This window comes from Miscanthus floridulus, chromosome 1 (assembly GCF_019320115.1).
Source record: "Miscanthus floridulus cultivar M001 chromosome 1, ASM1932011v1, whole genome shotgun sequence".
Taxonomy (NCBI): Eukaryota; Viridiplantae; Streptophyta; class Magnoliopsida; order Poales; family Poaceae; genus Miscanthus; species Miscanthus floridulus.
In genome coordinates this window covers 186,841,639-186,912,225 of record NC_089580.1, presented here as the reverse complement: position 1 = coordinate 186,912,225, position 70,587 = coordinate 186,841,639, and the positions used below count along the sequence as shown (strand labels likewise).

Below are 70,587 nucleotides of genomic sequence, written 5' to 3'. Positions count from 1 at the left end.
AAACCGCCTCAAAAGGCACACCTGCCGTTGTTAGCCGGTGAGAGGGGAATATCCCCCACCCGATTCCTTTCAGACGAAGGAACTAGGCACCGAGCCCGTTATGGTCTAGGGGTTCAAAGGCTGGGCCCCCGAGGGTCTCGATAGCCACCCCAGGACAACAGAGTCAGGGACAACTATGGGTGAGCCTGTACATGGCCAAGGCCCGAGCAAGTGATCGCTTGGGATGCCCTAAGTCATGTCCAAGACCGGCAGGGAGGTCTTCGAATGGGATCCCACCGTAGGGAGGCATCGAGCCCCCGGGGCCAATTGAACAGCCCTGGGACCCACTAGAGAAGTCCTCTAGTACTTTTGGAGTGCGTCTCTAGACTGCTAGCCGACCCCTATCGAATGGGGCACAGGCCTCCACTCGGATTACCCGATAACAGCTCACTGAAAGTGTCATCGCTCACGCCCACTGAGGGTAGCTTGGCATATTCCATCCCTCCTTCTGAACAAAAAGGATACGTGAGGGTCGCACAAAAAGATAGGGAAATTCCTGATCGCCCTCTTGCTCCGTGTAGAGGCTCGGGGGCTCTTCCTACAACCAAGCCGAGACCCAGTGACCCAGGCTCGCACTCGAGGGCTCGACAAACAACCCCTCCTTTCGAACGAAAAGGATGCGCGAGGGTCATACAAAAAGACAGGGAAACTCCTGATCGCCCTCTCACTTCGTGCAGAGGCTTAGGGGCTCTTCCTGCAACTAAGCCAAGACCCAGCGACCTAGGCTCGCACTCAAGGGCTCGGCAAACAACCCCTTCTTCTGAATGAAAAGGATGCGCGAGGGTCGCATGAAAAGATAGGGAAACTCCTAATCGCCCTCTCGCTCTGTGTAGAGGCTCGAGGGCTCTTCCTGCAACCAAGCCAAGACCCAGTGACCTAGGCACGCACTTGAGGGCTCGGTAAACAACCCCTCCTTTCGAACAAAAAGGATGCACGAGGGTCGCACAAAAGCCAGGGAACTCCTGATCGCCCTCTCGCTCCGTGTAGAGGCTCAAGGGTTCTTCATACGACCAAGCCGAGACCAAGCGACCCAAACTCACACTCGAGGGCTCGGCAAACAACCCCTCCTTCCGAACAAAATGGATGCGCGAGGGTCGCACAAAAAAGATAGGGAAACTTCTAATCGCCCTCTCGCTCCGTGCGGAGGCTTGAGGGGGCTCTTCCTGTGACCAAGTCAAATACCAGCGACCCAAGCTCGCACTCAGAGGCTCGGCAAAACATAATAAAGGGCATCGAGTCCGTTACGGTCCAGGGGTTCAAAGGCTAGCCCCCCGAGGGTCTTGATAGCCGCCCTAGGACAACAGAGTCAGGGACAACTATGGGCGAGCCCGTACATGGCCGAGGCCCGAGCAAGCGATCGCTCGGGATGCCCTAAGTCGTGTCCGAGACCAGCAAGGAGGTCTCCGGATGGGATCCCACCGCAGGGAGGCGCCGAGCCCCCGGGGCCCATCGAATGGCCCTAGGACCCACTAGAGAAGCCCTCTGGTACTTTTGGAGTGTGTCTCTGGACCACCAGCCAACCCCTATCGAATGGGGCACGGGCCTCCACTTGGACTTACCTGATAATAGCTCACCGGAGGTGTCAGAGCTTGCGCCCACCGAGGGTAGCCTGGCATGCTCCACCCCTCCTTTCGAACGAAAAGGATGCGTGAGGGTCGCACAAAAAAGATAGAGAAGCTCCTGATCGCCCTCTTGCTCCGAGCAGAGGCTCGGGGGCTCTTCCTACGACCAAGCCGAGACCCAGCGACTCGAACTCGCACTCATGGGCTCGGCAAACGCAATAAAACCCCTCGCACGACATGATAAAAGACCCTGAAGGAATAAATCCACTCCTCCAGGGCCTCGAGGGCTACACTCGGTGGGTGCGCTCGCACGCACCCACCGAGGCCTCGAGTATGAAACACCATCCCGCCATGAGCTATCGTGAGCCAAGTCTTGTCAAAATCTCAGGGAGAGCGCTCACACTCTCCCTTAGGTTTGGGGGCTACTGTCGGATACCATAAAAAGGGGTCCCCTAAGCAAAAACTGAAAAAATCATATAGACCCTGTCAAAATCAAAGCCAAGAGACAACTACTGGCTAACCCCCACCCTGTCCGAGGCTACCGATTCTCCGCCTCGCTCGAGGCCTCGCACAAAAGGCCTCGGACGGGGAACCGATTCTCCACCTCGCTCGAGGCCTCGTACAAAAGGCCTCGGATGGGGAACCGATTCTCCTCCTCGCTCGAGGCCTCGCATGAAAGGCCTCGGATGGGGTACCGATTCTCCGTCTCGCTCGAGGCCTCGCACGTAAGGCCTTGGACGGGGAACCGATTCTCTGTCTCGCTCGAGGCCCCGCACGTAAAGCCTCAGACGAGGTGTCAATTCTCCGCCTCGCTCGAGGCCAGCTCGGCAACAACCCCGTCACCTCCGCCTCGATCGATCTCCCTGACAGAACGTCACATCCAACTAAACGTGACCAACCACTCCCGTGATGTCAGCCGGACGACAGCTCGACACAACGGAGTGGCCGATTATGTGGGAAGTCACATCAACACCAGGCCGTCCGAGACAGGATAGGGCAGGGGTTACCAGCCGTTGTGCTCGGTACTGTGCCCACGACTGACACCCACACTGCACTGTGCTACCTAATCCCTACTCTAAGGACAATGCGGCGTGGGGAGTCAGGTCTGGGTCACTGTAGCCTTGGAATCAGCGTACAGGATCAACTGCTCCCTCTGAGTCTCGGCGATCCACTTCAGGGTCCCGGCAGCCTCAGGATTTGCGCTCACCGAGCCCCCCACGATGGCTTAGCCTCGGCACCAACTGAGCCTCGGCTTTTTATACTGTCAACACACAGCGACCGACACGTCGTCCGCCATGCCCTGCGTCAAGCCATCACTGGAGCTCCCACGTCACACAGGATCGGGTGTGACCGGCGCGTCGCTCCAGTGCATCAAGGACAGGACCGCTCCGTCGACCATGTCGCCACAGTGACAAGCTACAGGGCTCAGAAACGCCACCTCCGCTCACAGGACGCCACGTAGCGAACACATGTATCACCCCTGTCCCCCCTTCAACTATAAAAGGGAGAGACCAAGGCCGTTTCTAGGGGGGCGGTCGTAGACAGAAGGTAGACTTAGACGCTCAGATGAACACACGATCTATACTCTGTAACACGCACGCTTCCCTGCTGCCTGAGATCAATATCTCAAGCAATCCACACCGCTCCACGCAGAGACCTGGGACCAGCTCCCTCTCTCGCCCTGCTTGTAACCCCCTACTACAAGCACCTCGGTGCAAGGAATACAAGATCGATCTCTCAGACTGGACGTAGGACACCTATTGCCTGAACTAGTATAAACCTTGTGCCTCTTTGCATCACCATCCGAGATTAGGGGCACGCAGTACATTTTCACTAGTTGGTTGAGGGCCCGCTGGTCCAAAACACCGACACTAGGGTTTCCCATTTGATGCACAACAATGAACCCATAACATAACTACATGCGCCTAGGTTTCCTAGCTTTTCCACGCCTTGGCATCATCGTACGGTTATATAATACATATATTAATGGATACAATGAAACCCTAAGTGATGACGATTATTACGTTCAAAAATCTGACTAATACATACCGAATCGATGCGAAAAAACTTGGAGGGGAGCGAGGATACCTTGCTCTCGAAGATCTACGGATCAAATCAAAGTTTCCAAGGTCCAATATGCCGATTCGTGAGGTAGGGTGAAGTGGGGAGAGAAAAACCCCAAGAGGGAGGAGAAAGAAGAGGAAGAACGCTCGAGCAGGAAGGTTGGCCGGGGTTAAATGACAGTGAGCTCGGCGCCAAGATCTACGGCGCCGAGCTCAGCGCCAGAGTGACTGACGCCGAGCTCACTGCCATGTCATCTACCGTGCTTAGGAGCTCGGCGCCAGAGACGCTAGCGCCGAGCTAAGGGTCCATTTTCTAAATTCTTTCCGTCAGGGATCTATTTGTGAGAAACTTTTAAAAAAAGGGCTAAAATATAAAAAAAATCGATCCGGTTGTCGGAAGTCGGCTTGGTGAGTTAGAAGATGTACGTTGGTTGCTTTTGGAGGCCAAGTTGTTATGGCCTCTTGTACCCCTAGAATGAGTAGCCCATTTAGGCGCCGTTCGGCAGGTGCAAAAACCAGCCGGAATTCACTGTTCATGGCTGAAAATCACTGTTCACGTTCTCACAAATTTCTTCAGATTAATCCAAATTTCTCTAAATTCCTCCAAGCGAACAGAGCCTTAGTTCTTTTCGTCCAGTTTGACAGTCTGTCCAACCTGAGAAGCTATTTGTCCTGCTTACGTATGTAATTCTCTCTTGTTAATATATGCCGGCTATATTGTGGATCTTTTTTTTTGAAAAAAAAAACAAATAACCAGAAGACAACTACGCACGGCCTGGACCAGAATGGTACACGTTCAGATAATCAGATACGGCCAAGTGACAGCTTGTGTATCCAAGATGAGCGATGAGGCAGCTTTTGTACTGTACTCTACATGCTCGTGAGTCGTGACACTGCCGACGTACGAAATTCAAGAGTTCACTGTTCACCACCGCCTCCAAATTAACCTCTTGAAACAGGCCAACAGCCATACAGAACATAAACGAAAGCAGTACACACTGATTCTCTAGCCACCCGTAACAAAACACTAATTTTTTCACGTGTCACGTCCGTTATTGCAGACAACATTGGAAAGGAGCATAAGCTAACTGAAGGACAACCAACTGCACACCGACCGATGTGGCAGCCGCAGCGCTTTGCCGTCATCCTTGCGTGCATGGGCACGGACGGACTCGGGGGCTCAGTTGCAGGGCTCCCTCGCGAATCCGACGCGCGAGCCGGCGACGTCGACGACGACCCGGACGTTCTGCTGCTGCAGGTTGGCCACCACGTTGACGACGGCGTTGACGTTCTGCGGCGCCTCGGCCATGGCCAGGCACGCCAGCGGCGTGGCGCTGCTGTGGATCAGCGTGTTCTCCATGGGCAGCGTCAGGTCCACGCCGCCGCCCATGTGCAGCGTCACGGCCGGCGCGCCGCCCGCCGCCACCTCGTCCGTGTTGAAGCAGGTGTCGAAGGCGCCCAGCGACGTGTACCCGCTCGGCGCCGCCACCTGCCGCCGGAACTCCTCGCGCAGCGCCGCGTACACGGGCGCCGTCCACCGCGTGATCACCGTCCCCGAGTCGATCACCGTGCCGGCGCCGGTGGCTGGGTCGAACGCGAACGACCCCGCGGGGACCTTCACCAGGGCCCGCCCCACGCTGAGCCCCGTCACGTTCACGTAGTACAGCGACGGCCGGTGCGGGTTGGTCAGCAGCGGCGTGTACCGGACGTTCCTGGGCTGCCCGGCGGCGCCCAGCCGGAGGGAGCCGGAGAAGTAGTACGACCTGTAGCTGGGCAGGCAGTAGGAGAAGACGCCGTTGTACCTGCTCCCGGTCTGGGACAGCAGAGACATGGGGCCCCGGCCGAGGCCCAGGAGCCCCTCCTTCGGCAGGTTCGTCGTCGGCCCGGTCACCGCGCCCACGCACCCGAACGCGTAGCTAGCGATGGCGTCCTTACCCAGCCGCAGAGTGTCGCTGCCAAGCGACGCCTGGAACGCGGTGTCCGCGAACGGCTTGGAGAAGGCGCACGTCGGCAGCGGCGCCGACGCGTCCTGGCTCGCCGGGCACGGCTGGCCGTCGAAGAGCGGGCACCAGTCGGAGGCGCACGGGAGGGAGGCGTACGAGGAGGAGCTGGCCGGGATGAAGCGGCTGCCGGCGGGGCACGTGTCGCACGGGGCGCAGTGCGACCAGGTGGCGTCGGCGCTGGTGTCGAACGCCAGGAGGAGCTGCTGCACCGGGGTGCCGAGCCCCGCGCGGACGACGTACGAGGGCGGAGTCTGCCCGGAGGCGACGGGAGCGGAGGTGACGCCGCCGGACGAGGCCGCCTTGGACGAGAGGAAGAGGAGCCGCGCGTCGTCGGCGCGGGCGAGGGCGATGATGGACTCGAGCGGGGACGGGGACGGCGGGTGCACGTTGTGGTACACGGAGAGGTCGGCCGCCGAGGCGGCGGTGGCGGCGAGGAGGAGAAGGATTGTAGTAGTGGCCGCCATGTCGAGGGAGCTAATACGCTAGGGAGTGTGGGTGTGGAGTGAGGAGTGTGCGAGGTGGGTTTATATAGCTGGGACTCTGGTTCTTGGAGTACGTACTGCGGTGTTTTAGCTAGGATTTTGGTTATTTGAGCTCATTTTTTATTATTTTTAATAAGGGAGCTCAATTTTAATTACAGATAAGTTTGTACATCTGGCAAATCTTGTTCTTGGCGTGGCCATATCCTTGGGAAGGGGTTTGACCATCTAGTTTATCTTGGTTTTTTTTTATCAGGTTTATCTTGGTTGGTTAGAACCAGTACTAGAAAGAGCGCAACAACCAAATTTTCCGTCGCCCTACCGTAGTACACTGTGACCAATTGTCCTCTCAGTCACAGACCATCCATGATTCCATGGTGAGGCATTCTGGGTTTGAGCTGCCTTCAAGAACCTTACGCCGCTCTTTTGGTGAAGAGGGCTCCTTTGATTTCTTAGCCCTTCATTTTCCATTTTTCCCCCCGGATTTTTGTATTCTTTTTTCCTGCTAGGCTGTCTGATATCTTTCAGTAAAATACGTGCATCGCATGTTCTCAAATAACCATGCATAGTTTCATGGATTTTTCATTCTGAATTTCCAAGGACGGCCGATCAGAGTTTGTTTTTTTTAGACCGTATATATATACTGTATGTCATCGTGAGTTCATGCCCGTGTGGGGGAGATCACAGTCACACGGACCATCCATGGTGCGGCATTTTGGGTTTGAGCTGCCTTCAAGAACCTCACGCCGCTCTTTTGGTGAAGAGGACTCCTTTGATTTCTTAGCCCTTCGTTTCCTTTTTTTCCCCGGATTTTCTTCTTCTTTTTGCTTGCCACGCTGTCTGATCTCTTTCCCACATTTTTTTACTTCTTTTGTATCGTGGTCGTTCTCAAGAATAGTTTCTTCCTTTGAATAAAATACGTGCCCATGCATCGTTTCATGGAATTTTCGGTCTGAATTTGCAAGGACGACGGATTATATATATACTGTATGTCATCGTGAGTTCATGCCCGTGTGGGAGCGAATGCAGATGGACATATATATGCCAATCAGAAAAGCACGGTGATCTGAACTGGGATCCAAAGACAAGGCAGAGTACTTGTGGGGAAGTAATTAATAAGCCTCTACTAGTTGTACCCTTGTGTGAAATCTTGCCGGCCTGCTGCATGCATTATTGCAGCCGTATACCCTGAAAAGGTATTACCGGGACGAGACAGCTTCTTCACGGGTCAACAAGGACAAACATCATCGCATCGTGTCGACTCGCCATCGCCAGCAGGTATTCATTCATGCATGTAGCCAAGCCGGCGAGCCACAAGCCCACCAAACAAACTTCCTACGCGCCTCTGAATTACTGCACGGGTCGGACGGACGCCCAACGCTTCGCATGGCCCCGTTCGGCTTGCCTCGTTTGTTCGGCTCGTTTTTTCAATAGAAATAATATTTTTCTTTTACAATAATCTAGCTAGAATATTGTTTTTCAGTCAGTTTCAATTAAGATTCAGACCAACGAACGGGGCCGACCGTGTGGTTAACTGACGAGTGACTACCCCACACACCCACCACGGCATACATTCGCTGGCCGGGCCACCGGACCGTTACGTTGGCGTGCCGATCGATCGAATATATTGCTGGTGCACGTACGCGCGGGCGCGGCCACACGTGATTTGATCAAGGACCACTACTTACACTAGGCGAATAGGCGATCGGGTCGATGGATATGCTTGGATCGGCACACTGGCGTGTCTGCGCAATGGTACAGGAGGTAAGCTACAAAGATGATATAATGATAATGCATGCATGCGCATCGGTATGTACAGACACGGAGAGCGGATCTCAGTCTCACCATTTTAGGTACGGTGGTCGCGCCTGCCGCCTAGACGCCTAGTATATACTTATTTACTAATTACAGGCTCAATGGTGATAATCCATATCCATCTCCGTCCACCGTTGGCTGCTGGAATGGGCGAAGCATGCAGGCAGCCAAGCCAACGAGTAGCTGCGGCTTTCCACACCCACCGCAAGCTCCTAGCGCATGAACATGAACAGTGCGCGGCGCTGCAAATTTTCAGCCTGTAGCTCGGCGTGCACGATACGTCCAGTTCGGTTCACGAGCGGCGCACTGCAGCTCGGCATGCACGATACGTCCAGTTCGGTTCACGAGCGGCGCACTGCAGCTCGGCGAGCACGATACGTCCACACCGCACGTACTTGGGGGGCCAGGCAGGCCGAGCTGAGTAGAGTTGCCGTGACTCTTTATTTTTTGTTTAACATTTTTTGCTTTCAATTTAGGAGCACAGCGCTGTGTTGATCTTGGTTACTAGGTACGAATATGTTACGGAGCCAATGGTACGTAGTTATTTTTTTTAAAGGTAAAGTACACTTTTCAACCCTCAACTCAAGTTCGATTTTCAACCTTCAACTATAAAATCGATTAAGAAACACCCTCAAATTATCAAAACCGGACAAATTTGGTCCTTGGTTGGTTTCAAAAGCGGTTTTCTATTTTCGAGAGACGGCGAAATTTTATATTATTTTTTTGAGCATCTTAACGTCCTCAAATGAAAAAAACTCAAAACTACAAAGTTGTAGATGAGAGCTACAACTTTGGTATAAAAAGTATTTTTATTTAACTCCATACAAATAATATATTAGTGCTCTAATGCGGTAAGTGCTAGTAGGTGGTTATTATGATGCTGAAATTTTATATTACTTTTTTGAAAAATCATAATAATCATAACCCAACTGCTAGTAGGCAAGTGCTAGGAGGCAATTATTATGTGGCAAGTGCTAGTAGGCGATTATTATGGTGCTCTAATGCGGCAAGTACAACTTTTTCGAAATTTTATATGCCACAGTATTGTTTTGTCGCGTGACAAGACTTAAATTTTGAAAAATCATAACCCTTCAATACGATGTCGGATGAAGATAATTTTTATATGTAAATTGTAGCTCTCAATGAGATCTACAACTTTATAGTTTTAATTTTTTTTATTTGAGGACAGTAAGATGCTCGAAAAAGTAATATAAAATTTTAGCACCATAATAATCGTCTACCAGCGCTTGCCGCATTAGAGCACTAATATATTATTTGTATGGAGTTAAATAAAAATACTTTTTATACCAAAGTTGTAGCTCTCATAGTTAAAGGTTTTGATAGCTAGAGGGTGTTTCTTAACCGGTTTCATAGTTAAAGGTTGAAAATCGAACTTCTACGCGAGTTGAGGGTTGAAAAGTGTATTTTACCCTTTTCTTTTCATCTGATGCAAGACATTACACCCAAATAAACGCCTGTGAACCTGTCGTCTGAGCATCCAACACGGCAACACACGCTAGCTGTCGACACGCCAAGCAGTCAACAACACTTGGCCAAGATTGCGGAGGCATTGCTCAAGAACGAGCTCGTCGTACGTCTATCCACGGCAAAAAGCATATGTCCATGGCTAGGGACAAAAAGACATCGCGTTTCGCGTATAGCACAGGAGATTAGGGGTAACTCTTTGTCACCGAGTAATCCTCTGTCTGCGTTAACACGCCACGCCAGCGGTCAGAAGCGCACGAGAGCTCGATCAGCAACCCCGGCGAGTGTCGGCCGGACCGCCGGAGCATGCATGCCAATGCCAACAAAACCTCCCCTGTTCTCCTACGTGAGCGTCCAACCAAACAAATCAGCTCAGATTACCAAGACTAGACTACTGATGACTGGTAATAGTACAATAATATTTTCTGCAGCCACACGATTCCTCCGTGGCATTCCCGCGCGGCCCAGGGGCAGGGGGTCCCGTCCACGCGCTCGCTACGCCTGCATGATCCAAAGGCAGCCAGGTCACGGGTCCCTGGATCCGCAGCGATGCGGACAAAGCTCATCACCCTCAGCCTAGCTAGCATTTTCCCTGGATGGCTGGATCGTTGTATTGTATTGTAGGAGTAGTAGCTCTAGCTCGCCCCCGCACACGCAGCTAGCGAGCCAGCAAATGGGGTGCGCCAAACACTCCATTACTCTGTTTCTATAATATATAATATATATACATACTCTCTTTGGATTTGTTCTGCTCTTAACACACTGCGTGTCACGGGAACCACAATACAGAAGCATTCGATGGAGTTGGATTTGTTTCGGTGTGCTTCGGTTAAAACACTGAACGGACGTGTATCCACGAACCATCAATCATACCCAAGTTTTATTATCATTGAACAAATCAGGCGAAGTGTTTAGTTACCGCAAATAAATCCAACTTGGTCACTCGGCAGGTAAACACCACTATACCAGGTCAGAGTAGACAAGACGTTTTGCAAGAAATAGTATAACTATACATGCAATCTCCGCTGATGTTTGGCAAAGCCCTACAAGAACCTGCACTCATAAAACAGGGCCAAGCAGAGTGTATGTAGAACAAGAGCAGGCGAGCAGGAATACAACAAAGTTTGACACGACGCCTGGCCGGATGTCAGCGGAGTGATGTCTGGCCGGCCAGATGGAGCAACGCCTGCTTGTGGTAAGCCGTGCGGAGCTTCTTGTACTTCTGCACAAAGGTTGCAAGGTCGGTGTCTTTCTCCAGGAACTTCTGGTGCAGCTCCTCGGACTCCTCGTCTAGCTTTGCCATCGATGCTGAGGAAACAATAGTATGATTAGTTTGCATGACAAACATCTCACAAATTCAAATACTTGGAATTATATATTCCTTTTTTTTTGTTGTTTCGAACTGGTAATAAAACACTTCAGAAGATTCTAGCATATAACGTACACAGGAACTGAAGACGTTCAGAGTACTTACTTTGGAGCTTGTCGAGCAGTGCGGCAGGGGAATACGACCTCATAATATCATCCTTTTGCCTCTCCAAATCAGTAAGCCGGTCTTGAGCAGCAGCCAGTTCTGAGGTTCTAATTATTGTGCACTACACAAAATTGTAAATGCAAATGAAATCTCAGCAAAGAAATGAAGCGCTGAAAACATAAGAACAAAATCAGTACAAAGCTTCACAGTAAACAGTATTACAAGGTTGTCGTTTCATGGTATTAACAAATTTTATAAACTATGATGATCCTTTGATTTAATAATTAATAGCACGACCACAATGTTTGCTATCTTTCTTCATGACATATAGGTGACAGTGCTGCACCTGATTCCTAAGCTCCAAAATCCGCTGCTCCTTTTCTAAATTTTCCCCTGTAGTTTACAACACCAAAGAGATTAAGAAAATGTTACATATATCTAATTTGAAGTTCTGTAAATCAAAGGGTACTTTTGAAGCACCATTTTTTTTTTTTGAAACAATTCAAACACGACTATTTAAACAAACAGAATGTATAACTCACTTGCAAGTTGCAATGTCTCCTTTCTAAGCTCATCACGCACCTGAACATTAAGAAAGAGGGCCCAGTCAGCAAATACACAAGACTTCAGTAATTTCCTATATGGGTATGCCAGAGATGAGGCATTGAGGAAATAAACACTAAACCAGATAAGCAGTCACATCACAAAATAAATACTTGCAAAACAACCACCAACACATGGACGAGGCACCAGAGGAAAGATGAAACATGTGCTAAAAACTAAAAACTTAGCCCACAAGAGGATTGGCAATATTAAGCTTTCAAGGATTTTGTACACTAGGAGATAGATTGTAAAGAAGAAATAATGAACAAGAATAGTAGCATTGGAACTCTGGCATCATTAACTAATCAAGAAGGTTTCAAAACTGTTTCCATAACCAGTGTGGCGAGGATATCCAATATAGACGAGGAGACACTCTTAGGAACCTCAAGAATAATTGGAACCACCGAACCAAAGAAAGCTGATTTCAAAGTTCAAAATTCAAAGGAACCTGAATAACAATATTAGGTGAGGAGACATTCTTAGGCGCCGTTTGGATTGTAGGAATTTCAAAGAATTCCAAAATCCAGAGGAATGCAATTCCTATGTTTTGCTGACGTTAGGTGCCGTTTGGATTGGAGCAATGAATCTCACTGTTCCTCTGGAAAAGCACGCTTCCCTTTGCAAAACGCAGAAACAAAAACATCCGCTCCGACCCAAAAGTTTTCGCGGATGGCCAAGGTGAACGCGCGTGTGAAAGAGAAAACAGAGGTAAAGGAAGCTCGAAGAAGCAATTGTGTCATGGCCACCAGGATCGAAGCAACATTTGCACCGCTGCAATGACACCTCACAGCCTATCTCAACCTCTCCTCTCTTTCCAGCTTCCACGCGGATCAAGCGCCTAGGCGAGTGCAAAATGGACCTTCTCGAATGGAACGACGTTAAGGACCTGCCCTTGCCAGATGGGAGAAGTCAGTTGTGGACGCGTGTGGGGTGAGAGAGGTGCTGTCCAGTGAAGGAGAGAGACCAGATGAGGCTTGGGGAAGAGATAAGATTGAGCTTGGGAAAGAACGAGCAGCAGAAAGTAGATAGATGAAGTACTAAATCTTCACTGCTGTGGGTGTGGGGGTAGCAATTTGAATGGTTCATATATCAGTGGCTAGGAAAAAAACTCTCATCCCTATAGAGGTGAGTTAATCCATCCGTTGATGACTATAAATAAATAAAAAAAGGCTGTGCACATCCAGTTCAGGCAAATTGGATTCCTATTTATCTCCAATTTTTCCTATGCTCCTATTCCTGAATTCCAAACTCCAACTCATAAAAAAATTGAGTGTTTCAATCATCTGTTTTGCCACTACACTTCTTTCCTATTCCTATAGCTTTTCCTTTCCTCTGTTTTTCATTCCTTCGTTCCAAACAGGCCATTAAAATATAAAGAAGTGGTTGTGCAACAGAACTTACATTGTTCTGGGTTTTCACTTGATCAAGTGAGTTAAAGAATGCATTATATGCCTCTTTGTCTTTCAAAAGCCTCTGTAATTCCTCAATACTGCACAGAAAATTTTGATTAAAAAAATAGCCAGATATAACAAGATTGTCAACTCCAGCCAAATGATGCATCATCTCATCAGGAAAATTAATATTGTGCAAATACATATGCTGTCAACATATAGAATTCATAAATACAGCACAAAGAATCAGCAACGCATAAACGGTCAATCCAAAATTAGCCAGCACTTATCAATTAGTTCTCCAACCTACACCAAATGCCATGTTCTAGACAACCAGTTCATCTCTACTTTTATTACCCTTACAATCACCCTACAAGCTGCCTCGTTCTGGTCGTTCACGCTTGCCTTAACATATGTACAAGTACAACACAGATATGAGATGCCAATCCATAACACAATGGTATATGCTGAAGGACCATGCCCTACTATAGTGTTAAGGTATCAAAATTAGAGCAGTCATATGTTATAGATCTTAACATAGTTTTGTTAAATGACCCAGTTTGGTGATAACCCTAAAAACATGTGATTGAAAGGCAAATATGCCTCTAACAGGATACCCAGGAGCTCACACTGTAACAAACAAGAACACACACGAACACAAGTGGTTTTGGTGGCTAGAATGACTTAGCCTTTTCTGGTTTTTCTCTTCTACTAATATAGCCAACGTAAGCTACAAATCAGGCTGTGATAGCCTCCTAATAAATGCAGAAAATTACCCAACTAATCAGCCTAAAGTAAATGGTATGAACCTAGACACTAGCATGCACCTACACACACAGGATTATTTCCTTGAGTGATTTGTAGTAAAGGATGACAAAGTACTTCGATGCAACATAATAAATGTATGAGGCAGGAGACAATCTTGTATGCAAGAAAGCCAGATATAAATCCTTAAAAGGAAATAAGACTATGTGCTAACCTCTTATCCTTCAAACGGGCAATTATCCCAGCAGCCTCAGCAGGAGATGGTTGCCCACGGGATGAAGACTGCGGATTATCTGAAGCTCTTTGGTGTGGACTAGCACTAGAAGAGGTAGGGGTGGATGGACGTGAAGACGAACCTACAACCGAGGGAGGGTACCAAGACTGCGTAGGGATGCCCTGGAAATTTGGATCTGTTTGCTGCTGCTGAGAGCTGCTATGAGCGCATTCAGCAGAGCCAATGACAGTAACCAAGAGAAGCAAAATTTTCAGAACTTGTAAGGCATAATTTCTTATATGGCATCCTTAAACATTCAGGAAATAGCACATATAGCAATCAGGTAAAATTCTCTTTGGTTAACTAAAGAAGGGTTGTACAGGGAGAGAAAAACTAAAACTAGACACTGAACTAACAGGTTCCAAAGAAAACATGTACCAAATGCATATAGGAAATTAGGAATATTTAAAACCTAACTAATTAGACAGATTACGCCAGGGCTCATAGAACATAGATAATGGCCACACCATGGATTTATTTCAATAAGATCAACATACCCGAAGAGAGGAAATCTCCAGCTCATCGTATAGAATAATCTGCATTGAAAGAAAGAAAGTTAGGGATGTTAATTGATAAACTGATTGGTGATGTAATATGAGATGTTTGAACCCTTCTTATTTGTCAAGATCAAATTGACATCCAAGTAAATTTTGATACAAATTGCATAATAGTGGTAATTAGTGCTTGCGAAGATAACACTAGTCAGTTTTTTCCACAACGGTCGAAAGCAAATTTCACTACGCACCTAACCAAATTACAAAGTTCAACAGATGAAGGTACCAACAAAAGAAAACGCAAGCTACCAACGCATCCACGATTCTGATTGCCAAGGGATCAGCCATCAAGGACAAACACCTTACAATCCAACTAGAAACGCCAAAGCATGGCCAACTGATACATAACACTAGCCAGTTGCATCATCATAAAACAATCATTTCACTAAGTTGCCTATATGTGCGTGAGGCAGCAGTAACTCGCTATTACCATGCATTCTAGAGTTAAAATGGTCCAGTAACTATGCAGACAAATCGTCGGAAGCGGGCATGATCCTGAGCACACAACTTCCAGTAGGGACACGGGCGAACTTAAGGGGCACCGGGTTCAGTTGAACACAGGGACGGATCAACAGCTAAATTTCGGGGGGGGGGATCGAAATTATTAAGTACAATACATGCATACAGTTTTAATTTGATCAGATCCGAATACAAATAACTTACGTAGGGTTTGGGTGCTCGGTTTCGCACAGCAGGAAGGAGTGGGCGTACCTGCTCGTCTCCCGCAAAGGTCCCGAAGAAGACCTTGAAGGCCCCGATGGAGACCTAGGCACCCGGAGTAGAGCAACGGCGGCGGTTGCCCAGTCGTCGCCGTGCGCGAGAGAGAGAGCACACGCGGGTGAACGAGAGAGGGATTTTGGTTTCCTCCACGCGTTTCTTTCTGTCTGTGCTTCTCCCTCTCCGTGGGCTGATCGGCCCAGCATGCACGCTAAGAGCCCAAGATTTTGGAGAACGCGGATTCAAGTCACGCCGTGACTTCATCTCTGCCATCCACCCTCCAATCGAGATCCAAGGGCCGAGATCGATTCGGGACCTAAGTCACGCAGGACATGGCCGCCGCCCGCGGGCACGCAGCGCGTCTACGGTCTACCAGCTTCGACAACGCCGGCGCCGCGTCCCAGAGCAGGCCCCGCCCGTCCCTTCCATAAAAAAAAAAAAAAAAAAAACTTATAAGGGAGAAACCTGTTGCCGCGCGGCGGGGTGGGTTCTCTGGGCATGGCCATACGGTCAGCAGCCATGTTGCTTGTCGCAGCATGAAGGCAACACACAGGAAGCGCGCTTAGCGTGCAGCTCAGGCAGCGGCCGTGGCTGAGCACGAGAAGACGAGCAACAAATCAATACTTTTCCTATCACGTGTGTTACTTATGTGTATAGGCTGGTTGTAACGACTAACAAGGTATGCATGTAATCTCGGCTTAAGTTTTCGCTTACCGTTCGTTTTCGTCTATTTTTTTTATCGTATTTACCCGTTTTCATATTACCATTTATTCTGCTATCGTTTTTGCTCCTAGCTGTTCTGCTCCCGCCCTTATTTTCGTAAAATAAATATGAAAACAAAAACGGTAGAGACATTTTCCGTTCGTTTTCAATTTTGGTTGCCAGGAGCGTGGCTATAGAAACAACCCACCGAACTCTGCTTCTCAATCTTTTTGAATGTCTAACTCATAAGGTTACCTTTAACACCGAGTTAACGGTTTTAAAATATTTTCAAAGGTTTTCACTTGCTTTATTACCGTGCCACTCGATCAAATATATGCATTGCTAGATCTCACCTAGTGACAATAGATAACTATATTAGCTAAAAAATTCTCTTTATAGTACATCTATCTATCATAAACCCGATAAATTCAGTTCTCTAATCACCTTGTACAGTTGTACTTCTACAGAATAGGCAATCAATGCTAGACCATCATAGCCACACAAAGCAATAGGCCAATTACTGCTAGATTTAAAAAACCAAATGTCAGTGACCGACTGTTTACCGTTTAGCGTTTAGGAAAATACTGGCTATAATAGAGGAGCCGGAGCAAAAGCCTTGTTTGGCCGGGCTTTTTGAAGGAGTCATATCATTTGAGGAGTTACTTTTTGTGACTCCCACTTCTAATCTTAAAACGGCTCCTACTCCTCTAACGTTCGTCACAAAACGACTTCTCCTCCTGGACCTTGTTTGGAATAGAGGAAGTTCAAAGGAATTTCAAAGGAACAGCAAACCTCTGTGTTTGCCGGTGTCACTACGCGTTTGGTATGGAGGAATCGCAATGAACTTTCCATAGAAACGGTAGAGAAGCATGTACTTTTGTAGGAAACAAAAAAAAATGAGCTCCGAGTCGATGGAAAGATGTCCTGTGGCCACTCGCTTAGCTTCGCTCGCTCTCTGAACATGCCTAAATTGCTAATCTAGCCTTCACAGCAAGGCAACATTGACAATTCCTGCTTAAGCCTGCAGCTCACATTCGCATCCATGGCACACGAAAGAAAAGTTCTGAATTTTCTCCTCTATATTTTCTTAAGGATAGGTAGTATGGCTCTCTCTCTAGCTTATATATATATATATATATATATATATATATATATATATATATATATATATATATATATATATATATATATATATATATATATATATATATATATATATATATATATATATATATGTGTGTGTGTGTGTGTCGTGAACCCACCTATATTTTTCCCTCTACATTTTCTTAAGGACTCGATTAGTATAAAAAAAGTTAATAATGCAATCAAGTTTTTAAGTCTACTACTCTATTTTCATTCCTGCATTCCAAACAACACCTATCTTGAAAAATTCATATGTTTTTTCATTCCTCTATTTTGCCACCCGCTCCTATTTTCATAAAATAAATATGGAAACGAAAACGGCAGAGGCATTTTCCGTTCGTTTTCAACTTTGGTTGCCAGGAGCGCGGATATAGAAACAACCCACCGAACTCCGCTTCTCAATCCTTTTCGAATGTCCAACTCATAAGGTTACCTTTAACACCGAGTTAACGGTTTTAAAATATTTTCAAAGGTTTTCACTTGCTTTATTACCGTGCCACTCGATCAAACATATGCATTGTTAGATCTCACCTAGTGATAATAGATAACTATATTAGTTGAAAGAGTACATCTATCTATCATAAACCCGATAAATTCAGTTCTCTAATCACCTTGTATAGCTGTATTACTACAGAATAGGCAATCAATGTTAGACCATCATAGCCACACAAAAACAACAGGGCACAACATTACCCTCTTTGGACCAGAAATTTCTCTTCGACGCGATTAATTATCTTTTAGGCCTTGTTTGGCCAGGCTTCATATAATGCTTTGGCCCTGGCTCCAAGGTGCACTATTATGCACTATTAAACATTGTATGTAGCTTCAAAAGGTCTCTGGCTCCCGCAGACATAAAAATGAACTACACATAGGAGGAGCTGGGTTATGGTGGCTCCTCTAACTTTGCCACAGTCATTGTACAATGGCGCTATAATAGTGGAGCAGGAGCAAAAGCCTTGTTTGGTAGGGCTTCTTTGAAGGAGTCATATCATTTGAGGAGGAGTTACTTTCTGTGACTCCCGCTTCTAATCTTAAAACAACTCTATATTTTCTTAAGGATAGGTAGTATGGCTCTCTCTCTCTCTAGTTTATATATATATGCTATGTGGTGAACCGGTCTATATTTTCCCCTCTATATTTTCTTAAGGATTCGATTAGTATCAAAAAGTTAATAATGCAATCAAGTTTTAAAGTTTACTACTCTATTTTCATTCCTGCATTCCAAACAACACCTATCTTAAAAAATCATATGTTTTTTCATTTCTCTATTTTGCCACCACGTTTCTTTCATATTCTTGTGTTTTCTCCTATTCTTGTATTTTGTATTTCTTCGTTCCAAACATGAGTAATATGGCCCCTCTAACTTTTTCGCTGAAGCTGCTTGCCACAGCTGGAATCGTGCCTGACAGGACTTTAATCAATCTAGTTAAGATGCTCTAACGAATTTTTTTTTTTTTGCCTTTTGTCTCTTCCGTGTGGTGTACTAACCTGCTAGTACTCCTAGCAAGGAGACACGTTTGGAGAGATATGACAAGCGTGTCCTAGCACCGGCCGGAGAGATAGTTAGGCTGTGTTTAATTAGCCAAATAAAAAATTTTGAATGTCATCTCGGACGTTTCGACGTTGAAAGAAGTTTTCGAATATTAATAAAAAAATTAATTACATAGCTCGCCTGAAAACTGCGAGGTGAATTTATTAAACCTAAGTAATGCATAGTTAGCGTATGTTAGTTACTGTAGTATTTATGGCTAATCATGAACTAATTAGTCTTAAAACATTTGTCTCGCGATTTTCAATTAAACTGTGTAATTAGTTTTTTATCTATATTTAATACTTCATACATATATCGTAAAATTCGATACGATAATTTAAAGTGAAAATTTTTGGAAACTAAACCGGTCCCTAGCCGTGATGCGAAAAGCCAAGGCACACCGGTGGAACTGTGGTAGGCACGGGCACATAGGCAGCGCAGCGCAACCCCTTGTAGCCCATCGGTCCATCCGCGGTGCCTTCGGCCTTCCTCCCCTACCGAGAAAAACACCCCAAAACAGTATCTTCGGAGGAGAGTAAAAAAAGGATGCCTACAGTGGAGTGGCTTCAAGAGATCAGACCGCCAGACGCAGAGGCGCCTCGGCGTACAGTACATACAGGAGCAGCAACACATAGCGGATACGGTGACCTTTCGATTTCGATTTTTTTTAATATTTTTTTAAAACTATTTTCAAATCTGACCTTGTTTATTTTTTTTCATAACTAACACGCGTACAGTACACACAGGAGCAGCAGCACATAGCGGATACGGTGACCTTTCGATTTCGATTTTTTTATTTTAACACTTTTTTTAAATTATTTTCAAATTGGACCTTGTTTATTTTTTTTAAAAAACTAATATTTTTAGTCACGTCTATTCACACGGTAGGGACAGTCAACGGCTACGATGACCACTGATATGGCAGGTCTGACACAGTGACATAGGCACAACAGTAGAAGTATGAGGTGAGTAGAAGTAGCAGGTCTGCCACGTCATAACGGGTGACGAGTCAGACCTGCTACGTCAGCGATCGTGCCTCTATATATGACACGATAGGGTGATTTTGCAGCGTTATGCGAAGACCAAAAGTATTAATTTTAAAAAGAAATTAAACCATATTAAATTTAAAAATAGTTTTAAAAAATATTAAAAATAAAAAAAATTCTCAATTTCAGCACCAGCATCCCTCTCTCTCGCACATGCAGGCTCAAGCAACAGCGGGAAGCAACAGGCAACAGCGGGGAGCAGGGATGAGGTGACGCGCGGACCAATGGCGCGGAGGGTAGGGGGGCAGTCTACCCTGACCACCTCGTGGCGGACACCTGGCTCCATCGGCCTGCGGGATCGGAGCGGGCAGTCAGGTAGGCATCACCGTGACCTTTGCCATAAAAAGCTACTGCTCCTTGGTACGACGCTGTCCTACACCCTCCCCCTATACTGACTGCTGCAGCGCTTGCTGCCTGGCTAGTGGCTAGGCTAGGCTTCTGTTCATGCTGCCACTGCGCCAACGCGGCCGTCCTCATCCATCCTCACTCTCCCTTCTCTCTCGTCTCCATTGGCTAGTTTATGCGTCTATTCCATAAATAGGAGTGGTAGGCAGTTGCTCACTGGTCCTTTGCGCAAAGAGTACTCCTACCAGCCTCTGGACTGCTCCCGACGCGCGCCGCAGATCTACTCCAACACCTGTAAGGATTTTCCGGCAGCTAGCTAGGGATTCTTCTCCCTCGCTCCGCTTGCTTTTCGTCCTTCCTCTTCTTTTCTTTGCTTGGTCAAATTCCCACTTCATCTCTTCCTGTGCTCTCTCGTCTTCTTGTGGTTGTTGGCAGCTGCAGCGGCGCCGCCGCCGGTGGAGGAGAGCAAGAGTGGCGCGATGGCCGGGAAGCGGGAGCGGATAGCGATACGGAGGATCGACAACCTGTCGGCGAGGCAGGTGACCTTCTCCAAGAGGCGGCGGGGGCTGTTCAAGAAGGCCGAGGAGCTCTCCATCCTCTGCGACGCCGAGGTCGGCCTCGTCGTCTTCTCCGCCACCGGCAAACTCTTCCACTTCGCCAGCACCAGGTACCTATATCTATCGTGCGCCGTGCGACGGCTGTCATAAGGCCGGTCATCTTCCTCATGCGATTGTTCTTGGTTTGTTGATCGATGCGTTTGGAACTCCGCTAGCTCTTGGATTTTTAAATTCGTTCTTCCATCTCGTCTGGGGCTTAGACCTGCATCTTGGTACTGGATGCCCTAATTTCGATTCCGTATTTGTTCTTCTTTAATTGGGCGTCTTAATTGATTGATCGGTTAATTCCGCAATTAGAAACCTGATTTCTCTATTTCTTGAGATCGGGGATTCTTGTCTCCCTGTCTCCAACAACTTGGGTATGCTGCTGATCCGCTGTGCCTTTTCTGGAACCAAGCTTGTCTACGACGTGTCACATGTACGTGGATTGATATTTGATGGTCGATATTTCAATGTATGATTAAGTAACTCCTGCCGGTCGTTCTGTTGATCAAAGGAGAAAGTTCTTGCTTGTTCGCCAACAAGTTCCTTTCCCCATTGTCAACAATGACTAAGATTGTTGTTTGACTGTCGTTTCGATATCGATTATGTGTCTTTGGGGTGTCATGTTTTACCCCCATTTTCCAGAGATTCTCATATGCTTGCTTCGTGGTGCTCGCCTGTTCTAAGCTGGGATTGGGGAAAAAAACCATTGTCCCTGGATTTATCCTGTCGCTGCCTAACAGATTCAGATTTTATTAATATTAATTAGTGTTATTCTTTTTTCTATCCGCATAATGATATACTTCAAGGTTAGTGGTAAATTCACCTGATTAATTGCTTTCAAGGTAATGATACTTTCAAGTAATTAGGCAATACTTTCAGTAACCCACCCCAAAAAAGGGCATGTTGATCAGTCAGTGTGATTTCATCATATCTAATTTCTTATCAAGGTTTCATCTATTGATGTGAATTGAGATAGAATATACGATATGCTTTCAACATTTCAATGACCTTTTTTCACTGCTCTTCTCCTACTCTTGCCGTCCCTAAAGAATTGCACTCTTATTTTTTTAGGAGTCAAACTTTTAAGTTTGAGCATATATATAAAAATATACTAATATATATGATGTGTAATAAGTACCAGATAATAATAGATCATATATTCTTATAATATAACAATATATTTAGAGATATATTTTTATAAATCTAGTTAAAAATAAAAAATGACCCTAAAAAGTGTGTATTTTCTTTTAACGGAGGGAGTATATAATACTAAAAGAACTTGGAATGTGTGGAAGAGAGTAGACAGATGGAGGGGAGGGTTCTCTCTTTTGGCAGTGTGACCAGTAAAAAACAGATGCTCTTTGAGAAAAGGTAGATGTCACGAGTCTTCGTTCTGATCTGCAACTAAAATTTTTTCTGCACCTTTTGTACAAGTTGCTTCGATTTCCATGTTTCTTCTATTGCTCTTGTTCGTCTACCACGTTTCCATTTCCATTTTTTAATGCACGTTTACATTTCTTTTGACTTCCCCGTCGATGTGGATCGTGCAAATAACCCGGACATCCTACTGTAGAAATGCTTTCTAGCTGGTCAGAGCTTTCTCCACATGTATCCCGGGTTTGCCAGGAAATGCCTCGGAATGTTCATGTGACTTACATGATTGATATCGTTTTCACCCTAAGAAAAAAAGGGGAAAATGTGATACTTCATTTCGTACTTTACACCTAATCCGAGGTACCTGCCATTTTGTTTTAACTTCCGCTCCCTCAGTTTTGAAATATTAGAGATTTACTAAGTTCATAAAAAATAAGTATAATAATATTTACAATATCAAATGAGTTTCATTTGATATACTACTATAAAAACATTTTCATAATTTACCTCCTTGATGTCTTAAATATTAATACTTTTGTCTAGGTCAAATTTTAGATGATTTGACTTAGGACATATGGAAACCTCTTATGTTATAGGACATATGAAGTAGTAGTTAAGGTTTATGTTGTCCATATTTTCCAATGAAATAGAGCTTAAATTGCATGTTGTTTATGTATCATAACATAAACGATTAACTGTGGGCTTCTGCTTACTCAAATTTAAAACTGTCTTTTTACAATGATGAGTTTGGGCACACGTAAGCTATCTTCAGTTGAGCTTTTCCTATCACATTAAGTCTCGATAACATATATGGTAGTAAAATGCTCTCAACTTTGGATAAAAAATCTTGTGAGTAAACTGCACCAGCTGAAATAGTTGGAGGAAAGTAAATAAAATCAAACATTAGTTTAGTAGATTGTCTGGGCATTGGCCGAACTTATTGATGGAAGTAATTTGGACCTTTTTTGGTTCCAAAATAAGCCATATAAATAGTTCATCTTGTTTTGGCATCTAGTTTGATATTTTATCATAATGTTCATAACCCCATTACCATTATAGACATCTTTATATAAGACATGTGCATTTCCTCTGTTGGTTCGCGTAACACGAGTGGTGTGGGCCTTGCAAGTTCAAGTGCTACAAACCACATTTAGGTACGTTTACTTAATATATATAATATAAAATGGTGTCACTCATTAGTAGTGGTGGCCACCTAGCACTAAGCAGCCTTTGGTGCAATTTTTTGTTTCTATTTTTGTTATATGCAAGCTACCTGCAGCCTAGCTTTTAGTTCAGTGTAGCTTGCAGCCGCTGCAACTGTGTAGCAACTTAAATTCGATGTCAGGTCTGTAGCTAGAGCTGTGAAACGCAGCAGGTAGCGAAGAGGCTAGCTGTAAGGTTTTTCACAGCACATGGTTACAAAAAAAAGTTCTGAACCAATGTATAAATAGTTTATTTTTACCGGTGACACAATCTCATATCATGCATTATATTGTGATAAACTTGATAAAAAAATAAGTAAATGACATGCGAGACAAAGATGCTAAGAAATTGTGTGTCGCGCCAATAGCCAAACATTGCCTAAGAATTGTGATGATTGAAGTATAACATGGTAAGTGTTATATAGACTCTATACATAGAAACTGTATTTCCAATAGATAGTTCTACAAAATATTTTTTCAGCCAATCCACTATCTAAGGTGTGGAGATGTCTTGGGGATATAGCTATAGTATGGCTAACCAAGATGTTCAATAATATCTTTCGATCGAACAAGATGCCTGAGGAGTGGAGAAGAAGCATATTGGTATCAATCTACAAGAACAAGGGAGATATCCAAAGTTGTACTAATTATCGGGGAATTAAGTTAATGAGCCGCACTATAAAGTTATGGGAGAGAGTCATCGAGCAGCGCCAGCGAGGAGCGACGCAGATATCAACAAACCAATTTGGTTTCATGCCCGGAAGGTCAACCACAGAAGCAATCTTCTTAATAAGACAGGTTATGGAGCGGTTTAGAGAGCAGAAGAAGGACCCCCACTTGGTTTTCATTGACTTGGAGAAGGCTTATGACAAGATACCAAGAAATGTTATGTGGTGGTCTTTGGACAAACATAAAGTCCCATCAAAGTACGTGACCCTCATTAAGGACATGTACAACAATGTTGTGACTAGTGTTCGAACAAACGATGGCAACACAGATTACTTTCCGATTAAAATTGGACTTCATCAAGGGTCAGCCTTAAGCTCGTATCTCTTTGCCTCGGTAATGGATGAGGTTACCAGGAACATATAAGGGGATATCCCTTGGTGTATGTTGTTCGCTGATGATGTAGTGTTAGTGGACGAAGCCAAGTGGGAGTAAATAGGAAAACTAGAGTTATGGCGGCAGACCCTTGAGTCTAAAGGTTTTAGATTGAAGCAGAACTAAAACCGAATACATGAGATGCGACTTTGGCGGAGTTGTACAGGAGGAGGAAGATGTGAGTTTGGAAGGTTAAGTAGTGCCTAAGAAGGATACGTTTCGATATCTGGGATCGATGCTACAGAGGGATAGAGATATTGATGCGGACGTTAGCCATAGAATCAAAGCAGGGTGGATCAAGTGGCGACAAGCTTCTGGCATTCTCTGTGACAAGAGGGTACCACAAAAGCTAAAAGACAAGTTTTATAGAATGACGATTAGACCGGCTATGTTGTATGGAGCAGAATGTTAGCCTACAAAGATTCGATATGTTCAACAACTGAGTGTTGCAGAAATGCGTATGTTGCGATGGATTTGCGGTCACACAAGAATAGACTGAGTTTGGAATGATGATATACGTGATCGCCTAGAGGTAGCACCAATTGAAGAAAAGCTTGTCCAACATCGGTTGAGGTGGTTTGGCGATGTCCAAAGGAGACCTCCAGAGGCACTAGTGCATTGTGGAGTCCTAAGCCAAGCTAATAATATGAGGAGAGATAGTGGAAGATCGAAATTGACATGAGGGGAGGCAATAAAAAGATATTTGAAAGCTTGGGATATATCTAAGATCTATGTTTGAATAGGAATACTTGGAAAGCAGCTATGGAAGTGGCTGAACCGTGACTTGGGGCTCTTGGTGGGTTTCAACTCTAGCCTACCCCAACTTGTTTGGGACTGAAAGGCTATGTTGTTGTTGTTGTTGTAATCCACTATCTTTTCTCTGCTATCATCCACCTATCATATATATTTAATCTAGTTTTCCGTGTAGACTTTCTTGTATAAGAAACCATTTCCCTTTGCTCACCTTGTTTTAATTCCAATACTACAACACCATTTTACTTACTTGGCATCATAGCTAATCCTATAGAAACTATATTCTAGTCATCTCATTAGGACTGCCCTAATATTCAATTTATATTATATTATATTACAGCAGTAAGTGTTGAAGTCAGCCTTTTTGGAGCCTTAACTATCACTATACCATGACTACTACTCAGATTTGAGTGTCATGAATTGATCTAAACCAGGAGTGTGGGGGATTAAAAATACTTGCTAAGGAAATACGACAGTTTAATTCTAGACATGGTGGCCAAGCATGTACTGTGTACTCGGTCTAAAAAATAATATTTTTTATATGAATCAAGACAATTTTTAAAATTTAATTATACATTTAAATAAAATAGTATCAACATTTATGTCCCTAAATATGTTTACGTACTATAAAAATATATTTTATAATTAATTTATTAATACTTAGTTGATATATAAATATTGGTATATATTTTTATATAGATTTGATAAAATTTAAAATTGAGCGAATTGCATTTGTTACGACAGTTAACATTTGTTTTTTATATCCACAGAAATTCATGCACAGATAAATTAGTCTAGTCATTTCGTGGCAAACAGTGTGAGATTTTAAATCACTGGCACTAGCTGCCTGTGCATGATGACATCATTCATCAGGAGGGCTATGAAAAAGATTGACCAATCCTATCTGAAGGAATTTGTGCATCGTACTTCGTTCCACATTTGCCCGGAGAGTGGGGCCTTGTTTAGTTCGCGAATTTTTTTGGGAAATGGTACTGCAGCATTTTCGTTGTTATTTGACAATTAGTGTCCAATCATAGTCTAATTAGGCTTAAAAGATTCGTCTCGTGAATTTCGTCTAAACTGTGTAATTAATTTTATTTTTTATTTATATTTAATGCTTCATGCATGTGTCCAAAGATTTGATGTGACGGATAATCTTGAAAAATTTTGCAAAATGAAATGGAACTAAACAGCACCTGGGTGTCAAAAGGCAGTGGACATTTACTAACACGATATAAAGGTTAGCATTGCTGGCCCCGCCTGGGCAGTCTGATGTGAAGATAGGATGAACACAACTCATCTTTTGCTTTTGTTACACGCCATTTCACTGTAGGTGTCTATACGTTCAATATTCAGGCCAAGCATTTTATAATAGGCATACAATTTTGTTGTGGCATGGATGATGTTTTTGTTTTAAAAAATATTTTCAGCCAAACACTATTAACCGAAAAATTTAGAATCACCAATCTGCTAACGAAAATGCAAGTGTCTGCTGACCGTTGCTGTGCATAAAGTTTAAGCAGGTAGTTAAGATTTTCTTAGTTTAACACTAGGAACACCATTGCTACATATTTTCTCCTGATTAATACTACAAGTTATGAGGCTTTTTGCTGTCATGCATGTAAGCTGGACGAAGTAGGCCTGAATATAATCCCCGGTTCAGTGCATGAAATATCAATAGTTACACAACAGTACTAGCCTCCCAGATTTCGCGTGTAGACCTGACGATATCTCCATGCCCAGAAGCATGGCCTACTTAATATGGATTTCTTGAAAAACAATACTTACATCTAGTTGCTGCGACAAATTGCCTTGGTATTGAAGCCATCATCTTTATCTGAAGTACGTCAGTTAGTCGTATTATTTAATCTTTACTAAACTGTGCAGTCAACTGATCCACTACCGGAATGCACATGTTTGCCATGTGCCCACGGCACACGACGAAGGCAAAAAAACACTCGGCAAAGCCTTTACCGAGTGTTGCACTCGGCAAACGGCACTCGGCTAACACAGACTCGGCGAATCTGTCTTTGCCGAATATTTTTTGTCGAGCACTCGGCAAAGACGTTGCCGAGTGCTAAACCCAACACTCGACAAAAAATATTTCAAAAATATAAAAAAAACCCACCGCCGCCCGCCCACAGCTCGCCCCGCCGCCGCCGCCGCCACCAGGCCGCCACCGGTCTATAGAGTATACCAGCACAAGCCTCAAGTCTAGGATATAAAAAAACAAGTGCCATTGGCCCATATCCTCCCCTTGTATCAAAACAAAGGAATCTAGGTAACAAAATCATCCTTACGGATATACCCAAAATAACAAATCCCAGGGACATTGCACCAGCCAAGACATCCACTTCTGATAGAATGAACCATTCAACATTACCAAAATTAACAAGCACAATCAATCCACCACCTACCAAGTTCCATCTGGGGGGATCACTTGTAACGTGCGGTTTACTAGATGCCATCAGAATTATCGTGTCATAGGAAACCCAAACCTAGCCTAATCTGATGAGACCCCAATCCAACAACGCCCGCATGTCGACGAATCCACCCGCCCTAAATCAACAAGATAGAAAGGAAATGCCCACGAGGAGATCGCAGCCATACCATCCAAGGGGTTGCTGAAGTTGACGTAGGCGCATCCGAGCGAGCGGCGCGAGGTGATGTCCCTGCAGATGCGCACCGACACCACCTGTCTGGCCTGGCTGAAGAGCTCGTACAACTGCGAGTCTGAGATGGAGCCCTCTAGGTCGCCCATGTAGAGCGGGAGCAGCTGCGCCACGCCGACCTCTCCCGGCGACACCACCGCGGGGACAACGTCCGGGAGGGAGGGGTGCCGCCGCCGGCGTCTCGTCTGATTGGTTGGTCCGTTGGTGCCGGATCCGGGAGGGAGGGGAGGGAGGGGTGTCGTGCTCAGGGAGAGGGGCAGCGCCGGGTAGAGAGGGAGAGAGGGAGGGGCGGCGCGAGGGAGAGTGGGAGGGAGGGGGCGGCGGCCGCGCGAGTTTATAAGATGTCGAGTTCGCCGAGTGTCGAATCTAGGGCACTCGGCAAAGCTAAGTTTGCCGAGTGTCCGCACTCGGCAAACTTATCTCCGCCGAGTGCCTACTTTTGCCGAGTGTTTTCTTTCTTGTTTGCCGACTGCCAAACTTTGCCGAGTGTTTTTTTGCCTCTTTTGTCGAGTGCAATTATTTTGCCGAGTGTTTTTGTGATAACACTCGGCAAATAGCTTCTTTACCGACTGCTCGATAGAATGTACTCAGCAAATATTTTAGCACTCGGCAAACACCCAGTTTCCGGTAGTGATCAGTTGATCTGCCCAATATTTCTGCAGCATGAAGCAGGTAATCGATCGGTACGACTCCCATTCCAAGAATCTCCAGAAGTTCGGAAGCGCCGTCTCAGCTGCAGTCACATGTGAGCTAGAATTCATCCTGTAATTGTTAACGTTTATTACTCCAATTTGCGAGCACAAACTCAATGACAGAATGGGTACAACGATGTGTGTACTAAAAGCTTTCGTTTCTGTGATGTGTGTGTTACAGATTGACTGACGGCACTTGTGCAAGGCTAAAGGAGGAGCTTGCTGAAACCAGCCTTAAGCTCAGGTGCACATCTATCCTACAATTTAATTTACACATACGCATGTAGTTCAAAAGCAGGACTATAATCTACATGCACCTGCCAGTTTTATCTTTTGGGACCAAACCCTTCTTTTTTATTTAAGCAACCTCAAGAAGGACACGGAGTTCTCTCTACTAGACAAATGATTTAGAAAAGTCCCATTGTTTCATAGAGATTATTGTGATTTTCAGATGCCCCTGGAAATCCAATAGAGTGGCTCAGCTAATATGTAGACCGCCTTAGAAACTCTAGGGGTGATTGGTAACTCACCGACTGCCTTTGAAAATAGACATTTCTAGGAACGGTTAGACCCGAGCATTTCAGTCCAAGATCAGGCCCGAGCCCGTTAGGCTTAGCCCAAGCCGCATCTCTTATTGGACAAGGCCCTAGACAACAAAGCACAATCCCCAAAAAAGGTATGAATTTCAATTGTTGATCGGATGAAGACAATATATTTACATTGTACAACTTGAAAAGACATAAAATTTGTAGTCGGCAACTTTTTCATTTGAAATTATTTAGGGACCCAAATATTTTTTTCATTTGAAATTGCTAGACCCAAATATTCAATTTTAAAAAAACTTAATTTAATGTTTTTAATATTTCAAATGGCCTCGAATGGAGGCACGCTTTAAACTAAAGTTGTAGTGCTTGATAAGAGCCGACAATTTTTTTTCATTTGATATTGCCTAAGGGCATAAATATTCTAAAAAAGATCCAGAGAAGTTAATACAAAATGTTAGAATATCTAGTTTCTATGTGAATGCTTCTACTCTACATATGAATGCGCCACCTCCTCCAGGCTGGCTTGGCTCTTTGGGCTTCTCTGTAATCTACCACTCTAGTCTAAACTGGCCCCTTCGGGTCTGGCCCCTTGGGCAACTCTGTATTCTAGGCCATATATGTAACCCTCTTGTAACACAGCCATTTATGTATAACATCCCAGCCTGTTAGGCTTCTATCATGGTATCACGAGACTTTTGAGTCCTGTACCGCTTCCGCCCCTCTTTCCCAGGCGTCGTGCTCGCGCCCCCAGCCGCGCGCGCACCCCCAGGCCGCTGCGCCCGCTGTTACTGCGCCCATGGCCGCCGATACCCCTACCTCCGGTGACTCCAGCACCGGTCTCTCGGCCACCGCTGCTGCGGCCAAGCTTTGTGATGAAGCTACCTCCGCCGCCAAGCTGCTGGAGGCCTAGGCCATCTCCATCCGCTCCTCCAACGCCGAGCGCAGCCATCAGCTCCAACAGGAGGCCGACCTCCTGAAGTCTGCCGCCGCCGCCCAGGAGCGCGTTCGCACTGCCGTCGCTGCTCTTGACCAAGAGCGCGCGCAGGCTGACGCCCTGGAGCAGCAGGCTGCCGCCCTTCGCAATCATCTTCGCGCGGAGCTGCTCAAGGACGACGATGTTCGCGACGATGACGCCCACTCTGAAGCCGCGGCCATTGCTCATCTCCACAGCCAGGCGGCTGCTGTCCAGAACATCAAGCACCTGATCCCCATCGTCCTCGAACTCCAGTCGTCATCGAACTACTCCAAGTGGCGCGGCTACTTCCTCCTCACCCTCGGGCGGTTCTCCCTGAGGGACCATGTCCTCAGCGATGACGCCCGCCCCGACGATCCGGCATGGTCTCGCATGGACTGCGTGGTCGTCTCCTGGATTTTCAACACCATCTCCCCCGACCTTCTGGACATCGTCCACGAGCACGCTGGCACCACTGCCCGGGCGGCTTGGCTCGGGGTCGAGAATCAGTTCCTGGGAAATCGTGAATCCCGGGCACTCCTTGATGCTGAATTTCGCAACCTCTCTCAGGGCGCCCTCTCCATCGACGACTACTGCCGCCAGATGAAGACCAAGGCTGATGCCCTTGCTGATCTTGGCGAGCCCATCAGTGACCGTACGCTCGTCCTGAACGTCCTGCGCGGCCTCAACGAACGGTTTCAGTTCATGGCACAGCTGATCACTCGCCAGAAGCCGTTTCCTTCCTTCAGCGACGTTCGCGCAGACCTGCGCCTTGCTGAGCTCAACATGGAGCAGCCTATGGCTCCTCCCTCGGCGCTTCTCGCTACACCAACCAGCAAGCCGCCTGCGCCTCCACTTCCTGCGCCACCGCGCCCCCCTCAGGGATCTCCCTCTACTAGGGGCGCCCCTTCTGGCAGCGGACGTGGGCGCCGTCGCCGCGGTGGGCGTGGCCAAGGCGGCTCTGGAGGTGGCCAAGGCGGCTCTGGAGGCTCGCCATGGCCCTCCGTGTTCAATCCATGGACTGGGTCCATTCATATGTGGCCCGGCTCCAACCCAGGCGGTCCTCGTGCTCCACCGCCTCGCGCCGGCTTCCCTCCACACCAGCAGCAAGCTCTGATGGCTGCCATGGCTCCGGCTCCTCCACCATACTCCACACTCGGGCCCTGGTCTGTACTCCCAGGCACCGGTTCAGGCACCCCCTCCTGCATGGGCACCTTGGGATCCACACTCCCTCGCCAACGCTTTCAGCACTGTGACCCTTACGCCACCGGGCAGCAGCGATTGGGTTGTCGATTCAGGTGCTTCCTCCCACATCGCATCCAACCCCGGTATGGTTACCTTATCCTCTTCCTCCACCTTTCCCTCTTCCATTGTTGTTGGCAACGGTGCCACTCTCCCTGTGGTTGGCACCGGTTACTCCACCCTTCCCGGTCCCTTTCGCCTCAACAATGTTCTCCTTGCTCCTGACATCATCAAAAAATCTTCTCTCTGTTCGTCAATTCACCACTGATAACCATGTTTCTGTTGAATTTGACCCTGTTGGCATTTCTGTAAAGGACCTACGCACGGGCACCATCCTCCTTCGCTGCAATAGCTCGGGACCTCTCTACACCCTACAGCTGCCATCATCATCGTCCGGCTCCTGCGCTCTTGTCACCACCCCGTCGACGATCGATTGGCACCGTCGCCTTGGTCACCCCGGCAAGGATGCCTTCCAACACCTTGCTCAGTCCTCCTCTATTATCTGCAGCAAGCCCGGCGACACCTCTTTATGTCATGCTTGTCAGCTTGGACGACATGTTCGGTTACCTTTCACTAGTTCGATGTCCAGGGCATCCAAACCTTTTGATTTAGTTCATTGTGATTTGTGGACCTCTCCTGTACTCAGCATTTCTGGTTTCAAGTACTATTTAGTTATACTTGATGACTACTCGCATTTTCTATGGACTTTCCCACTTCGCCTCAAATCCGACACTTTTTCCACTCTCTCTAATTTTTTCGCCTATGTCTCCACTCAGTTTGGGTGCCCCATAAAATCCATCCAATGCGATAACGGCCGTGAGTTTGACAACTCTTCCTCTCGCGCTTTCTTTCTTGCCAAAGGCGTTTCCCTGCGTATGTCTTGTCCATACACCTCGCAGCAAAACGGCAAGGCTGAGCGCATCCTTCGCACCACAAATAATGTCATCCGCACCTTACTGTTTCAAGCATCTATGCCTCCCTCCTATTGGGTGGACGCTCTTGCCACTGCCACCTATCTGATCAACCGTCTTCCCACCAAGACGTTGGGTCTGTCCACACCCTACTTCGTCCTCCATGCCACTCACCCTTCCTACCACGAACTTCGGGTCTTTGGGTGTGCCTGCTATCCTAATCTCACTGCCACTGCCCCACATAAGCTTGCTCCTCGCTCTACTTTGTGCGTCTTTCTTGGTTATTCCCCTGATCACAAAGGTTATCGCTGCCTTGATCTCACCTCCAACCGGGTCATCATCTCTCGCCATGTTACCTTTGACGAATCCCATTTTCCTTTCTCCCATCACCGATCATCTCCTCCACCCGGCGAGCTTGATTTTCTAACTAATAATGAGCCTCCACCAGCTCCTATTCATTCTGTAGGTACACCCACTACTTCAGGCCGTGCCAGCTCCCTGCCCGTGGCTGCTGCACCCCTGCAGGTTGAGCCGCCCGATGAGCCTCCACTGCTGCCAGTGCTCTCACACAGCCCTGGTCATCTCCCGCGGGCACCCAGGTCTCCACCAGGCTTCCCCGCACTTTCGGCTCCACCTCCGGCGTCCTCGGTACCTGCTACCTCTCCATCGCCGATGATGCCTGCTGCTCGTCCGGCGCCCATGGTGCCTTCAGCACCCGTGGTGCCCATGGCGCCCACCACGACCCGGGCACCACCGACGGCGTTCAACAAACCGCCTGTCACCCAAGTCTACTCCCGGCGCTCCTGCTCCAGCACCTTCACCGACGTCTCCCATTGCTGCTCCCTCCCGGCGCTCGAGCATCGTCCCTTCACCACCTCGCTACGTGAAGGCTGCTCCTCCTGTCGGTGTTGTTCCCATCCCACCGGTCGCCAACTCTCATGGCATGATGACCCGTGGGAAGTCTGGATATCACCAACCGCGCCTTCATCTTCACACCGAGGCGCTGTCACCAATTCCTCGGTCTTGTCGTGACGCCCTCACTGATCCTCACTGGCGTCGCGCCATGGAAGAACATGCAGCTCTTATTGAGAACCACACTTGGGACCTCGTTCCTCGCCCTGCCAAGGCAAACGTGGTCACTGGAAAATGGATCTTCAAACACAAATTTCATGCTGATGGTTCCCTGGACAGATACAAGGCTCGCTGGGTTCTTCGAGGCTTTACACAACGGCCAGGTGTCGACTATGATGAAACCTTCAGCCCCGTTGTCAAACCTGCAACTGTCCGCACGGTTATCACTTTGGCCCACTCTCGGGATTGGCCTATACATCAACTTGATGTGAAGAACGCTTTTCTTCATGGGGTTCTTTCAGAGACCGTCTACTGTTCGCAGCCCACAGGTTTCACTGATTCTGCTCTTCCCAATCATGTCTGCAAGCTGAACAAGTCCCTGTATGGTCTGAAACAGGCACCACGCGCTTGGTACAGTCGGTTTGCTGCTTATTTGGTCACTTTGGGATTCTCTGAAGCTCGCTCGGACACCTCCCTGTTCATCTACCGCCGGGGTGCTGACACAGTCTACCTTCTTCTTTATGTTGATGACATCATACTCACTGCATCCTCCCAGCAGCTTCTCAGCCGTGTTATTGATGCTTTGAAGAAGGAATTCGCCATGAAAGATCTTGGTCCTCTTCATCACTTCCTTGGCATGTCAGTTCAACGACGAGGTGCTGCTATTTTTCTCTCCCAACGGCAGTATGCTCTGGATATCTTGGCTCGTCATGGCATGACTGATTGCAAACCTTGCTCTACCCCTGTTGACACCTGCGCCAAAGCCTCTGCTGATGGTGGTCCTGCTGTTGCTGATCCTACAAATTATCGCAGCCTTGCGGGTGCTTTACAATACCTCACTTTCACCAGGCCCGACATTGCCTACGCAGTCCAGCAGATCTGTCTTCACATGCATGATCCTAGGGAGAGTCACCTTGCTGCTGCCAAACGAATCCTTCGATACCTTCAGGGCACTCTGGATTATGGCCTGGTCATTCCTCGATCATCCCCTACTCAACTTATTGTGTACACGGACGCCGACTGGGCCGGCTGCCCAGACACTCGCCGCTCCACCTCCGGCTACGCTGTCTTCCTTGGAGGCAGCCTCGTCTCCTGGTCTTCTAAGCGACAGCACACCGTTTCTCGGTCCAGCGCCGAGGCCGAGTATCGGGCTGTCGCCAACGGTGTCGCCGAGGCCTCCTGGCTGCGGCAACTACTGCAGGAGCTGCATCAGCCGCTGCAGTCCGCCTGCCTCGTCTACTGCGACAACGTCAGCGCCGTCTACCTCTCCACCAACCCCGTCCAACATCAGCGAACCAAGCACGTGGAAATCGACCTCCACTTCGTCCGGGAACGGGTCGCCATTGGGGCTGTCCGTGTGCTCCACGTTCCCACCACGTCGCAATTCGCCGATGTCTTCACCAAGGGGCTCCCTTCCTCTGTTTTCCTAGAGTTTCGCTCCAGTCTTAACGTTCGTCCTAGCGACGTTCCGACTGCGGGGGGTGTTAGAATATCTAGTTTCTATGTGAATGCTTCTACTCTACATATGAATGCGCCACCTCCTCCAGGCTGGCTTGGCCCTTTGGGCTCCTCTGTAATCTATCACTCTAGTCTAAACTGGCCCCTTCGGGTCTGGCCCCTTGGGCACCTCTGTATCCTAGGCTATATATGTAACCCTCTTGTAACTCAGCCATTTATGTATAACATCTCAGCCTGTTAGGCTTCTGTCACAAAAGAATAGCTCGTGATATCTAGTCACAAGTGAAGGGATCATATATGGGACTTGAGATCATGGATTCAAATCTTAAGAATAGCTCCTGATATCTAGTCACAAGTGAAGGGTTACAAGGGACTTGAGGTAATGGATTCAAATCCTCGAGGATGCATGTACGTGCATTTCTTGCAAAAAAATAGTACTGGCTTATGAGGTAGTTACTTGGGCATGAGAAAATTATTTTCCTTATTTGTTTGTTTTCCTTTGTGTGATTCTATGGAAAATATTTCTAGGGGCCACTATCGACTGAATATCGTCGACAGTCCTCTGAGGGGTATTCCACGAAGGTAGATTGATCGGCAAAGATGCGTGTAATCGAGAACAAGAAGGCAACAGAGGCACACGAGTTAGACAGGATCAGGTCGTCAGTATGACGTAATACCCTACTCCTGTGGTCTGTTGGATTGTATTGGCTATCGTATGATATTGCATGAGTTTGGAGGGGGTCTTTGTTCGTCTTATATAGTCCGAGGGGTAGGGTTACAAGTCGGTTAGATCTAGGAGATAATCGGAAAATAATAACAGATTACATGAATCATAGGATCATACGTATCCTAACAGATTTCGTAGTATCTTCAGGATATCTTCCTGGTGTCTTGCGGGAGGCGCCGAGCAATGTCGTGCCCCGCAAGGCTTCGTCTTGTGGGCTGGGCCATCCCTGGGGCGCAGCCCATGTGATCTGCTGTGGGTATCCGGGGTCGTACCCTCCACAGCTAGTCCCCGAGCGTCTTGTATCCGTTGTGCAACGTCGTCTTGAGTTTGTCTGAGCAGGTGCAAATAAAGCCGAGCAGTCAAACTCATGATCTGACCACCATGATGAGTTGCCGAGCGGTTGTGAGCTGTCGCCGAGCAGCGTGAACCGTCGTCGAGCAGTGTGACCCAAGTAGCTCAAGTTCAGAATCGAAAATTTCTTCGCAGTGGACCAAGTGTGCCCACTTAGAGTCCGACCACGAGAAAGTTAGATAATCTTCTTCGGCTTCAAGAGGCGCAAAGTCTTCTAGATTAAAGCAAACACACTCACCGCGAGGTGAAGTGTGTCCACTTAGTCCCCGAGCCTGACAGTAGGTGACGCAGTCACGTGGTGCTAGGGTCCATAATAGGAGAAAAGTAGAAGACCAGTCGAGCAGGCAGCCAGTTTCCGGGTGTAGCCTCGAGATGAGAAAAGCACATTCATCGCAAGGTGAAGTGTGTCCACTTAGTCCCCGAGCCTGACAGTAGGTGACACAGTCACGTGGTGCTAGGGTCCATAATAGGAGAAAGGTAGAAGACCAGTCGAGCAGGCAGCCAGTTTCCGGGTGTAGCCTCGAGATGAGAAAAGCACATTCATCGCAAGGTGAAGTGTGTCCACTTAGTTCCCGAGCCTGATAGTAGGTGACGTGGTGCCATGGTCAGAAACAACAGTCAACAGAAGGCAGTTCCCAGTGCAGTGAGGAACCATGCCGTAGTGCGGATGCAGTCCCCGATCCACGAGGAAATCTTGGAGAAAACAAATCCTAGAGAAAAACCTAGAGTAATGGTTGTACAGTAGTAATTACTGAGCTGATATAGATGGCAAAGAAGTCGGCAAATATTCGGTGAGCAATAACAACTTTCGGCGATAAATGGGCGATACAGGCTGCAGTTGTGCGAAAGCCCAGGTAATGGCCCACCACGTTGTTGCATAGAATTCGGAGAGGCGCAAATCGTGGAGCAGTTTCCCAAAAATCCTCGAATATGAAAGGTGGGGGGAGTGCTTTATAACTGCGCCGCCGCACCCCGCACTCATACCTTTGTCACTTTGTCATTTCATCTTCCTCCTCAGCCCTCGCACATCCAGATTCACATCCATACGCGCTTCCGCAGTCAGTCCCAATCTGGATCTGAGAGATGACGCCGAAGAGGGGAGGTGTGAACCCAAAGAATGCGAACGTCGGAGCCAGCCGCGCATGGGGGAGGCGGAGCTCAACAGGTTGGTGGAGGCGGGCGTTCTTCTTGACAGCGTCACTACCGGATGGCGGTCAGCCAGCGGTGAGCCCTTCCCAATGCCTCATACTGATGAAGTAGTGGTGTTTGAAGATTATTTCTGGCGTGGGTTGTGATTTCTTGTTCATCCATTCCTGAGGGATCTGTTGGAGTTCTGGGTAATCAGTCTATGCAATCTCCACTCAAACACCATCTTGCACATCTTGATCTTTATCCACTTCTACGAAGCGTATCTGGGGGTTCTTCCACACTTCAGCCTCTTAAGACACCTGTTTTGGTTGAAGAAGGGCGGCGGCGGTTCCAAGGTGGTCGGCGGCGTATATCTACAACTTCGGGATGGGATGGCGAGCAAGTACATCAATGTACCGCTGAATACTTCGCTAAAGGGGTGGAACGCCAGGTGGTTCTACATGAAGCAGAGCCATCCTGCAATCCGCTGCGACGTCGATCACATCCCGGAGAGCCAAAAGAGCTGGTCAGAGAAGTCGAGCAGTGCTGACATGCAGCAGGTGAGGGAGGTCCTCTACCTGATAAAAGGCGTGGAGATTAATGGCGAACTGGTGGCGGCGAGCTTCATAGTGCGCCGCGTCCAGCCCTGTAAGGAGAGGGCCCACCCAGGCTTTGACTTCAAGGGCGACAACGACGGCACCCGAGAGAGCACGGGAAGGCTGTCGAGTGATGACGTGCTAGAGCGGGCCGCAGAGCTATTCGCTCTAAATGCCTCGTTCAGTGTGTCAAGACAGACCAGGGCTGTACAAATCCGCCTCCTCAGGTAACCAGCCCAATTGTTTTGTTCGTGATGCTTTTTATCCATTACCATTGCCGAGCAGTGAACTGATTTATGCAAAGATCTATTCGCAGGAAAGAGCGGTGTACTTCTCGGGCGTGCCGAGAGGTGATTGGTCGCAGGCAGTAGACGCCCGGCCACCGGCTCGGCCTAAAGAAGATGCGGCCAACGCCTCGTTGGAGTTCGAAGGCGCAGACGCTGGTCGAACGGAGAGTACCTTGGTGTCGGAGAAAGTCCAGGGGAAGAGTGCAACAATAGATGAGTAGGTCCGGAAGAAGAGAAAGACGACGGGTGTTGTTCCCTGCAAGCCGGGCGGCATCTCGCTTGGCGGCAACCAGACCACTCGGACGCAAAGTGCGGCGATGTCTGAGTGGTCGGATGACGGCGAAGTTCTAGTGGCTCCTCCATCGAACACTAAGGTGCCTCCGCGCAACACGCGCGCGGAGGAGTAATCAAAGGGAGGGGAGGCAATCCCCGAGCAGCATGCGACGGGAGTCCCCGAGCAACAGGTGACAGGAGTCCCAGAGCGGCAAACGGAGGAGAGGCCGACGGCGGAGACCGCGAGACCTCCACCCCTGGGCGTGGGAATCGACCCCAGGGCCACGCCTGGGGGCTCGAGTAGGCAACGCCGGTTCAGAAAAGTGTACCGGCAGGCCGACACGTAAGTATTCTTGCCTTGGAGTTATTTTGTTGTCGGATTCCTTGTCGCGGTGGTGACTGACGAGCTAATCTGATGCAGAGCGAAGCGTACTGAGGATCTGACCCCGACCGTTCAGACTGACGAGCAGCCGAGGGCTGGTCCCGAGGCGGAGGCAATGTCGGTAGACTCTGTCCCCGGGTGCTCGGCAGCCTGTGAAGGAGTCGACCGCTGCTGCTGATGTACTTGGCGGCGGCGAATGGTTGGCAGCGACAGCGGACGGGTCGGCGGCGATGCCTGCGGCAACGGCGGAAGCCGCTGGGTCTTCGGAGGCGGCGGGGCGGCTGGAGTTGCGGACGCCGCGCCGGAGGCTACGACAGATAAGACAGTGGCGCCCGAGGAGCAAACGACGCTCCCTGAGATGTCGGAGGGCGTGGTCAGACACGCTGTCCGGCCACCGAGCCCCCTGGTGGTGCCTTCAGCTGCGGAAGAGGGGGACGAGGTGGAAGAGATCGAGCGTGAAGAGTCACGACCTCAAGCTGTCCGAATCCTCCGTAAGCGGGGTGACGAAGTGGTGGTTGTTGAGGAGGACACCACTAGGGAGCTCAGGAGGCTGGAGTCCGCCCTTTCTGGAGTGATGGAGCAGATCAAGGTCAGTACGATGTCTGCGATGCTCGTCTTTGACGTTGTAGACCGGCTTTGCTTCATGGTCTTGGCACGTTTGCAGGGGATAGCTCGGACTGCCGAGCAACGACGCCGGCTGATCAAAAGGATGGAGCCCCTCGCCGAAGAAAATGCCATGCTGAAGGAGGCGATGAAGTTAATGGAGAAAAATGTCTAGAGGCTCTAGCACGAGCAAGATCTTGCTGAGTCTCAAGCGCGGGATCTGGAATCCCAAAAGGGGCTCTGTCCGAGCAGTTGGCGACCGCATCCGAGCAGGTGCGGGGCAAATCCGAGCAGCTGGAACGTAGCTCCGAGCAGGTGACGAGTCTTTTCGCGCATCTGTAGCGGAAGTCTGAGCAGCTCAAGATCATCTCCGAGCAGAAAAAAGGTATGGCATATCAGCAATTTTGCTTTTGCATTGTTGAAGTCATTGTTGCTGACGATGGTTATGCTTGTAGAGCAAGATGCGGAGCTTGGCCAGCTACGCCAAACTGTTAGGCAACTCTAGGAGGAGGTGAAGAAAACGGCTAGGCGGGCGGAGAAGTTGGCCAAGGAGCTGAAAGGTGAGTTCTGCATGGTCGGAGTTACTGCTGGAGTAATTTCTTGACTTGACAACCCTTGCAATGCCCGCAGACTATCGCCGGAGGGTCAAGGCACAGTTCGATGTGCTGGAGCAAGAGGCCAGAACCTAGCGGAGCAAGCTCGACGCCGTAGTTGTTGGAATCAAGTCGGTGCTCGACTGCGTCGACCTGGAGGTGGCTCCTCAGCCCGACGGCAGGCCGCCGCGTCCGGACACCTTCATTGAGAGGTGTAAGGTGGCGTGGGAGAACTTCAAAAGCTTCAACCGCGACGCCATCGTCACCGCCGTTACACGCCCTAGCGGTGGTCCGGTCCCATTACCCTACCATTGACCTTCAAGCGATAGGGGTTGGATTCGCCATAGGGACGGGCGCATCGGAGCACCAGCAGCTGGAAGATGAGGTGGAAGATGGCGAAGAAGTCGGCTGGCGATGTCGACCTGTTCAGCGAGATGGACGACGATAGCAAAGCCCGATGATCTGCTCAGAGAGATGCTGTATTAACTAGAGTAGTTAGGATGCGCATGGGCGCAGATAGACATTTATAAATGTTGTAAAGTGACAAGTGCATGTTTATGCAGTTTGCTAGTATTTCGGTGAAAAAATCGTTGTAGTGTTAACCCTAACGCGATTATATGTAGTAGAAGTAGCGTCCGAGCAGTTAGTTCGTTATGGAACTCTTTGGCCTTGGCTAGCGGAGCCTGTGCACGTGTAGGAGGAACAGGCGTGACAAAGGAACCGCAATTGACCACCCATAACGCAGAGCGCAGAGCCCGTAGCACGTGTAGGGAGAGATCGGAGACTGGGTCTTCTCCATAGAGAACAGAGCGGAATGTATGCTGCTTAGCGGTTGGCGAAATTACTTGGAGATATACGTAGTATAAGTGGTATCCGAGCAGTTAGTTCTTTACTGGGCTCTTGGCCTTGGCTAGCCCATAGTCCATAACCTTGAGCGCGGAGCCCATGTACATGTAGGAGGAACAGGCGTGACCAAGGAACCGCAGCCGACCACCCATAACGCAGAGCGCGGAGCTCGTAGCACGTGTAGGGAGAGATTAGAGACTGGGTCTTCTCCATAGAGCACAGAACAGAACGTGTGCTGCTCGGCGATTGGCGAAACATTTTGGAGATATGGAGAAAAACGGCGGAGTGTTTATGGCGGTCACATATTGAAGATATGGAGAAACGTGGCGGAGTGTTTATTGCGATCACATATTGGAGATATGGAGAAACGTGGCGGAGCATTTATGGCGATCACGTGTTGGAGATATGGAGAAATGTGGCGGAGCATTTATGGCGATCACGTGTTGGAGTTCGTTAAAGGAGTAGTTAGAGCTGGCGACTGCAAGTGGATTTTAAATCGTAACGGAGAAATAATTGAGACAAATTATAGCGACCAAAACTTTATTCATCATGGAGTGGAGAATACATATCTGGAGCGTTTCAAGGATAGAAACGTATAAGGTGTGCTCAATATGCCATGAATTGGGGATATCGATTCCGTCTAAGTCACATAGCCGATAAGACCGTGATCGAGTAACCTCTTTGACTACGTAAGGCCCTTCCTAGGGGAGGCGAGCTTGTGCATACCTTCGGTTTTCTGTTTTCTGCGGAGAACGAGGTCGTCGATAGCAAATGAACGACCTTTGATGTTGCGGTTGTAGTATCTCCGCAAGCCTTCTAAGTATTTGGCTGTGCGGACGTAGGTGATCAGGCGTTCTTCCTTGGCCCTGTCGACGTCCTCTGTCCGAACAGCTACGGCTTGATCTTCATCATAATTTTTCACCCTAGGTGCTCGGAAGGCAATGTCTGCTGGTAGTATGGCTTCTGAGCCGTAGATCAAGCAATATGGAGATACTGGTGCTGCGACTAGCTTGAGTACGCAATCCTCAGACCACAGCTGGTAGCTCTTTGAGCCATCTGTCCGGATACTTTTCTTCTTTCTGATATAGCCTCTTTTTGAGGGCATCAAGAATCATGCCGTTCGCCCGTTCGACTTGGCTGTTGGCTCTAGGATGGGCAACAGAGACGTATTTGACGGAAATGCATCGGTCTTCGCAGAAGTCCAAAAAATGATGACCAGTAAATGTAGTTCCGAGGTCGGTGATAATGCTGTTCGGGAGACCGAATCTGTGGATGATATCTTCGAAGAGCTCAACTGCTTTCTTTGCAGTAGCCGAAACAAGCGGTTTGTATTCGATCCACTTGGAGAACTTGTCGATGGCGACTTATATGTATCGAAAACCACCTGGCGCTGGCTTGAAAGGCTCGATCACGTCCAGTCCCCAGCAAGCAAAAGGCCAGGAAGCTGGGATGGTTTGCAGTTCTTGTGCCGGCACGTGGATTTGCTTGGAGAAGAATTGACATCCTTCACAACGTCGGACGAGATCTTCTACATCGGAGATGGCCGTGGGCCAGTAAAAACCAGCTCGGAAAGCTTTGCCGACCAGGTTTCTTGAGGCCACGTGGTTGTCGCAGGAACTAGAGTAAATTTCGAGAAGTGGTTTCACTCCCTCTTCTTGGGTGATGCATTTCTGCAGTATCCCTTTCTTGGCACTTTTCCTCATCAAGCTCTTGTCCACCAGCACATAATGCTTGCTTCGACAAATTAAGCGTTCGGTTTCAGTCTTGTCGATGGGTACTTCGGCGCTGGTGAGGTACTTGACGAACTGTTTCCTCCAATCGGCGACCGGCAAGGGTACCATAAGTACCAGCTGCTCGGCGGGGGGAATTTTTTGTACTTCCTTCTCTTCCTTGATAGACGACGTAAAGAGGTCTTGAACGAAGTACCCTGGCGGAATCGCGGCACGAGAGGAGCCTATCTTGGATAGGTGGTCGGTGAGTTGATTTTGATCTCGTACCACGTGGTGGTAATCGATACCGTAGAACTTCCCTTCAAGCTTTCTGATTTAGGCGCAGTATGCATCCATCTTCTCAATGGAGCAGGACCAGTCTTTGTTGAGCTGGTTGATTACCAGCGCGGAGTCCCCGTATACCATTAGGCGTTTGACGCCGAGCTCAACGGCTATACAGAGTCCATGGAGACATGCTTCGTATTCAACGGCGTTGTTGGAGGCTGGAAAATGTATTCGGAGAACGTATCTGAGCTTATCCATGGTCGGCGTAATGAACAGAATGCTAGCACCAGCACCGTTGATGTTGATGACGCCGTCAAAGTACATCACCCAGTGCTCGGGGCATGTAGCGGTGATGGGCTCTTGGATCTCAGTCCACTCAGCGACAAAGTCAGCGGGCACCTGTGACTTGATGGTAGGACTGCTTCTGAACTCAATGGAGTAAGTGCCGAGCTCAACAGCCCAATTGATGCGGCCATTGGCCTCTTTATTACGGAGAATGTCACCTAGAGGGAACTCGGTGACCACGGTGATCTTGTAGTACTCAAAGTAATGGCGAAGCTTGCGTGACATGATCAGAATGGCGTATAACAGGTTTTGGACCTGAGGATAACGAGATTTGGGCTCATTAAGGACCTCGCTGATGAAGTAGACCGGACGTTGCACCTTATAGGCGTGACATGGCCTCCTCGCGTTCGACGATAGCTGTGCTAACGACGCGAGAAGTGGCGGCGATGTAGATCAGTAAAGTTTTGTCTGGCCGAGGCGCCGTCATGATCGGAGGCTTCGTTAAAAACAACTTGAGCTACTCGAAAGTTGTATCTGCCTCCTCCGACCAGCAGAAGCGCTCAGAGGCTTTGAGGAGTTTGAAGAACGGTAGTCCATTTTCGCCGAGGCGCGATATAAAGCGGCTGAGAGCAGCCATGCAACCTGTAAGCTTCTGTATATCCTTTATGGACGTTGGCTGTTTCATGTTGGTGATGGTGGAGACCTTGTCAGGGTTGGGTTCGATGCCGCGGGCACTAACGATGTAGCCCAGGAGTATTCCGGATGGAACCCCAAAGATGCACTTTGAAGGGTTGAGCTTTCATCGGTACCTTTTAAGGTTGGCGAACACGTTTCTTCGAGATCGACGAGATTATCGGCGGTCTTGGACTTGACCACATCATCGATGTAAGTTTCGACGTTGCGGCCTATCTGTTGGTCGAGGCACATCTGGATGGCCCTTTGGTAGGTCTTCTCGGCGTTCTTGAGTCCAAAGGACATGGTGGTATAGCAGTACGCACCGAAAGGCGTGATGAACGATGTCTTGATCTGGTCTTCTTCCTTGACGGAAATCTGGTGATAGTCGGAGTAACAATCGAGGAAGGAGAGCAGTTCGCGGCCGGCGGTGGAGTCTACAACCTTGTCTATCCGAGGCAGACCGAAGGAGTCTTTTGGGCAGTGTTTGTTAAGATCAGTGTAATCAACATACATTCTTCATTCTTTATTCTTTTTTTAACGAGAACAGGGTTTGCTAACCACTCAGGATGATACACTTCTTTTATGAATCCGGCAGCTAGGAGCCGTTTTATTTCTACCCTAATAGCCTCCTTGTCTGGCACGAATCGTCGGAGTTTTTGCTTGATCGGTTTGGCGGTCAGCGAGACATTCATGGAGTGCTCGATCTTCTCCTTGCCTATTCCTCGTAGCCCCAAGTCACTTTGGTTGTGGTCTTTTTTTATCCATAACGCTTTGGTCATGGCTGTGTTGTTTGCTGTTGATAGAGCCTAAGCTTCCGCACTACTATCTCCTTACTGTGGTTGTGGGCCTGTGCCATCCATTCTACGCTAGTACCATTGTAGGGAGGGCTACACCCATTCGTGGTTCTCCTCTTGTGTTGGTGCCAAGCCGGCAATGTGGGTCCTCTTGGTTGTTTTTTCTACCCTGTGTGAACTCATATTCATTGTGGATTCCCTGTCGTTATGGTGCCACCACTATGTGGTCATGTTGGTCTTGCGCATGGTAAGGTTTAGGGTGTCACAAGCGAAAGCTCTAGCAAGTTTTTGCCAGCGTCGCTAGTTATTGTGCCCGTAGGCATAGTTCACGTTCTTGGGGGGTCAGGGGCTATCTTGGTCACCATACACCCTTTGGTTCTGTTAGGTGAAGAGTCCACCAAGGGGTTGTTGCGTTGGTTGTTCATCCTTTCTTTGCTTAGCCTTGGGATGTGGCCATTGCTGAAATTATGTGCCCTAGTGTTGTTTGGTGCTTAGGGTAGAGGATATGTCATGGGGGGTGTATGGTGAAAGCCCTAGCCAGATTTTGGTCGCCGATGTAGTTTTGTGCCCTAGGGTTGTTTGGTGCATAGGTTAGAGGATAGTCATGGGGATATAGGGTGAAAGCCCTACCTAGATCTGGATGAGGCCGACAATGGTGACACTCTCGGGCATCATTCACCCTGTTGGGAGCATTGTTATGAAACCGCATTCCACCTATGTTCCCTAGGTGAAAACCTAGTTCACTTTTGTCGGATGAACAATGACACCGCCTTGTGGGTTATGTCCTTCTAAGAGGCATTATCTTGAGAAGTACTCCACTCTACCGTTGCTAGTAGCTTAGGTACGAGGTCATCGTCTTCCCCACTACTCGCCGGTAATTGTTGCTTGGTAATCACTTGTGGACCTAAAGCGGCAGCTCTCTCACCGTGGGCTCTGGTTACTACTTGGTCACTATTGTGGACTCCTTGTTGTGTGGTCGTCTCTATTTAGTTGGGTGTTTGTTCCTTGGTTGTCGCTTGTGGAGCTAGCTGCTCTCTTGCGATGGGCTCTCTAGATGTTGCTTGGTCGTCGTTGTGGTGCTATGAAGGCTACTCTCTGGTTATTGCTTGGTGACGCTTGTGGTGTTTTTGTGGCTGCTTATTAGTTATGGTTACTGTTGTTGCTTGGTCATCCGTATGGGCTGAGGCGGTTGCTCTCCCGTTGCGGAGTTTTTGGTGGCTTCGTCATTGCTCGTGGAGCAAAGGTGGCAGAGGACCGGACTGGTGCTGGCGGTTGTTCTCTTGTTGCGGTATATTCATTTGCTGCTTGGTCGTCTCATCGCTGCCTCTCACATGCTTGTTTTATTGTATTTGTTGGAGGTCTAGGTTGTAGGGTTAGTCTTTTGTCTTGTGTGAGAGTTTTTGGCTGTAGCCTTTGTTTTTCTTGTTTGGTATTTCGGTCGTTTTATGATGTATGTTTTGGTTCCTCCTTGATCGCCTTTAAGATAGTAAGTCACTTATTTGACTATTGCTTACCTTTCTTTCTGTTATTTTTGTTTATTCGTTGTAAAAATTACAATTTTTTTTTAAAGAAATGTGTGGAAACGACTGTTTTTTGATAAAATAGGTGATCATCATGTTGTAAAAGTAACCGTTAATTCTCTTCAGGCAGATGAGAGGAGAGGAGCTCCAAAGGCTGAGCGTCCAACAGCTGCAAGAGCTTGAGAAGACCCTTGAATCCGGCCTCGGCTCTGTACTCAAAACCAAGGTATCTGATACTCGTGAGTTGTGACAGCATCAGACTGTACAGTAATGATGCAAAGCATAATCATCTCTTTCCCTGTCAAAATTGTAGAGCCAAAAAATCCTTGACGAGATCAGTGGTCTGGAAAGAAAGGCAAGCATAACTCCCTTTTCAAATTGCTTTAGTTAATTTATTTCCAAACAAGATGCTTCAGACCTAGGCTAGCGCTGCAGCTTAATCAACTGTGTGGAAAACTTCAGAGAAATTTCAGCACCTCATCACCTGATAAAAGATGCAACTGAAATCTTTCACATTACATTCAGCCAGATCCCGTTTCCTGCCTTCTGACAGCGTCAGTTGTGTTGTTGAACAGAGAATGGAACTGATCGAGGAGAATTCAAGGCTGAAGGAGCAAGTAAATTCCTGCTCTCCCCTGCTGAGTTTTCCATTCTGCTCTTCATTTGTTTCGAGCGATGTCTCGGTGCTTATGCCACGACGATCTGTAGCTGCAGGTGACCCGGATGGCAAGGATGGAGACGCAGCTTGGCGTCGATTCAGAAATTGTGTATGAGGAAGGGCAGTCATCTGAATCTGTGACAAACACATCCTATCTGCGCCCATCAACAGACACTGACGACTGCTCCGATACATCGCTCAGGCTCGGGTGAGTCCAGAGTTCGTCCCCAGCAGACCTTACATCAGATAACGTGTTCATCTCAAGCCAACGCACATCAGAAATTCCATGTAAATATGCTGGTGACTCGTGAGATAACGCATATGGAAATAGCACTAACCATATGAATCTGCATACTGTAGGCTACCATTCTTCAGCTCGAAGTGATGGAAATCAGGAAATTTGACATGTTCGGTGGCTGAGCGGTGCCGATTACTTGCCCTCTCCCTTCTGAATTGAGGAACAGGATTGCTGGATTAGTGACCAACGCGTCGCATCAAAATAAGGCATTCGAGTGCTGTATGATGGTGTATTCTGAAAGTGAGACATGCTTTTGTTATATACAGGCAGCATGGTAATACATAACGGGTACCCGCTAGGATGCTACCTGCAGTCCATGTTCTGTCCTCTGTTTTTAGTACTCGTATAATCCCCCTGCAAACCATGTTACCTGCAGCTCATGCTTTTGTTATACAGCATGATCATCGTTAGGAGTTATTCCAGTCCCTGCAAATAACTTCCAGTACTTCTGCTCTTAACAATATCAAACATGTCACGCTGTTAGTATTGAGGATTTGGACTCTGATCATTCTTTGTAGTAGGAACTTCGATGCGAATGTAGCATACAGAGCAGGTGAACTTGCAGTAAAGTAGCAATGGAATTTGATGAACAAAAGATACTCCAAGCTAAAGAGGGCGTTCTTGGCATCCACAGGGAGCGATTTTTGAACTTTCTGCTTAATTCGAACGTGTTACACCTACTCATGGTTCGCATTTTGGCTTTAACGAATGAGACAACCACTAACATGCATGAAGCCTTTCAAGCACCTGTCCTACTTTATACAGGAACGTAATTGCCCTCATATCTGCAGACGAAAGCGAGGTGAGACATGATGGCACTTTAGAATCTTTATTAGCTGAAGCCTGGAGGCTAATCATGTGGGGTCGTTTATGTTCTCTGAATCGCGTTCGCCTGAAGCAAAAATGCAATCAGACCTTTGGTTTCACTAACGTTGCAATCAGATCTTTACTGCTCGATTTACATGCTTTAAGCTACACAGTTTAACTGTCAGTGGTGAAGAAAAACGTCAGTTTTAACCTGCTTCACTTTCTTTTGCTTTTATATAAGTTTTTACATGTGCGCTGTCAGCAACCTGCCTCATGTAATCATGTTAGGATGCATGGTTAGTACTAGAAACGGAGAGCAGCGCATGGATGCATGGGAGACGCAACGGCAAACCCGGGTCAAATTATTTCAGCTTTCAGGATCATTTTATTCCATAACCAGATGCTACATCAGACGAGCCGCGGCCGCGAGACATGGGCGGCGGTGCAGATGATGGCTTCATCATGAGGGTCTGAGGCTCTCTAGCAAACAAGCTATAGGAGGCGCCTTCAGAAGCGTCAGGCATCTTGCATGGCGCGGCCTCCCTTGCGATCACCAGCAGGTTTCCTGGGAAATGGTCTCCCCATATGTCGTAGGTGAAGTCTTTCTTCGGCACAGGCGCAGCACCCACGTCTCTCTTCACAGCCTTGTCTTTCATCAGGTTGGAGCCAGGAGCACGACAGTGTGGAGTGATCGGGGAAGATGTGGCCAACGACGGCGAGCGCCATGGGGTGGTGGTCAGTGCAGGAGATGGAGGTGATGTGATTCCAGTTCCAGGCGAGGCTGAACGCGAGCGAGGCTGCTCCTTAGCGACTTGCGACCAAGTTTTCTTCTCATGCTTAGTGCCAGTTGATGATGTGGTTGCCTCGATATCGAACCCAGTCTCAAGTTTATTTCCATGCTTCGAGTCTGATGGTGCTCCGGAAAAAGACCAACCTTGTTTTGGGGTTGAACTTTGTGACAATGGTGAAGACGGTGTTGAGTTCCCACTGTGGCTGCTAGAAACCTCAAACTTACCTGCCAGTCCTGCACCAACTCTCCGCTTCCTTCGTTTCCCTTTGTCTCGGGCAATCCTGATGGTGAGATTTTCACTAGTCTGTGGAGCTTCTCTTGAGGCCTTGTCTTCCACTGGATTAGCTCGGGACACGGATACAGTCGAAGTTGTATGCAGTTGTTCATCAGGATTATTCTTGTCATCTGTACTCTTTGAGCTATCAATAACATTGGCAGCGTATTTCTCAGCAAGAGCTTCTTCAGTTCTTTTGTGTTCCTTATTTGTCCTGTGCACACAAACCACAAATGATCAAACTTAAATAAATGTGAAAAAAATGAAGTGGACTTGGGAAAAAGTAGAGGCACTGGTCAAAACTTACCTGGACTTTTTGCTGCTTTGGTGAAGGAAAGAGGGCTTCAGAGTCTTGCTAATGGTACTTTTCTTGTTCTCAAAAATGGTACTTTTCTGGTCATCGATCTTGATGTAATCTTGAGAGCCCACTGTCAAAGAATCTGGGACATATCGGACAAAGACCAGAATAAGCAGTGTTAAAGCTCCAAAGAAGACTACCAACAGCTTCCAGTGGGCAGATCTGAGATAAGATTTTCTGCACTGGTTAAGCATGTAGACCGGAATAGTTGCAGTCATAGGGATCGGAAAGATGCCAGTAGTCATGACCAACTCAAGATCTCTCTGAACCATAGCTGAAGAGAAGTCAGCTTGAAAAGAAATGAGCATTCTTATTGATTCACTTGGCGTTAAGCTAAATCCCTTGCAGTTGTCCACAGTAAATCCATCCACACCACAATCAGCTCCTGAAACTTTAACCTTTGTCACTTGGAGAGGAAGGTCACCGCTGTTTTTAACATGTATCTCTTTGGTTAACTGTTGACTGCACAAAGAGCTTGGGACCTCTTGTTTGGTCATTGTTGATTTATTCTGAACATTGGATCCAAGGCTAAACTCTAGCTTCCAAGCAGGTTCAGATTCCTCTAGAAGGACAATAGATTGCCGTCCGCCATATGCCCGGAGAGGCAGCATCTCCATGCCTGACAGGTTGTTTCTGATCAAAACCATGCTTGACCACATGCAGTGATTCGAGGGACGGAAGACAACAGGACCAAGCAAAGCAGTCTCTGAAGGATCAACATAGGCCTCAGTGATTGCTGCATCACCTAATGAGAAACCAAATCTAGTCTCAGTTGAGTTAATCTCTGGAGATTTGCTTGAGAATGTGAGTTCACATACATCGGTTACAGTTTTGCATTGGTCAATGATCTCCTCAGAGTTCACTATCAGCTGCATGGCTGCACGCTCCAGGCTTGGGTTATGGACCTTTATCCATTTAGAAAACTGTGAACCAATTTGCACAACGGGAAACAACATTTCATGATCCATAAGAACAGAAATCCCGTCACTTGTTCCATGAGATTTCCATTGTCTAAGTATTCTATCATCAGCTTTGACTGCTCTCATGACCATTGGCTGCAAATAATTTTATGATATTACATCAGCAGACTTACAAGCAAAAGGATATAGACTGATGTATTATCCAACTGAAATAAGCAATCAAACAGGTGCCAGCACTTAAGCACAAGGATAACAAAAAAATGTAGACAATTGGAAGGTAAAGTTCTATTTAGAAGAGCGATTTTAACTACTATAACAGGAATCAAGTTACCAAGGTACTCTGCTTATATACAGCTATAGGCATCAATCTCAAGACCAGAATAATCTATTACTAGTAGCAGGATCAGATAAAATTAAGGATTACTAAAAACATTTTTTTCTCTCTAGAACATCAAGCCATTTTAGAGACACCTGATTAAGAGTTAACGACTCAGGTTTAGGTATTGAACATATTCTCTTCAATAATAATTATAGAGCAAGCTCCAGGTGAGAAAACCTAGCATACCAATTACTTGCCAGTTAAGCATAAACTCAACACCATGCAGTTTCATGCTAAGGGATGAAGACATCGCAGGGAAATTGAAGCTACACGCGATGGATTATGTGGGAGTGACGTGAAAGAAAAAAGAACAATACAGTGGGCTAGATATAACTACTCCATATCAAACAGCATAAGGTAGTACTCATACTAGGCCATATGTCAAGTACAACTCCTAGTAAGCATTTAGCACTTGAACAAGAAAAGGCATTTAATATCAATGTAATCAATGAAGGTTCTATTTCTTGGTGAAAAGAAAAGTGTAAGGAGGAATACCTCCACATCATATGAGTCTTCTACTTGCAGCATGCTGCCCAATGTTCTCGTCCTTGCATTAGCAGAGATCTCTTCATCATATAATGATCTGGCAAACGGTCCATCGGATTCAGCAACAATAGCATTGCTAATATAGAAAAGAGATGCACGCACTAAATCTTTGCACGGTATTATGATTGAACTACCAAGGGTACTGTTTGTTTCTACAACTATATTGCAGCTGTCAGATGAAATGTCCTCTGGAACTGAAGAAGTATGTCTTACTAAAGCTATATCTGTTACAGTATCAGGTAAGAGTATCGATCCATTCAGGTACTTAACCTGAAAGATCATTGGGCCATTTCTGTCATCCTCAGTAACACCTATAATCCTCAGTAACTTTGGTCCATCATTCCGTAAGGAAAGTGAAAATATTGACCCAGTTTCATCACAAGTCGATATATGCTCAAATGTGACAGCAATTAAGCCACTGGAATCATAGTAAGTTCGCGTATGCACCTCTAGCTCAATAGGTATCACAAAAGTATGAACTGTACTAGGAGTGCCATTGCGCAGTTTCAAGCAGATAGCACCAAACACCTTGCCTTCAGAAACAGCTTGCAGTTTTAACTCTATTACAGTGTTGCTCTTTGAAGGAAGCACCTCCCATTGCTCACTAGGCCTGATATAGACCACTGGCCATCCAAATTCCTCACTGCTTGCTGTATACCAGTTGCTACCTGAAGAAGATAGCTCCAATGCTCCATCGAAGGGGCCTAGCTGGCAAACAAGGTGAGAAGAATACCTTGTGCTCTCCAATGAAGACATCCAAACAGCCACTTCCTCAACATAGAGAGTATCATCATATGGGTTGTATACCGATAAGTTCCTCTCTAGCTGTCCACCAATCACAACATCTATCCCTGTCAATGGCAGTATCTGATAGGACGAACTGACAGCCATGCCCTTTGCATGTATAATAAATCCACCAAAATTTGTCTGCACAACTAGATGTGCTGATGAAGAGCCCAACAACTTTGGCAAGAAAACGAAGGTGACTGTAGCATTATCCCCAGGCTGCAGCTCCAGATCCTCATAACCATACACATAAAACTGGGGGTCAGTGCTGAATGGCTCATACAAACGCAGGACACTGTTGTTGTTCAAATTCACCACGGTCAAGTTGGCCTTGGTTGCGGCATACAAGTCGCTCCTGCCCCAATCCAGCACCGGGGGGTTAATTTCCACATTCATCGACAAGGGACTTTGAAGACCACTCGGGTCGGCATCTGTGGCCGTGCCATCCACCTCCATGGGCACCCCAGCTGATGCCCGCATCCAATTGTCAGGCACAAGCGGCGCCTGGCATGACGCGACATTATACCTCGCTCTAGCATCGTTGTCTTTCCCCAATCCATTGCGCGCCCGTGTGAGCGACGAGTCAACAGAAGAGCAAGTTACCATGCCTCCGCCGCCGGACATCGGGAAGGACAATGGCAGAGAGGTCGGTCCCCGGTCCCTTGACATCTCCAAATCCGGCGCCTTGGTGCCATCCTCGCTTGCAAGCAGCATCTGAGCCACCGAGGACGAAAAGCAGAAGGAGCTCCGGTCTGCGCAGCCATCCCGGAAGCTGAAACAGCGACCGTCGCCATCAGCGCCGTCACTCTCGTCAGCGCAATCCTCCGCCGCCGCGGCCGACACGGAGAAAACAAAGAGCATCAAGGTCAAGCAGCATAACGCAACCAACGAACCCCTGCAAAAGAAACCCGACACGCCGCGGCCGCAAGAGAATTAGCACATGGCTGCAGTTGATCGCCGAATAGGGAAAGTGGTGACGAATAGCAAGCAGCTCATCGCCAAACAAAACCTCAGGATAAAATAAAGCATACAAGAACCTAGAGAAAAAAATCGATGCTTTTGAGCGGTTGAAGCACGGATCAAGCTTAAACTACCCAACACAACTTCAGAGAGAGACAAAAAAAAGAAAAGAAAGAGCAGTTCGTTCGCTTCAGGATTGCAAGAAACAGACAGAAAAAGGATGAGAACGGGAGGAGTGGAACTCGCCCGGATACGGAGGAGCAGGAAGGCGCCGCCGGCGAAGAGCGGCGGCGGCCGCCGCTCATGGCGAAGGAAGCATGCGGCGGTCGAGACTTCACTGTGGTGACCATGGGAATCCACAGCGGAAAATGGAAAAACGAAAAAAATAGAAAAAGGAGAGGAGGGGAGGGAGAGAGGCAGGCAGCGCCGCAGCGGGGGAATGAAAAAGAAGGAAGGCGAAAAGAAAAGGAGGAAAACAAAAATGAGTTGGGTGTAGGTTGGTTTTGGTCCCGAAAGAAAATCTGAGACTTTGCAGTTGGAATTGACCGTTCTGCCCCTGTTTTCTTTTTAGGTCTCCTGAAAAAGGAGGGGTGGAACACTGGAGCTAGGGATGAAACCCGTAACCAGAAAATTCGATTCCGGGGCTCATTTCTGTAAAAATAATACCGTATCTAATTTTTTCATACTATATAATCATCAAGTAGCAAAAATGGTGAAATTGCAGAAATTTCCGAACGATCGTCGATCGTTTTGTGTAGATGTTATCCCCTGCTATAAGCGTGCCCATATCTTGCAGGGTTTGATTGGTTACACGTATTTAGCCGAGTTAAATCGGTCCGATGCAATTCATAGGTGATTGGTTGTCTGGTTGTGGACTTGGGCCCCGACAATGCAAAATGGTCAGCACAGCCTGGCTTTCAAGAAACGTTTCTGGTGAGCTTGGCTCGTTGAGTGCAGATGGCGCGTGTGGGGAGAGTGGTTGTGAGACTGAGAACCATGAAACACGTGCAACAACCATGCATTCCGGCTACATCCGCATAGAAACCAAACAAACGGTTGTCGTAGCTGAACAACCTGGCCGGCAGGAGCCTGCATGGTAGATGAGAGCTAGGCCACACCGAGAAGGAAACCAATCGCTCTCATATAGATCTAAACCATTGTTTGACTTCTATCGTCACGCTTTTTAACAATACACAAGCATGACTTAAGGGCGTGATTGGTTGGTTGTACGAGGCTCAACCCAACACACCAGATGTAACCTTCACGTGGTTAGTTTCCTAGTCTATGGTTTCAGCCATGCCGCCTCCGTGCAAAAGTCGCCCTCCGGCCAAGCTCGCTCCGTGCAAAAAAATCTACATTTTTGGCGATACAGGCTCGCTTTGTGCAGGCAAGCACGGGGGACCAGGTGTGCAGTGGGAAAAACAAGGGGCGTGTTTGTTTGCCTGGACGAGAGCCAGAGACAAGCGCGGGGGACCAAACAGGCTCCGCATCTGGCTTGTCTATCTGGGTGTGGGCAACCAAACAAAAGGCTGCATGTGCCAGACCTGGCCAGTGCGCAATGAGGGTACATGATACAAAAACCAACTAGCCCTTGGGACGATGGTTTTGCAGTTGGCGGGCTAGACTTGGCAGCTAGTTTAGAGGGTGTTTCGATTTAGCTACTAAAATTTAGGAGGTGTGTCGAAAGGATATTGCATGGGGTATTCGAATACTAATAAAAAAACAAATTACATAATCTGTCATTACTTCACGAGACGATTTTTTGAAGTCTAATTAATCAGTTATTAGCACATGTTTACTGTAGCAAAACATTATCAAATCATGGACTAATTAGGCTCAAAAGATTCGTCTCGCAAATTAGTCGCAAACTATGTAATTAGTTTTGTAATTAATCTATATTTAATACTCCATGCATGCGTCCAAACATCCGATGGGACAGCGACTAAAATTTAGGAGGGGCAACCAAACACCCCCTTAGTCATGCAATCATGCGTGGGCTACATTATGATGGACCTGGTTGGGGCTAAAATCAGGCATCCAATCACGCCTAAGGAAGTGTAGGAGACACTAGGGCGGCTGAAGGAGCAGAGGAAAAGAAAGTGAAGAAGAGACGTTGGAGAGTTGTAAGATTAGCAATGCACAATCATAGAATGAATGTCTGAAGGGTTGAGATGGCGGACTAGAGGGGAGGGATGAATAGTCTTTTCTAAAATTAATCGCGTCGGCTAACCGAAAACTAGAGGGGAGAGATGAATAGTCTTTTCTAAAATTAATCGTGTCGGCTAACCGAAACAAGTGTGGAATTATAACTATCGGTCTAGCCAAGACTACACCCCTCTATCTATGTTCTCTAGCACCTTCCAAAGATACTAATTAAGCAACAAAGATGCCGGGCTAGCTAGAGCTCACCTAACCAATTCTAGAAGCAAGGTCACACAAACCTATGCCGCTAGTACTTTAAGCAACAAGGGAGCTCATACACATGCTAGTAAGTAAAAGCACAAAGCCAACTAGGCTCACTAGCAATGCTTAATAACAAGGCAACAAATGCCGAATTAGAGAGCGCAATTACTTAGCTACATAAACTAAGCAATATGACTAACAAGGTTACACAAACCAAATTAGCCCTGCAAGGGAGCTACTTCTATGCTACATAAGCAAGAAGGTAACTAGCAAGCTACACAAGCTAACTAATTACAAAAGCAACAACACAAGCACAATGTATATGAAAGTAATTGCAAGCTTGTGTAATGGGGATGCAAACCAACAGAAAGAACAAGGTTGACACGATGATTTTTCTCCCGAGGTTCATGTGTTTGCCAACACGCTAGTCCCCGTTGTGTTGACCGCTCACTTGGTGGTTCAGCGGCTAATTGGCATCACCCGCCAAGCCCGCACGTCGGGCGCCATAAGAACCTACCCTGGAAGTGAGGGTAGCTCAATGACACGCTTTACTAAAGTTGCTCTTCGCGATTCCCGTGGAGCGAGCATAATGCCCCTCACAAGCTCTTCTCCGGAGTGCCGCACAAGCTTCTTGCAGGCTTCCACGGAGACCACCACCAAGCCGTCTAGGAGGTGGCAACCTCCAAGAGTAACAAGCACCACCGGCTTGCAACTCGATCACCTAGTGCCACTCGATGCAACCTCATGATACAATCGCACTAGAATCGTTCACTCACATAATCGGATGATCACTATCAAGTATGTGTGAGATGGAGAGCTCCTAAGCACTACTACACAAGCCACCAAGGCTCTAGTGTGCTCTACTTCTGACCCAAAGCCAACCATGGCTTCTATTTATAACCCCACGAACAAATAGAGCCATTACCCCTTCACTGGGCGTTTTTCGAGCCGACCGGACGCTGCACCGGACGCACCGGCCATGCATACCGGACGTGTCCGGTCGCTATACCGGACGTGTCCGGTAGCTGTCTGACCACCACGTGTCTGACCATTGCCTCCAATGGCTCTCTGACACGACGACTGGATGCTCAGCATGAAACGACCAGACGCTACATCGCTGCGTCCGATCGAGTCTAGTAAGCCTCTAGGGCCGACCGGACGCGACAGTTAGAAACCGACCGAACGCTGAGCCTCAGTGTTTGGTCGAGTACAGTAAGCATCCTCTGACGATCGGACGCGTCCGATCACACCGGACCGGACACAGCCAGCGTCCGATCGACTGTACTACCGAACACCGCTTTCTCTGCTTCACACCGGACGCATCCGATGTGGTGACCGGACGCGTCCAATCGCTGAGTATGCCGCCAAATACCGGACGTGTCCGGTCACCATACCGGACGCGTCCGGTCACTCTGTAACCAGCGCGACTCACTCATTTTCATCACCAACTTCTTCTCCTTTGCAAATGTGCCAACACCACCAAGTGTACACCATCATGTGTATGTGTGTTAGCATTTTCACAATCATTTTTCAAAGGATTAGCCATTCAACTTGCCACGCCACTCAATCCTAGCGATGATGCAAAGTTAGATCACTCGAGTGGCACTAGATGACCGATATGCAAACAAGTTTGCCCCTCTTGATAGTACGGCCATCTTTCCTAAACCTGGTCATAAACTTCTCTACACACCTATGACCGGTAAAATAAAATGCCCTAGGTTATACCTTTGCCTTACGCATTTCATTCCATCTCCTCCAATATTGATGCAACACATGCACCAACATGATCAACAATGATATGATCCACTTCATATCATCACGTGATCATATTGGTTCATCAATCTTGACTTCACTTGTTTTTCACCGTTGCCTTCGTCCATCGGCGCCAAGTCTTGCTCAAGCTTCACCGCCACGTGGTCCATCACTCCAAAGCCTTCGACTTGCCCTTCACGCTTGCAACCGGTCCATCAAGCCAAGTCTTGTCTTGATCTTCTCCACCTTGATTACATGACTCAATGTCATGTCGCATGTGCATTTAAGCTCCTTCATCATCACATGTGTGAGCTTTACAATATTTCCAAGTCATTTTCACCTTCATGGCATATGTTGCTCACACACATGTACCTGTGGACTAATCATATGTGTATCTCACATAAACACAATTAGTCCACCTAAGTTGTCACTCAATTACTAAAACCAAATAAGGACCTTTTAATGTCTCATACACATACCCTATGCTCACACTTAGACTGAGGGGTTTTTATGCCTTTACTAGATACAATTGTAGTCACGCCTTGCACGCACCACATGCTTCTCATGCACCCAAATTCTTCTTTGACGTGTCTTTATGTAGACATCACACATACCTAAATTCTTATTTGACACACTTTGTCATGCTATCTGATGACACGCACGCACATGAGTTAGGGGAGGGATAGGTGGTGGTGGGGCAGATGGGATGTAGAGAAAAGAGGAAGCAAAAAAGGGAAGACGAGATATAGTTAGGGGTGATACAGCTAGTAACGGATGACCATCTGATAAGCGGCTCACACATATGATGTAAACACCTAGAATTTGTTTTTCTCCTTTTTATTGGGTACAACTATATTTATGCCTTGCACGGACCACATACCTGATTCTGATGCATGCTATCACATTTTTAAACTACACCCTCACACGAGTTGGGAGAGAGTGTGGTGGTGAAGTTGCTAGGATGCAGACAAAGAAGGAAAGGAATGACAACTATGATTGGGGGTGGTACGACTAGTAACGTGTGGTTATCTAATAAACATCTCACACGCACATGCCTTATGTGCACATCTAGAAAACTTGGCATGTGTGCTTGTAGGATTTCTAGTTAGCGTAGAGGGGGATGAATATGCCTGTTAAAACAAATACTTAAACTTTTATCAAATTCAACCTACAGCACTGCCGCTCTATGTCCACGGCACTGCTGCTCTGTAGCACTACCGAGCCAGAACAGCGGCACTGTCGCACCTACAGACAACTTCATGGCACAATTTAAAAACCATGAATGGAAACTTGAATCAGATAAATTACTGAGCTTCCTGCAGGTATATCATATGTAACACATATCAACAGCTAGAAGTGATAGAAACACCATATACAAGTAGATCGGCCACAAACCCTATAAATCACATCAACAACAATATGAAATACAAATGATGTAAATCAAGCACAAGGTGACACGATGATTTATCCCCTGGTTCAGCTCGCCACCAAGGCTTACCTAAGTCTACGTTGTTGAGGTTAGCCACTAAGGCTTAGGGCTTTACAACCCTTCCTCATTCTTAAGTCAAGAGACTCAACTCTTGAGATGAGGAATGAGTTTACTAGCTTCAAGAGATGGTTACAAACCTCTCAGGGCTGTCACACAAGTTGGCAAGCTCCATGGGCGATGCTCTAGCCGGCTAGGAGCAAAGCTCCAACAGTAATAAACACAACCGCTGGCCAAAACATGAACCAAGTGCTCTTTTGAGTTGGGGAATCAAAGGATCTAGTTTGGGACCTTTTTTCAACATGGGGAAATCAATGTATAAGCTTAGGAGCTCAAGGTCACCAATGGAGGAGAGAGAGAAGAGCACTTTGTTGCGTTCTGGTCGAACTGAATGGGTTGGAAGAAGAGAGAGACATTGGGGAGGAAGTGGAAAGGTATAAAAACCCCCCAACCCCCAATGGTCACTTAAGTCATGGTAGTGCCGCGACTGAAGTGCGGAAGTGCTTCTCTTCATATGCGACACTGCCACACCAGGCAAGACAGCAAGGGTAAGAGTGAAATGCTGGCTATCCTAACTATAAAACTAAGGGTATATGTGTAGGATTGAACACTTGGTAGCACATGTTGGCTTAAGCATTGTGTCCCCCTTTATAGTACGGCTTTTCTTGTACTCAAATTCAAAATATAAAAGAATTTAAACCTTCTTTGAGTTTGAAGCCATCAACATTTGTAATTGGGGGCTTCTCCATTTCGTGTAACATCCTCGAATATAGATTCCCTACTTGTCATCTCGATAAATCTTATTAGTTCTCTAATTGCATGGTCATTATCACCAAAACCCACAATTAAGGCTTGATTGCTCTTTCAATCTCTCCTTTTTTGTGATTGATGACAACCTAATTAGAGCTTACAAAAGATAAGAAATAAATACTGAGATTTTCAAGCCATGGGTGTAGAACCTCATCCTAAATATGTGAATGGAGAATTTAAATTCTCAAATTGGCATAAGAGGCCAAGATTCATCTTTTTAGTGAAAGTGATGGGGCTCCTCCTATATCCATGCTCCTATGGGGTGCAACATACTTGTGTCAAATATATAACCATGATGCAAATGATAGTTCATGCACAACAAGATAGCTGTGATAGCTGGGTGTGGCACTGCCGCTTGTTAGCCATAGCACTGTCGTAGAGCGGCGCTACTGGGCCTAGGTGCGGCACTACCGCACTTGCTACAACAGCACAGATAAGAATAGGCACCACACAACATATAACACATATAAAGAAGCACATTCTAACACAATTATATCACAAGCTATAGCACAGACTAATACATGTCTATATCCCACACATATAGAGTATTTAGGTAGCATCATTACACATATAGAGTTTTGATTGCCTCTCAAACTCTCAACCTAGCAAAGTCTACTCTCAACGGATAAGAACATGAAGCTCCTGCTACAGCAACATCTCTATGTCGTCAAAAAAGTTGTGACCCCTCTAATTTTCTCTCCCTTTGGCATAAAGCATCAAAAAGAGAAGAAAAGAAGAAAAACCAACAAACTCACTCCTCATCTTCTTGGATGTTCTCCCAATCGACATCATCGTCGCCGACAGCTTCACCAGCACCTGCAGTAGCCTCCTCACCACCACCATCATCATCATTGTCGGAGGAGGACACCACCGCCCTCCCTTGGCGATGGGTGGTCAAAGTGTGGTGCTTACGTCTGGTGCTCCTCCTCAAGGACTGCAAGGTAGAGCTCAACGTCATGTGAAGGTCAAGCTCTAGCTGCTCCTACTGCTCCTCCTCCTCCTCATCCTCTGAATCCATGTCGGAGGGGCTGGGGAGGTTATCAAACCTCGACAGTGACTGAACTAGAGAAAGGAGTGGCTGCCCTACATGCTCTCTAGCCTCTCGGTTTGCCTCACAGTTCTCCAACCGGTCCTCATATACGGTCCTCGCTGCATAGGTGCAAGTAGTGAAAATGGCCTTGATCCATTTCCCAAACTTCTTCATCTTCTTGTCCTTGCAAGGCCTAGAGCGAGAGGACCCAGGCACGTCTTCAACTGATGGAGAGCGTCTCACTACCTTGCTAGCACATGAGGCTTGGGTCTTCTCAATCTTATAAATGGTGTGGAGACCATCTTTGTCAAACTTGTAACCGGCGACCCTCTCAATCATGAACATGAGATAGGAGGCATAGGGTAGCCCCTTTCTCCCATCATCCATGGCATTTCTTAGCTCAAGCCACATGAAGCGAGGGACATTGAACCTGTCACCTCTAGGAGTAAACCTAGCAAGCACATTTCTCATATACCCATTAAGATCTGAAGCTGCTCCATCCTTAGGATTGATAGTGTGCTTGATTAGGTTGTTCAAAATGTAGTAGTAGCTTTGCAAACCACTAACCTTGCCATCTACACCTCTCCTGTCAATCCATATGTATGCAATGTCGTGGATCTCAGCTCTAGCCTCATCATGGATATAAGTGAAGCCCTGCTCCTCCTCACCAAAACCAAAGATCCGGCTAAAAGTCACAAAGTCAATCCGATAGTGTCGTCCCTTAGTCATCCAGTGTATCTCATCAGTATAGATGTCATAGAAGAAGGTAGCATGGAACTAGGCTAGCACTTCCTCATTCCAATTATACCGGAAGCTCATAATGTTAGTGAGGCCAAAAAGCTCACAAGCCTTGATTACTTTGTTGAATTTAGGCTCATTCTTCTCCTTCATTTCCTCCTAGTCAACATACTGCATCTTGACAATCTTAGACTTCTTGGAGTTGAAGATCATAGAGGCATAAAAGTTGGAATAAAACTCATTCCAAAATCTATAGTCCACCCCCAAATCCTTTGGCTGCTCAAAAGGATTGTTCTCACATGCTTCTTCCACCATCTTCTGCTTTTCCGTATAGTTAAGCATGGGATGAGCATGGGTGTCAACTAGACGCCTCATGATCACCTCCTTAGAGTACTCTCTGATATAGCCTCTATCAAACTCCTCAACATGAGGTCGAGTACCTGGGCAAGCATCGGAAGGAATGGTGCGGCCAGCCCTTTTCAAGTTCTCCTCCTCTTGGTCAACTGATCCCTCCTCTCCCTATTTCTAGCAGCCCCTCTGCCTGCTGCACTACTATTGGCTAGTGTTGTCCTCCCACAACCACATCAAGGATGATCCTTGTCATGAGGCTCAGCCATCTTTTGCTTCCCCCTCCGGTCATCATCTCCTATGGAAGCCATCTATGCAAATAAATATAGGTCCAAATAAGAAACTATATATAAAGGGTATAGAAGAACACTTGAAAAACACTCTAAATAGATGAGATGATTCAAATCTCAAATTAGGAAAGCACCCTGGACCAATCCTGGTCAGAGGGTGTGGCACTACCGCACCCTAGGGGTGGCATTGCCGCACCTAGTGCTTCACCTCTCTCATGATTCATTTCTTCTCAACTATTCATACTATTTCTCAACCATTCTTCTAAACCACTAGACAATCTCACAAGGAGTAGACCTAATAAAATACATGGATGTGTCTACAATACAGGTAAAGTAGCTACATGTTTAAGATAGAAATAAATCTGGTGCACAAATCCAACTAAAATAGAGAGTCACCGATGGAACATCATCTAAATTTGCAAAGTCATGTTGTTGTGCGTGGCACTACCGCACCCAACATACGGCTCTGCCACGGGTACAGATGATGCTCTACCAGTGAATCTGTGTTTTGATTTAATTCATCCATCAAACTTGTTTCTACCCTAATCATGCAGTCACTAGAAACCATTTTCCAATTGAAATAGAACTCCATGGCATAGATCGGGAGGGAATACGGTTATACCTTGGCTTGCTCATGGATTGGGGAGGAAAGAGGGGAAATGGCTCTGCCCAAGAGCCTCAGCAGCTGCTAGCCATGATGAGGAAGGCCAGCAGCCGACGTGGCATTGTCGGGATGTGGTGACGGTAGGACGGTGTGGACGCGTGAGAGGAAGAGAGAGAGCGACGCGTCGGGCAGAAGGAAAGAGAGAGGGAGTTACCCTAGGGCCAGATGGGTTAAGGAGGAAATATGGTCCCCGTAGTCACTGGCTGTTGTGGGTTGAATTCTGATTGGAATTCAAAGTGCAGCACTTTCGCTTGCCACACACGGTATTGCCGTAGTGTAGCACTACCGCCTGATAGGTGCGGCATAGCCGCACATCCCAGAACAACGGGAAATAGCTACTAATTAAATAACTCTATATATATAGGATATAGACACATATCTCAGGCGCATTATGATCAGCAGCAAGTAAACAATACAAACAATGATCATAATATACTTGTAGCTTTTGATAAATCATTTTGAAGCACAATATTTAAACCTTTGCAATTCATTTCTCCTATCCATGCTAGTTCATCAATCAAGGTGTGCTATAGTTCAAACCACATTACGAGAATCAAGTATATTTAGCTCACTATGCAAAGCACAAAACCTTCACTCATCGAGCGGCTTAGTGAAGATATCGGCTAGTTGATTTGCGATGCTCACATGGCGAATTTTGATATCTCCTTTGGTTTTGTGGTCTCTCAAGAAATAATGTCGGATGTCTATGTGCTTAGTTCTTGAGTGGCTTATGGGATTATTTGCGAGCTTTATGGCACTTTCATTGTCACACAAGAGTGGGATTTTGGTGAAGCGACATCCGAAATCTTGAAGGGTTTGCCTCATCCAAAGTAGTTGAACACAACATGCATTGGCTGCAACATACTCAGCCTCGGTGGTGGAAAAGGCTACATAATTTTGCTTCTTAGAACTCCAAAACACTAGGGACCATCTAAGGAATTGAAATGTCCCCGAGGTGCTTTTTCGATCTACTTTACAACCAGCGTAATCAGAATTCGAATACCCAAGTAGATCGAACTTAGAGCCCTTAGGATACCACAAGCTAAGGTTAGGAGTGTGTACTAAATATCTTAAGATTCTCTTAATGACCACTAAGTGGCACTCTTTCGGATTAGCTTGAAATCTAGCACACATACACACACTAAGCATAATATTGGGCCTAGATGCGCACAAATAAAGTAGAGAGCCAATCATAGAGCGATATACCTTAGTATCCATGGCTTTCCCTTCATCATTGAGATCTAGATATCCATTTGTTGGCATGGGAGTTTTGATAGGCTTGGCATTCATCATGTCAAACTTTTTGAGCATATCATGGGTGTACTTCGTTTGGCTATTAAAAGTTCCATCCTTAATTTGCTTGAATTGAAATCCAAGGAAGAACTTTAATTCACCCATCATGGACATCTCAAATCTTTTGGTCATGATCCTACTAAATTTCTCACAGAAAGAATGATTAGTACTACCAAATATTATGTCATCGACATATATTTGGCACATAAATATATCTTTGCCAACTTTGCAAGTGAAAAGGGTAGGATCGGCTTTGCCCATTTCAAAGCCTTGTTTAAGCAAGAATTCCTTAAGACATTCATACCATGCTCTTGGTGCTTGCTTAAGCCCATAGAGTGCCTTTTGGAGTTTGTAGATATGGTTGGAAAACTTATGATCTTCAAAGCCCGGTGGTTGCTCAACATAGATAAGTTCTTGAAAAGGGCCATTGAGAAATGCACTCTTCACATTTATTTGGTATAGCTTGAACTTGTGATGAGCGACATAGGCTAGAAGCATTTAGATTGCTTCAAGCCTTGCCACCGGTGCATATGTTTCTTCAAAATCCAAGCCCTCTACTTGAGTGAAACCTTAAGCAACCAATCTTGCCTTGTTCCTTATCACCATGCCATTCTCATCTTGCTTGTTGCGGAAGACCCACTTGGTGCTAATGACATTGGTATTGGATCATTCCACCAAGGTCCACACTTGGTTTCTTTCAAAGTTGTTGAGCTCTTCTTGCACGGCCATCACCCAATCTGGGTCTCCAAGTGCTTGTTCTACCTTAAGAGGTTCCAAAGAGAAAACAAATGAGTAATATTGACAAAAGTTTGCTAAATGTGAATGAGTTGTTACCCCTTTTTGAAGACTCCCAAGGATATTGTCAATGGGATGATCCTGTTGTATTGTTTGCCTTAGCCTTGGATGCTCAGTAGCCTCTTGTTCATCTTCTGAACCTTCATCATCTTCTTGCTCAAATATGGGTTGCTGGTCTTATCCATAAGCTAGAGTTGAATCAGCTGTTGCTGATGATGTAGGCACGACATTGCCGCTCTCAGGTGTGGCACTATCGCATGTAGGTGTTGTAATAGGGGTCTGCTGCTGTTTAGTAATAGGTATGTTAGCAGAAATGGGTGTAGTAGCAACTTGAGGAAGCTCCACTTCAATGACTTCATCTTCTTGTGGTCTCATATCACCAATAGTCAATTGCTTGATTGCTTCACACATGTGGATCCTCCTTTCCTACAATACTTGAATTAACTTGCTTGACTTGAGAGCCATTAGATTCATCAAATGTTACGTCTACCACAATCTTAACTCTCCTAGAGGTTTTGTCGAAGACACGGTAGGCATGCTCATTTGATCCATAACCAAGAAGAAAACCTTCATCAACTTTAGGTGCAAACTTAGAGGTTTTGGGTTTCTTGCCCAAACACTCTAAAGTAAGACACCTTAGGCTTGTTACTGGTTAGAAGCTCATATAAAGTTTTCTTCAACTTCTTGTATAGGTAGAGGCGGTTGATAGCATGGCAAGCGGTGTTGACGGCATCGCACCAAAAGAGGTCCACCATCTTGTACTCATCTAGCATCGTCCTTGCCATGTTAATGAGTGTATGATTCTTTCTCTCTACTACATCATTTTGTTGAGGGGTGTATGGAGTTGAAAACTCATGTTTGATGCCCTCTTCATTAAGAAATTCCTCAACTAGAGTATTCTTGAATTTGGTTCCATTGTCGCTTCTCACATTATTGATGGGAAGACCAAACTCCTTTTGAGCTCTTCTAACAAATATCTTCACCTTCTCTTAAACTTGTCACTTGTCATACAAGAAAATACTCAAGTGAAACAAGAATAGTCATCAACAATAACAAGACCATATTTGTTACCTTCGAGACTTAGGTAGGCGACCGGTCCAAAGAGATCCATATGTATTAGCTCCAATGGTTGCTTGGTGGTCATGATGCTTTTTGGTGAGTGAGGTACGCCAACTTGCTTTCCGACTTGACAAGCGCTACAAATCCTATCTTTCTCAAAGTGAATATTTGTTAGTCCAAGGATGTGTTCATCTTTTAGAAGTTGGCCAAGTTCCTCATCCCAACATGGGCTAGTCAGCGATGCCAAAGTCAACCCATGCTAGATTTTGCCACTAAACAAGTCTCAAGCTTAGCTTTACTTTTATTGAAATCAACTAAGTAAAGCTTATTCTTTAATTGACCCATAAAGACAATAGAGCAATCTACCCTTCTAAAGACTTCTACACCCTTATCCGTAAAGAGACAATTGTAGCTCATCTTGCACAATTGAGAAATGGACAACAAATTGTAAATTAATGAATCAACATGTAATACATTTGTAATTGAATACTCAAGGGTACGGTTATAGCAACTTTACCAAGACCAATCACATCCCCCTTTGAATTATCTCCAAAAACAATATTTTCATTTGAGTGTGTCATCAGAGAATATGATGAGAACATACTCCTTTCTCCGGTCATATGATTTGTACATCCGCTATCAAGAACCCAACTTGATCCACCGGAGGAGTACACCTGCAAAACAAGTTTAGTTGTTAGATTTAGATCCCCAACTTGACTTGGGGCCTTGCATGTTAGTCACAAGAAACTTAGAAACTCAAATAGAAGTATTCCTATATATGTTGGTTTTCTTTCCAACATATTTGGCAATCACTTTTCCACTGTTGTTGTTCTTCAAAACAAAGCATGATGTCAAGCTTTGTCAAGGTGCATGGGTCTTGGTTGATAGGCATACTTGTTCTTGGTGCCCCACATTCATTCCTTAGGCTTCTAAAAAACCTGTTTCTGCTAGAACACCTTCTTCTTAGGCTTAGTTTGATCAGGAACATAATTGGTAGTCTTCCTATTTTTGTGGAGAGCGGCACTATCGCCCTTCACCATGGCACTACAGCTTAGGGACGTTGCACTGCCACGAGCTATGTAAGCTGATCTATACCAATTCTGCCCTTCCTCTCAAACTACACACACTCATAGCCATTCACTATCCTTCTTCTATTTGTTTTGGCTTCTTTTGTGTGTCCAAACCCATGCTTGATTGAGGGATGCCTTCCTTGCTTGTATTGTGGCCTCTTTTGTTCCTCCTTTTTACCATTGATTTGAGCCTTGTCAATAATGCACCCTTTACCAATGATCACATTAAGCCTTGCAATCTCCTTTCTCATAGCCTACATATTGGCAAGGTTAGTGGAATATGCATTCAAATCAACATTATAACATTTTCCATAACCTTGACTATTGGAGGGAGTAGATGTTTCCTTTGCCTTAGGGGTATGTGAGTTGCTATCCTAAAGAATGTCATATTGCAGCTCAAGTTCTTTGTGCTTTTTATCTAAATCACAATACTTTTTCTTGAGAGCTTTATTTGCTTTATTTGTAATAGCATGGTCCTCTTGCTCTTTGGCCAAAGCCTTGTGCAAGGATTTCACCTCATTTCTCTCTAATGCAAGAGCTTATTTGTTAGCAATGTAGAGATCCTCTTATTAGATAAGAGTCTCTTCTCTAGATTCTAGCTCGGCTTGAACACTCTCTAAATTCTTCATTAGCTTAGTGATGAATAATTTGATCTTTCCATCTAAATTTTTAGTTATTTGATCAATTTCTTCATCATTAGATTCATTATCACTAGAGCTATCACTAATATCACTACTAGAGATATCACTAGGAGGTGGAGGAGATTTGATCTTCGATTTGGATTTTACCTTCTCACCCTTTGCCATGAGACAAATGTGAGGGGAGTAATAGTCATCATCGGACATGTTATTGAAGAGCCTTGGTGTAGGGGATGACTTGTGAATGGCAACGGTTGCAACCTTCTCACCCTCTTCACTTGTACTCTCTTTAGTTGAGTCCCATCATGCCCAATGTGAGCCTCTCCCATGTACTTTTTGCTCTTTCTATGGTCGACCTTGTCCTCTTTCTTGTCCTTCTTGTATTTATTGTCCTTGATCTCATATGGACACTTGGCAATGAAGTAATCGGTGCTACCACAATTGTAGCATGTCCTATTTTTCTTGTTTAGAAACTTTCTCTTCACTACCTTGTAGCCTTGCTTCTTTAGCCCCTTGTGAAACCTCTTCATAAAGAGAGCAACATCATCAACCTTTTCATATTGATCATCATCATTTTCACTTTCACTTGAGGATGATGTGGTTTCTACTCTTTCTTGGATTTTGCTTGATTGCTTTGGGCTTGCTAGTTGAAGCTTGCTTGTTGATCTTGGAGTTGCTTGTAGAGCCTTACTTGCTTGATTTGTTGGCCTTGAGAGCTACATCCTTGATCTTGATTCCTTCTAGCTTTGCTTGCAATTCTCCAAGCTTCTTCATCTCATTTGTTTCTTCTCTTTGCATGTCAAAGGTCAAGATTCTCCCAAATATATCATTTGGTGTGAAGTATTCAAACTTCTTCTTGTCTCTAATTAGAGTCATTATGGTCTCATTTCTAGGTGAATAAGCCTCCAATATAATCTTGACAACTTTGTGATCATCTAGCTCATTACAACCATAGCCTCTAATCTTGCCCACCATTGTCATCAACCTATCAAACATCTCTTGTGGCCTCTCTTCATCCAAGATTACAAATCAGTTGAGCTTTGACATCAATAAATCAATTCTTGCCTTTCTCACTTTGTCAACCCCTTCATGTGCTAGGTGCAAAGTGTCCCATATTTGCTTGATAACATCAACCCCAATCACTCTATTGTACTCATCACCATCCAAAGCACTAAGCAACACACTTGTGGCTTGACCATTGAGATGAATGATTCTCATCTCTTCTAGTGTTGGGTTCTTAGGATCAACCGGTGGCTCAAATCCATTGCAAATAATCTCTCAAATGTTGGGGTAAAGACCTATAAGATAGGCTCTCATCAAGTGCTTCCACTTGGCAAAGTTAGTCCCATCAAAATGAGGTAGCTTGCCCGCGGGCACATTGATGAAAGACCTCCAATCATGGTTAGTCATAGGTATAGAAGAATAGTTAAAGGATACGGTGGCATATTTGTTGTTGTCAGCTTTGCCCTTTTCTTTCTTTTCCTTCTTGCCCCCCTTCGATACTTGGTAGGACTCATCATCATCTTCATCTTCGAAACTACTTGATATGTCACTTGATGATGCATTTGTTGTATTCTCTTCTTCTTACCTTTTCTTCCTAGCTTCTCTCCCTTTTCTTCTTGCTTCTCTTTTGAGCTTTTTTCTTCTTTTCTTTGCTTCTTGTCTTCTAATCGTTGCTGCTCCTTCTTCTTCTTCTCTCTTACTTCTCTTTTGAGCTATCTTGCATCCTTCCTTTTTCTTTTCTTGTCATCATTGAAAGCACTTTCGGCATCGGTAGCCTAAAGATGTGGTAGCGTGGTGTTGCTTGTTGTCAACACGCTCAACTCACTATTGTCGGGGTCATGCAGATCAACCCGCTCTAGATCAACATCCACCAGCTTCACGCTACTAGTTCTTTCTCTAGGCTTCATACCTCACGCGGTGAAGCACACATGAGGTAACCTACTCTGATACCACTTGTAGGATCTCTGATTAGCCTAGAGGGGGGTGAATAGGCCTGTTAAAACAAACACTCAAACTTTTATCAAATTCAACCTGCGGCACTGTCGCTCTATGCCCACAGCACTGCCGCTCTGCGGCACTACCGAGCCATAACAGCGGCACTGCCGCACCTGCAGACAACTTCATGGCACAATTCAAAAACTATGAATGGAAACTTGAATCAGATAAATTATTGAGCTTCCTGCAAGTATATGTAACATAGATCAACAGCTAGAAGTGATAGGAACACCACACACAAGTAGATCGGCCACAAACCCTAGAAATCACCTCAACAACAATATGAAATGCAAATGATGTAAATCAAGCACAAGGTGACACGATGATTTATCCTATGGTTCAGCTCAACACCAAGGCTTCTCTAAGTCCATGTTGTTGAGGTTAGCCACTAAGGCTTAGGGCTTTGCAACCCTTTCTCGTTCTCAAGTCAAGAGACTCAACTCTTGAGATGAGGGGTGAGTTTACTAGCTTCAAGAGATGGTTACAAACCTTTTAGGGCTGCCACACAAGTTGGCAAGCTCCACGAGCGACGCTCTAGCCAGCTAGGAGCAAAGCTCCAAGAGTAATAAACAGAACCACCGGCCAAAACGTGAACCAAGTGCTCTTTTGAGTTGGGGAATCAAAGGATCTACTCTCTAATCGAGTTTGGGACCTTTTTTCTCAAGGGTTGATGGAGAAATCAATGTAGAAATAAGGTCACCAATGGAGGAGAGAGAGAAGAGCACTCTGCTGCGTTCTGGTCGAACTGAATGGGTTGGAAGAAGAGAGACATTGGGAAGGAAGGGGACATGTATAAATACCCCTCAGCCCCCAATGGTCACTTAAGTAGCGGTAGTGTCGCGACTGAAGTGCGGTAGTGCCACTCTGCGATAGTGCCTCTCTTCATATGCGGCACTGCCGCACTAAGCAAGACAATAAGGGTAAGAGTGAAGTGCTGGCTATCTTGGCTGTGAAACTGAGGGTATATGTGTAGGATTGAGCACTTGGTAGCACATGTTGTCTTAAGCATTGTGTCCCCCTTTATAGTACGACTTTTCTTGTACTTAAGTTCAAAATATAAAAGAATTTAAACCTCCTTTGAGTTTGAAGCCATCAACATTTGTAATTGGGGGCTCCTCCGTTTCGTGTAACATCCTCGAATATAGATTCTCTGCTTGTCATCTCGATAAATCTCATTAGTTCTCTAATTACATGGTCATTATCACCAAAACCCATAATTAGGGCTTGATTGCACTTTCAGTGTTCTCCTTTAGTGTCATAAATAGAAAAGTTTCTCCATCAATAGTGTTGATCACTTAGAATGTGGTTTTCCCCTCTTTGTCGAGTACAACTATATTTATGCCTTTCACGCACCACGCACACTTGAATTCTGTTCTATGCATATTGTCACGCTTTTCAACAAATGCACTAACACGAGCTAGGAGACGATGGTGGTGAGGTGGGCTAGGAATGTGGACAAATAAGTAAATGAAGAAGAGCTATGATTGGTGTGTGTGGGGGGGGGGTTAAGACTAGTAACTTGCGGTCATCTAATAAGCGTCACACACACACATGCTCTACATGTACATCTAGGTGGCGTTTGGATTGTGGGTTATGGTAGATGGGATAGGGAAATAGGATGTGCTGGAAATCTGATCCTACGTTTGGTTTTAGGGAAAGGGAAATAGGGAGGGTGTGGGAAAGGGAAATAAGGTGCTTCTATCCCACCAATCCTATCCCACCATGAGGGGTGGGTTGTGGCCATGATAGAAGCTCTGAGCATCGGCGCTGACTCATGGCCCTCACCTCGATCCTGTGTCGTCACCGCCGTTGTGGCT

General features: G+C 46.6%; 5 protein-coding genes across 6 annotated transcripts; 2 read left to right on the top strand and 3 right to left on the bottom strand.

Moving 5' to 3' along the window:
* Window positions 1–4,566: 4,566 nt before the first annotated feature.
* On the bottom strand, window positions 4,567–6,171 carry LOC136505549 (aspartyl protease 25-like). The gene has a single exon (XM_066500726.1). The coding sequence runs from the start codon at window positions 6,129–6,131 to the stop codon at window positions 4,845–4,847; it is 1,287 nt and encodes a 428-aa protein (XP_066356823.1). The 5' UTR covers window positions 6,132–6,171; the 3' UTR covers window positions 4,567–4,844.
* Window positions 6,172–10,270: 4,099 nt separating this feature from the next.
* On the bottom strand, window positions 10,271–15,411 carry LOC136505533 (vacuolar protein-sorting-associated protein 37 homolog 1-like). 2 transcript variants are annotated; one of them, XM_066500711.1, is made up of 8 exons: window positions 15,219–15,411; window positions 14,451–14,489; window positions 13,894–14,112; window positions 12,925–13,012; window positions 11,463–11,502; window positions 11,267–11,313; window positions 10,921–11,041; window positions 10,271–10,754 (listed from the first exon to the last, which is right to left on the bottom strand). In XM_066500711.1, exons 2-8 carry the CDS (start codon window positions 14,474–14,476, stop codon window positions 10,594–10,596), a joined length of 702 nt encoding a protein of 233 aa, XP_066356808.1. In that variant the 5' UTR covers window positions 14,477–14,489; window positions 15,219–15,411; the 3' UTR covers window positions 10,271–10,593. The 2 variants fall into 2 exon arrangements, with proteins under 2 accessions (XP_066356808.1, XP_066356816.1); XM_066500719.1 differs by having other exon boundaries at window positions 13,894–14,109.
* A 4,629-nt stretch (window positions 15,412–20,040) lies between these two features.
* Window positions 20,041–46,993, top strand: LOC136551316 (MADS-box transcription factor 47-like). The gene is made up of 9 exons (XM_066542891.1): window positions 20,041–20,285; window positions 20,427–20,658; window positions 28,358–28,450; window positions 28,575–28,631; window positions 45,747–45,846; window positions 45,934–45,975; window positions 46,196–46,237; window positions 46,329–46,486; window positions 46,639–46,993. Exons 2-9 carry the CDS (start codon window positions 20,471–20,473, stop codon window positions 46,661–46,663), a joined length of 705 nt encoding a protein of 234 aa, XP_066398988.1. The 5' UTR covers window positions 20,041–20,285; window positions 20,427–20,470; the 3' UTR covers window positions 46,664–46,993.
* On the top strand, window positions 36,274–45,720 carry LOC136551307 (uncharacterized). Its single transcript, XM_066542880.1, has 3 exons — window positions 36,274–37,595; window positions 37,685–39,298; window positions 39,369–45,720. Exons 1-2 carry the CDS (start codon window positions 37,165–37,167, stop codon window positions 37,737–37,739), a joined length of 486 nt encoding a protein of 161 aa, XP_066398977.1. The 5' UTR covers window positions 36,274–37,164; the 3' UTR covers window positions 37,740–39,298; window positions 39,369–45,720.
* Window positions 46,994–47,717: 724 nt separating the features above from the next.
* On the bottom strand, window positions 47,718–52,849 carry LOC136551300 (uncharacterized). Its single transcript, XM_066542872.1, has 4 exons — window positions 52,643–52,849; window positions 50,600–52,331; window positions 48,755–49,860; window positions 47,718–48,661 (listed from the first exon to the last, which is right to left on the bottom strand). Exons 1-4 carry the CDS (start codon window positions 52,744–52,746, stop codon window positions 47,764–47,766), a joined length of 3,840 nt encoding a protein of 1,279 aa, XP_066398969.1. The 5' UTR covers window positions 52,747–52,849; the 3' UTR covers window positions 47,718–47,763.
* Between the last annotated feature and the right edge of the window lie 17,738 nt (window positions 52,850–70,587).

Bases quoted from the DNA above. Each gene is read 5' to 3' on its own strand.
- LOC136505549 (XM_066500726.1), bottom strand. From the start codon at position 6,131: ATGGCGGCCACTACTACAATCCTTCTCCTCCTCGCCGCCACCGCCGCC.
- LOC136505533 (XM_066500711.1), bottom strand. From the start codon at position 14,476: ATGAGCTGGAGATTTCCTCTCTTCGG. The intron at 14,113-14,450 runs GTATGTTGATCT...ATGCGCTCATAG, and splicing joins TGGAGATTTCCTCTCTTCGG to CAGCTCTCAGCAGCAGCAAA. The intron at 11,503-12,924 runs GTAAGTTCTGTT...CTTAATGTTCAG, and splicing joins AAGTGAAAACCCAGAACAAT to GTGCGTGATGAGCTTAGAAA.
- LOC136551316 (XM_066542891.1), top strand. From the start codon at position 20,471: ATGGCCGGGAAGCGGGAGCGGATAGCGATACGGAGGATCGACAACCTG. The intron at 20,659-28,357 runs GTACCTATATCT...ATATTTCTGCAG, and splicing joins TTCCACTTCGCCAGCACCAG to CATGAAGCAGGTAATCGATC. The intron at 46,487-46,638 runs GTGAGTCCAGAG...TGCATACTGTAG, and splicing joins GATACATCGCTCAGGCTCGG to GCTACCATTCTTCAGCTCGA.
- LOC136551307 (XM_066542880.1), top strand. From the start codon at position 37,165: ATGGCGAGCAAGTACATCAATGTACCGCTGAATACTTCGCTAAAGGGG. The intron at 37,596-37,684 runs GTAACCAGCCCA...ATCTATTCGCAG, and splicing joins GTACAAATCCGCCTCCTCAG to GAAAGAGCGGTGTACTTCTC.
- LOC136551300 (XM_066542872.1), bottom strand. From the start codon at position 52,746: ATGGTCACCACAGTGAAGTCTCGACCGCCGCATGCTTCCTTCGCCATG. The intron at 52,332-52,642 runs GCGAGTTCCACT...TTTCTTTTGCAG, and splicing joins TCCTGCTCCTCCGTATCCGG to GGGTTCGTTGGTTGCGTTAT. The intron at 49,861-50,599 runs GTATTCCTCCTT...AATTATTTGCAG, and splicing joins AAGACTCATATGATGTGGAG to CCAATGGTCATGAGAGCAGT.